The 53377-nt window shown below is 39.4% G+C and overlaps 2 protein-coding genes and 2 pseudogenes across 3 annotated transcripts; all 4 read right to left on the bottom strand.

The window, feature by feature from the left end:
• Window positions 1-3221: 3221 nt before the first annotated feature.
• On the bottom strand, window positions 3222-22633 carry Znf354a (zinc finger protein 354A). Of its 2 annotated transcripts, XM_047556990.1 has the most exons (5): window positions 22451-22633; window positions 21407-21491; window positions 16283-16409; window positions 15684-15782; window positions 3222-5353 (listed from the first exon to the last, which is right to left on the bottom strand). In XM_047556990.1, exons 2-5 carry the CDS (start codon window positions 21437-21439, stop codon window positions 3789-3791), a joined length of 1824 nt encoding a protein of 607 aa, XP_047412946.1. In that variant the 5' UTR covers window positions 21440-21491; window positions 22451-22633; the 3' UTR covers window positions 3222-3788. The 2 variants fall into 2 exon arrangements, with proteins under 2 accessions (XP_047412946.1, XP_047412947.1); XM_047556991.1 differs by lacking the exon at window positions 16283-16409 and having other exon boundaries at window positions 3223-5353.
• A 2615-nt stretch (window positions 22634-25248) lies between these two features.
• On the bottom strand, window positions 25249-25930 carry LOC124987457 (MOB-like protein phocein; annotated as a pseudogene).
• Window positions 25931-44158: 18228 nt separating this feature from the next.
• Window positions 44159-44621, bottom strand: LOC124987638 (FUN14 domain-containing protein 1-like; annotated as a pseudogene).
• A 3118-nt stretch (window positions 44622-47739) lies between these two features.
• Window positions 47740-48681, bottom strand: LOC124986247 (olfactory receptor 1D2-like). The gene has a single exon (XM_047554656.1). It carries the CDS (start codon window positions 48679-48681, stop codon window positions 47740-47742), a length of 942 nt encoding a protein of 313 aa, XP_047410612.1.
• Between the last annotated feature and the right edge of the window lie 4696 nt (window positions 48682-53377).

The raw sequence follows: 53377 nt of genomic DNA, 5'->3' as shown, positions 1-53377 counted from the left end.
AGAGCTATTATATCTTATTATTGCAGGTTTTTCTTTTTTCCAGCACTTGAAACTTTGCAGTTTCAGAATCAGAAAATAACTTTAGTATGTTCTGCTGGTCATTTGACCTGAAGATTGAGGAGATGAAATATAGTGTGGAAGGTCATTACAACTTCTGCTGTCATTATTTTGCTTTCATCTGAATTTTTTAAATCAGGAAATTTGTTACATTAGCCCTTTCTATAGTACAAGTTGAGGAAATCATAGATCTTTTAGGCTTAGCTGATAGTGTATGCTGGAGTATACATCTGACTAGCCACTGTTTTTGATTCTGAATGACCAACTGCATACAGCTTGAAAAGCTTCAAAGGACTTTTCCTTCACTTAACAGAAACCCAAAGTTTTGAAAATTAATCATAAAATTTAAACTTGCATTTGGAATTTAAATATATACCAAGAAAAAATAGATAATAGGGTAAACGTCATGTTAAGTGTTCTTACCACAAAATATGAAATAGATTATAGCAATCACTGCAAGAATTTAAAATACCACCATTTGATAATCTCATTCATGAGGCTAACAGTAAATTAACAGAAGTTGAACTGTTGAAATGGTTGCAGACTTGCAAACTCAACTATAAATTAAAATCGATATGCAATGCAGAAAGGGTGAGCTTCACATGGGCCTGCAAGGAGAGCTGTATTTGCAAGAACAGTTTCCCTGAAGAAAGCCAAAGCTAATCTTATCCAGGGTTTGTGAAGCTCAGTTCAGGATTGGTGGATTTTTAGGAGTGTTTATGAACCGACAGACTTTCAACTGTGCTAATGTGGTCACTGGAATAGGCTAATGACTGCCATCCTTTCAGAAGCATGGTTTCTGGAGTGAGGTACTCGCTGATGGTTAACTAGAAGCATGAAACTGACAATGATCTTTCAGAAGCTGGAGGTTGGCATTAATTTGCTAACTTTCAGAAGGAGGTCCAGTGGAGTGAGGCTGGCCCTGATTTTAGAGCTTGTGTGCTGTCTGAAGATCTAATTATTGATAATTATTTGTTTACAACTTGGGACTTTGGCCAGAATAACATTCTTATCCTTTCTTTAAGGGAAAACAAGTACTTTCAATTCTCAGTCCTCTTTCATCTTCCCTTAGCCAAACAGGAAACACCATAATAGGTTGTTGAGTTTGTAGAGGTGATTTCAGCTTGTGTAGCTACTTAGGTGATTTAAATGCCAATTACTGAAGCAGAAAAAGAGCTTTGATTGATTTTTTATTAATTGGAAAAAAATTTCTGAATATATTTAGGGTGTCCTGACAGTACAGGATTTAGGATGTAATCATTCAATATAGGACATGTCTGCCTGGCAGCCTTACCTATGGGCCAGCTTCACTTTCTTGTCACTTAACACCCTCTCCTATTTGCCTGTGAAAACCCTGCCTTATTTATTCTAATCAATGATTATTTGTCTCCTATTCTTCATTCATGCTGTACTTGCTTGAATTTGAACTCTCATTCATTTATCACTTGAATCACAATAACCCAAATTTCTAGGCATGAGTCTATTTTTTTGGTACTGGGGTTTAAACCCAGAGGGGTTTTATCACTGAGCCACATCCTCAGCCCTTTTTAAAATTTTGAGACAGGGTCTTGCTAAGTTGCTTAGAGCCTCCCTAAATTGCTGAGATTAGTTTTGAACTTGAGATCCTCCTGTCTCAGCCTACCGAGTCACTGGGATTATAGGCATGCCCCCCACACCTGGCTCCATATTAATTTAGGATAAACTAAATTTCCTTACCATGGCAAATGAGGCCTTTTGTTATGTGGCCTCTGCATTCTCCTGATGCTTTAATATCTTTTATTCTTCTGCTCACTAGCTCTATATGTAAGAGTTTCCAAAATGTGCCATATTACTCACCTGTACTTTTGCACATGTAGTTTCTTTACTTGAAATGCTTATCTCACTTTCAGAAGAGTTTTTATTATTCCATAATTTGGTTCAGGCCTCCCTGCCTCTGCAAAGTTTTCTTTGATATCTCCATGCCCTCTACATCTCTTTTTTCATCCTGTGCAAAACTTTACAACATTCTTGCACTGCAACATATTGTCATAATTAAGCTATTTTGTCATCTAAAACGAGTAATTATTTACTGTGACATGTTTGCATATTCATTTGATAGTCCCTCAACTCCATCCTCTTCCCCTAGTCTATGACTTCTTGAAGGAAGTTCTGTGTCTTTTTTCTTAAAACTTGCAATGTGTAGTACAGTGCCTGCCCCAACACTGAGATAAAAGAAAATTACTGGACTGGGGGTATAGCTCAGTAGTATAGTGATTGCTGAGCACGCAGGAGGCACTAGGTTTGATCTTTTGCAGTAGGAGGGAAAAACACCAAGTTTATGAAATAATTGATCTTAGTCTGTTTGGGCTGCTATAACAAAATACTTGAGACCAGGTAACTTATGAACAATAGAAACTTTTTTCTCACACTTCTGAGGCTGAGAAGTCCAAGATTAAGGTGCTAGTGGATTGTCTAGTGAGGGGCACCTGGTTCAAAGATGGCATCCTCTGTGTCCCCACTAATGAAAGGGCAGAGTGAGTTACACTGGGACTGTATATTTGTATTTTTGGTACCAGGGATTGAACCTATGGGTGCTTAACCACTGAGCCATGTACTCAGCCTGTTATTAAAATTTTTTTGAGACAAGTTCTCGCCAAGTTGCTTAGGGCCTGTCTAAGTTGCTGAGGTTGGCTTTGAACTTGTGATCCTCTTGTCTCAGTCTCCCAAGCTCCTGGGATTACAGGTGTGTGCCATCACGCTGGGTCCAGGACTACCTTATTAGGAAACTAATCCCATTCAGGAGGGATTAGTCCTATCATGACTTAATCACCTCCCCAAAGGCCATACTTCCTCATATCATCGCCTTAGAGGTTAGAATTTCAACATATGAATTTTTGGAGAACACGCATTCACACCATAGCAACGTATTTTTCAAGATTTAGACACAGGTGTTAGATGTGCTAAACTTCTGATAGGTTTATTTTGTGTGAATTAAAAAAACCCATATTTAGTAGCTTTAAACTCGAAAGTTGCCTATTTTTATATTTAATACACCTAGGTGACAGCCCACAATATTAGTGGGTATAAATTCATAATGATTTCAAAGCAGTAATTTTTTCCCTGAAAACAGAAATTGGGCGGAAATTTTCCAATTCACAGTAATTACTACAACAGAGACCAGATTTTTCTTTCTTTCTTTTTTAATGAAACCTTTTTTTAAAAAGTGAAATCCATGTGCAAAGTTTGATACCAAGACAAGAAAAGGATAAATCCCAGAGACTGAGAGATAGTTTACCATTCATTTTAATCTTTTATTTTGGTCCTTTTCACTAAAAATGTATATTTTTTGACTCATTCATTCATAAGCTTCTAAAATGTTATAAAAAATATTACTGGTGTAGAGTTTGATGTTTTTATGAGAAATCCCTACCGACTTAGATGTTTAAGATGATCACATGTGATATCTAGAATACACTGCTGTAGGAAAGAGGAAAAACAAACACCTTTTATTTTACAAATGCCCAAAGTTAGTGTCTCCACTTATGAATTCTCAGGTTATTTTTTAAAATGTCCGATAGGCATGAATGCTTTTATTTGTTACATAACCAATGTTTATCCATGGGATTTGATAGCTGATGGACACTAAATGATTATAGGCTTTTTTCATATCCATTACATTTATTACATCACTCTTCAGTATTTATTCTCTGATGCGCTTTGGTTTAAGGCTTCCACACATGCAAATCTACTTTCTAGGGTTCTTCTTCCATATGGATTTTATAGTGATTAGTAAGGGATGACCTGTGGTTGAAAAGTTTCCCACATGTATTGCACTCATAGGGTTTCTCTCCTGTATGAATCCTCTGGTGTGCAATACGTGAGGAGCTTTGTCTAAAAGTTTTCCCACATGTATTACATTTAAAGGGTTTCTCTCCTGTATGAATCCTTCGATGTTGAATAAGGGCTGAACTTTGGCCAAATGACATCCCACATTCCCCACATCGATAGGGTTTCTCTCCAGTATGGATTCTCTGATGATTACTAAGGGATGAGTTACACCTGAATGTTTTCCCACACTCATTGCATTTGTAGGGTCTTTCTCCGGTATGCATTCTCTGATGCTGAATGAGAGCTGAACTCTGCCTGAAGGCTTTCCCACACACTTTACATTTACATGGTTTCTCTCCAGTGTGAATTCTCTCATGAATGATAAGTGTTGAATGGGAACTTAAGGCCTTGCCACATTCATTACAATTATAAAACTTCTCACCAGTATGAATTATTCGATGTCTATTGAGCCGTGAAATAGAAGTGAAGCCTTTTCCACATTCATTACATCGATAGGGCTTTTCTCCAGTGTGAATTCGTTCATGTTGAATAAGTGATGCACTCTGACTGAAGGCTCTCCCACATTCACTGCATTTGAAAGGTTTCTCTCCGGTGTGAATTCTCTGATGATAACGAAGAGATGAACTAGACTTAAAGGTATTGCCACATTCATTACACAAGTAGGACTTCTTTCTGGGATGAATTCTTTGACCAGGAAGAGGTGTGCTGCAACTCGATGCCTTCCTACCTGGATTATATTTATAAGGGTTTTCTCCAGCATGGATTTTCTGATGTATAAAAAGGCCTGACCTTCGGCTGAAGGACTTACCACATTCCTTACATCTATAGGATTTCTCTACAGTGTGGGTTCTTAGATGCTTATACAGGGATGTACTGAGAGTGAAGGCTTTCCCACATTCTTTACATATGTAGGGTTTCTCTCCAGTGTGAGTTATTTGATGTTGAATAAGAGCCGAACTTTGGCTAAAGGCTTTGGAACACTCTTTACATTTAAATAATTTCTCTCCACTATGATTTTTCTCATGTTTACGAAGGGATGAAGTATTAATGAAGGTTTTCTCACACATACTACATTGATAGCGCTTATCTGCTGTCATTTTTGGCTGATTAGGTAAATTTGAATTCTGTTTGAAAGTGTTTCCTTTTTTTTCACATTTTGGTGGTGTTTTCTCTCTGGAAACTATCTGTTGCCTAACAATGATTGACTTTGGGTTGACGTTCTGGCTAAATTCAACATTTTTATGGCTTCTTTCTACAGTCACGGTTTTTCTGTGGGTGATTGAAACTATCTGAAAATTTTCCTTTTTATCCTGTTTTTTCTCTAATTTGTCTTCATACATGCACGATTTTTCAGATTTCAAGTCCAAGGGTTCAGGTTCACTCCTTTTGTGTCTGTTCATTATCAGTCTCTGAAGTGAAGAGTCCTGTGTTTGAGTTGACTTTGTGGTCTTATGATTGCTCTTCCATACTGGAGAGAGAGAGAAAAAAAAAAAATTGAAGATGTCTCATGTAATATAGAAGTTAGCTGGTTAGATTAAATGTGAAGATCAAATAAATATTGATGTTATAAAATAAGGTCTTGGTATCTGACAAAAAATACAGAAAGAAGAAAAACTAGGAGAATTAGGCAGTACAGATAAAAAGCAACGGGGCAGAAGTACTAGGGGTAAAAGAAATGAACAAAGTGAACTCAGAGTGAGAGAGAAGAGAAGAAAAAGGGGAGCACGAGTTGGGAAGTGCAATGTAGGATCAGAATCCAAAGCCAATGGAAGACCCCTAGATTATCATCCTGGCATTCTTCCTTGTGTAAGCATTCCTAATCTGGAAAGTTTTCCCTCTTTTGTTTTATGCCCAAATTCCTTTGTATCCTTCAGATTTAAAAGCTAACTCCATGAGTCCTTGACTTTGAACTTCCATAGTCTATTTCCCTTACCCTTGCACTTACCAGAGTGTTTTATATATATATATATATATATAAAATACATACATATTGTATTATGTCTTCCTATATATTTCCCTATTTATAGTCCACTTTCCTTTTCTAGGCATTCTTCAGAAGCAGATCAGCATATCCTATCTTCCTAGAGATCCCTAATTCTATACAAAACTTGTTTTATTAATCTTTCTTAATTACCTACATATTCCTAGTTTCCTGATATCCATCCATGGTATATCCATAGGTATTCATTCATGCTAATTTCATAAATTATACATTCACATACACATATTCAAGTCCCTTGTAGAAACTGCCTTTCAGGACAGCACATGGGTGATCAGGGAGGTTTAAGGGCCAGTTCATATAGCATTACTGAGTTAATCTATAGAGGTACCACAAGGTAGGTGTGAGGCCAAGGGTTATGAGCTGGGAAGACAGCTTACTTATGCATCAAATCAGAAAAGCTATGCAAAGATGGTTGAAAAAAAGTCTAAGATCAACAATAGGCAAGGATATAAAAATGTAAAGCAGGGCTAACATGAAAAATGGTAAAGATTGGAATTCAATAAACATTTCATTTGGGTAATAATATAATTCAGTAAATATTAAACTTTGTCAGGTTATGCACATAGTCTGGCATTTTCTTCCTGGGCTAGACATTATTGTTTAAAGTGATTCTGGCTTCTTATTGTGTTTGAGATTCCTATTTGACATTTGCTTTCTCATCTTTTTCACAGGTAGCAGGGAGAGGAGAGGTGACTTAAGAAGCTTTTATGATTATTTAAGTGAGAAATGGGATGAAGGGACAGATGACTGCATCAGGATACATTACAAAGGAAGTGCTAATGGTACTGAAACTAATGAACTCATAGGATGCTGAGAGGAAAGAGAAAAGTTAAGGATTATATCAAGGTTTCTAGCTTAACAATGATGAACGCTGGTACCAGTCACTGAGAAGAAGAGGAGGAAAAGGGTGAATCTGTTTCAGGTATCTTCGTTATGGCTTAGATGACTTAATGAGCACCTCTGAGACCAACTGAAGGGAGACATTGAAATAGTCAGTTGTATAGATTATTATGGAGATCTGGGGAAAGGTCAGAGCTGAAGATATGCATGTAGGAGTCATCAGCATACAGATTTAACTTAAAGACAAAGAATGGGGAGAAATTGCTTGATTACTGCAACATTTAGAAGTTAAGAAAAAATATCAGGACAGTATGACGTTCTAGAGTCAAAGAGAATAAAAAGTACTCCAGGAAGGAGTGAATAGTCAATTGGGGCAAATACCTTGAGGACTGTAAAACCTGACTGTGGGCAAGATGGAAGCTGTGTGGAGCTTAATCATAGTGCTTGTAGTGAAATAGTAAGGAACAAGGTCTTCAGGAGTACACAGAGGAAACAACAGCAGGTGTGAAAACAAAAACATCAAATGGAAAATGTTTTTGAAAGTTTGGTTTAGAGGAGAATAAGGAAAAGAGACATGGCATTTTTATTTGTAATGGAAGTGGTTACAGATAAAAGGGTCCATATCAATTGTGGTGAACTCATTCTAGCACCAATGTGCCAATGCCTTAGTCTCATGTTTTCCACTGAAGCAGATAGTAGTCTTGGGTTGAGGACACCCTAACTTCTTCATGATCTGCTCAGAATTGTCTACAGCTCTACAAGTATGTCTCCTAAGGTACAGTTCAACCTTTGTTCCAAGAATCAAGCACAGGCCTGAGCTACTGGATGAATGAGGTTAAAACTTAGGGCAGAAGTTTAGAGCTCAGTGATCTTGCTAATGACCACTGCCCTGACCAGTTACTGTCACTAGGTCAAGGTCTTCAAACTTTTCTCTATCTCCGCACCTCCTATGTGAAGGACAATCCTGAATTTTCTCTTTCCTGCCTGTCATTGACACTGGACTATTTCTTAACTGTAGTTAGATGTGTTAATAGTTTTGAGAAAGTTCAGGTTCATTTCAGGTAGCCACAGGACACTTTTGTTTTGTTTAGCATACACTCCTCTTCCTCAGGGTGTGAGGATCCTTCTGCCTTGCTGACACCCAAGACACACTTCTGTCTGTAAGTCCCTAATAAATTGCACTTGGTACAATCCTGTGTCTGTCGGGCTTTTTCTTTCATCTTTCAGCACCTTCCATCTTTGACAGTTGGTTCTTGAACATTCAGTTATACCAAAATGATTTCTTTTCAAAGCTTCTTTTCTATGTTTCCCAGTTCAAAATGACAACATAACATTTTCAATGGCTTTCCCATAAATTCTTCGATTCATTTCATCTTGAAATCTCCTTTCCCTTGCATTCCAAGTCTAGGCAGTCACCGAGTTCTCTTAAATCCCATTAGGTGAAAGGCCTCCAACAGCCAACACTGATCCACCCAAGATCAGTATTTCCTTACTCTACAGTGACTATTGTTATTGACCTTCAATTTGTTCCTTTGGTCCCAGTATCTCATCTATCTAGTATTATTTCCAAATGGATTTATACTCTTAATATGGAAGACTACTCTTGCTATTTCAAAAAGTATTCATTGCTCCTTACTTTATTCATTTACCAAATAGTTAAAAAGTACACAGTATGTGTTAGGCTGTATCCTAGGTACTGGTAATCGACAATACACTACAAATCCTGTAGTGAAAAAAAAACAGTTCATTTCTTCAAGGAGTTTATAGTTTGGCATAGAATTGAAGAAGTGAATAGGCAATCACAATACAATGTGATCATTTCTACAACAAACATGCAAGGTAGAAATGGGTGCAAACATGAGCTTAAACCAATATCCAAACTATCCTTAGATAGTGGTGGGTGCAGGTAGGGAAGAGGTGCAGATGCTGTTTAGAGTTTTCAGATATCTAAGATGAGATTTTAAAGGACCAGTCATAGGATAGATGAGGGTTGAAGACATCATTAGTCTTTGAACCCAATCCAACTTTCAAGATTTATTTTCTGAAGTCTTCTCCCCCATCTTATTCTATAGCCAGATTCATAAAATGATTCAAGTCATTTCTATAAAAATGTTGCTTGTATTTATAGTCTCATAAAGTTTCTAGAATCAGAAAATGAGGGAGCTATATGCAGGGAATTGTATGTATCACCATGATAATAGGTAGGGTGGCACATTTGTAAACATCTTCCAGATGTTTATGTTACTGGAAAAGAGGAACATTCTAGAAACTGTGTGGTTGGTAGCTAGCTTTTAAAACTTTTAATTGTGGAAAATTTGCAGCATATACAAGAGCTAATTGTAGAATGAATCTTCAAGTAAGTTTCAACCACCAACGCTGTTACATCTATAGATTATAATGGGTTATTTGTGTCACATCTCCCAGATATGTTACAGTCCTAATTTCTAGTACTTGAAAAGCTGACCTTATTTGGAAATAGGGTCTCTGCAGATTTGATCAAATTAAGTTGAGGACATTATAGTGGGTCTGAATCCAATTGACTAGTGTCCTTGGAAAATGGGGAAATCTGGCCATAGAAATGCATGGTAAAAAGAGGAGGACACAATGTGGAGGTAGAGGAGGAGTTAGGGCTGATGCAGTCAGAAGTCAGGGAATACCAAGGATTTCTGGCAACACTACATGATAGGAAGAGGCAAGGGGGGAACATGGAGCCTCAGGAGGAGCAGGATCCTGCCAATACCTTGACTTTGGGTCTCCAGACTGTGAGACAACACACTTCTGTTGCCTTAAGCCACCTAGTCTGTGGTAATTTCTTATGGCAGCCATAGCACTATAACATAAACCCTTACCTCTCTTCCACTAAATTATGCTACAGGAGATCTCAGACATCAATTGTTTCATCCATAAATATGTCAAAATTACTCTTATCACTGCCACCAAATTGCACACTATTGTTTGCAGTTATTTTTGTCCTTAGGACATAAACTACAAATAAATCAAACTACTGTGATGTAAAGGAATTTGAAATAATTATTTATGTTGCTAAACTAACCAACCTGAAACACAATTAGAGTCATTCATTTCATTTTGTTTTTAACATCTGGGGGATACTTTTTCATTTTTATTTAATTTTGCTTTATAATTTTATGAAATTTCTTTGTGGTTCCGAAGTCAAATGAAAAAAGATATCTTTAAAAAAAAAACCTCTAGATTCTACTCCGGTTCCCTTCATCTTTTTTCTTCCTTTACCGTGTTGGGAACCATTTTTATTGATCTGCTTTTATCCTTTGTTTTTTTCTGTTTCTATCTTTTTTAAAAAAATAAGTATATACGTAACATACATACTTTTTAAAAAATACTTCCTTGGTCCCTTCTCAGATAACAGCGGAACTTAAAGAGATCTTTATTCCTTTATATGGCTGCATAGAAGTTCACTGTGTGTACTGTGTGTTTATTCAACCAGATTCCTTTGAGGAACCTAATGGGCTAACTCTAATTGTAGCATATCAGAACTTTATATTGGCACATAATAAAGGTATAGCTTTAAATCACTTCCCATATTGCTAATAACATTTATAAAATCCTAATCTCAAGTGGACCTGCTGGCTAACATTACCCAAAGCTGCATGTAACCAAGTCCAGATGTTCTCCCAGCTGAGAAGAGAGAAGACTAGAGCCAGCCCAGAGTGAGGAAGCTCTCTGTGTAGTGACCTGGAAAGAGCTTCACTATGTACCAAGTGAAAGGGGCAGAATAAGGTGTATTATATACTATTTTTATCTCTCTGAATATATGTATATATGTAGTGTATCCTACATTTGTCCACTGGTTCCTCTCACTCACTCCTTATATCCCTCTGGCTTTCTGCCCTTACCACCTAATGCCACTAAGACCTCCACGTGGCTAGGACAAGACACTTTCTTCAGTTCTCACCAAACTTACCTCCAGTAACACCTGACAGCAATCCCTCACTTTCCTTGAGACACTCTCCTCCTAAGCTATAGTGAGCCCATACTATGTCCCATGTTGTGGCTCATTTTTCTTAAGCTATAATCTTCTTTGTGCACTCAGTTTTCTCTACCTGCTCTTTAATTTGTAGAGTTCCCTAGGGTTTAATTCTTGGCCACCAATTCTTCTCACTTTGCCTCTTTCCATTGGCCAGCTTCAATTACAAACTTATACTCTAGGCAGACTTCTCTGTTCTCCACACACAAACTTCCAGCCCATCTACTCAAAACTGCAACTAAGATGTCTTAATGATACCTCAAAGTCAACATGCCTAGAGCCAGACTCATGTCATTCCCTCCAACCTGTTTAACCCCCTGATTCTGTAAATGGCACTATTCTTAATCCAAACCCAAGAACTAGCTTCTTGTTCCCATTATCTAATCAACTATCAAAACTTTTTCATTTTACCATATAATATCTTTCAAATCCATCTACTTCTCACTTCTACTGCTACCATTCTACTATGTGTCATGCCTTGCCTCTGATGGTACCAAACTCTCCAATTTCCTCCTACAGTACTCCTACACTTGACCTCCCTATGGGTTCATTCTTCTCTACCTGGCTGCCTGAAATGCTTCTGCCCCTACCACCTAACATCACTAAGACTTCCATGTGGCTCAAGATTCAATCCTAGCCTCTTTCTTCCTCTTACTGTAATCTGAACATTCTCCACAGGCTAATTTAACCTCACTCATTGTTTTAATTATTCTGTATGGACCAGGTTCTGGAAAATTTACATTCCACACTCAGTCCTGACATCTCCACTTGGATAACTGGGTCAACTAAAGACAACTCAATTTAATTAATTCCAAATGAAATTCATAAATCTCCCAAATTGGATCTTCTTCCACTGTTATATCAGTGAATGATATAGTTGGTGAACAAACCACCAACTAAGCAAGTATGCCTAACAACTCCATTTCTTATTTTCCTTACTAAATTCATCTCCAAGTCCTACTTTTATTTTCCAGATATCTTTGGAATTGGTTCGCTTCTTTCTATTTCCATCAGAACTAATCTAGTCTGAGTCATTCCTGCATTTACTATAAAACTGAAGTCTACTCTGGCCAGCCACTATTTTAGACAATAGGGAAGTGGGAATGAATGAAAGAGGCAATTCTATATAAGGGAGTTTAGAATGCAAAAAAGAGATCATAAATAAATATGTACTATTATGCATGATAAGTGTGCTGAGGGGATAAAGAACATGGAGGAATGAAGGCTGTTTTTAGATTAGCAGAGCCTATTCAGGAGCAGAAACCTGTGGAAAATGAGTTAGCGAGCCATGCATGCATGTGGTCATCAGGAAGAAGAATGGTACCAAACAGGAAAAGCAAGTGCAAAATCCCTGAGGTGACAGCCAGGGTGATCAGAGTCCTTGCATAAAGGGCAGAGCAGAAAGAGAGGAAGGTCAAGAGGCCAGACAACTATAGATCTCTGAAGGTCATAATGAGGACTCTGGGTTGTGCTCCATGGGATAGATGCCTCTAAAGGTTTTAAGTATGGAGCAATATGACATAGTTTATTTTTTAAAAAGATCCTTTTGATAGCGACGAAGAAAAGAAGTTGGTAGCTGGGGAGAGGGGAGGTGCAGAGACCCTGTATGGGTCTTTGTTGGAGGGCTGGGGACAGCAAGAAGCATTAACTCATACAAATTAAACACGGCTGCAGAGCATTATGATTCCACTTGAACTGTGTAAGAAGTCACTTTACAACTCCATTACATGCTATTTGGTAGGGCTGCTGCTAATCTGTATGACACCTTGTGCAAATCAGGAAAAGATGCACTTCCTGCAGGCAGATGCTGCCCCAGCAAACCTCACTGGAGCATAGCAGATAATCCCAGAGGCGACCACCCTGCATTTCAGTCCACCTTAGATGGCTTCTTGCTTTAGGAAGACAAAGGAAAAGAAGGGAAGAAAAAATAATATTTCACTGCATGGATATGATTACCTAGATCATCCTTGGAATCTAATATTTTCACATTTGGTTGTGAACCAAACTTATGAGCTGTACAAATGAATTTAACCCCATTATTATTAGTACAACTATTCCAGAAAAGCACAACCTCAAGTGATTATGCTTTGGGTTCATTTTCTAAGCAAGAGATTCAAATCAGATACAGTCCCTTTGAGCCACGTCCTCCTGTCTCTCAACTTAAAACTTAGAAACCCAGGATGACACAAGTTGTTTTTCTCAGAAGTTTTTTGGATTGTTCCTATTTATGAACAGTTCTGAAGTGAAAAATAACTTTGTAAAAGTGCATTCTTGAAGCAAGTGGAGGTTCTAGGGAGTCCTGCTCTCAGAGCATGAACTTTTCTGTCACTGGCTGTTCAAGGGTTAGGAGTTTGGTTCTGGCTGACAGTTAATATTAGGTACTTCCAAGAATATCCAGGTCCTTCAACTGTCCTCACGGGGAGTGAGATCCCTTTGGGAAGGGCTGTTCAGAGGCCACCACGATCCAGGGACAAGGGAGCCTCACCAGAAGCATAACACATTCATACCACAGATCAGGTCCCCTAGGACTACCACCTGACATCCACCTTTCACCAAAGAGAGAAGGGCCATCCCAACCCACAGAAGCGGGGAGCAGCACAGAAAACAGTTCCCTCATTTCACTTAGTGATCACTCATGGCCTTCCTTCAAGACTGAGGATGTTTTCCAGCACTGAGGAGGGGCGAGTTGAGCCCATTGTCAGATGCCCCAGTCTCTCCCTGGAAAGCTCTGAACCCTGGTCCTATTTCTACTCAGTCTAATCCCACTCACACTCACCTCTCTCATGAAGGAGACTCATTCCTCCTTCAGCAGCTCCCAAGGCAGATCACAGGTTATGATTCTTCCTCCTCTTCCTCTGATCTTTCCGACAAGAGTCAGGCCTCATAGAATAACTAGACTGATGCCTCTTAACTCTCAAATTTTCCTGCTATCTGTGCTCTCTGTTTATATTGAGGTGGTTTCTGGCAGTATCCACAGAATTCATATATTTCTCCAAAATGAGGGTTAAAAAGACAGACAACTGGGGTTTCCATCTCAGGAACTGTCACCGTGTCTGAGAAGAGAGCTCCAACACAGCACTGTTGTACCAAGGCAGTCTGTCTCACTCCTCCCTGGGCCAGGACCTGGGGGGTTGTCACTGGATGTCTGACCTGATGTAGCCTCCTATGTGTCTCCCCTGCATGCTCTCAGGCTCCCTAAGTCACTGAAAGCTGCTGTCTGTGGAGGGTGAACCTGGGTGCAGCTCCAGGAAACTCACAACTCTTCAGCCCTCCCAGGCTCTCTAATTCTCAGACCAAATCCTGTGACGGGGCTGGAGCTCAGTGGGATCTGTTTCCACTGCTGTCATTTCTGCAGTTTCTTCTACTCTTCTCCTTCCTTGACACTGACTTCCTTTCTCCAGACCTTCCCTGGCACCAATTCCTAGGCCTCCATAAGCTCGGATCCCCAGCCTTTCTTGGTTGTTAGCACTTCTTCTATTTCTCTCCTCTGATAATTTAACCTTAGGCTCAGTTGCAGAGTCCTTTCTCTCTTAGCCACCTCTCAAATGTTGGTTTCCTAGGAGTCGTTTTCTTCTCTTTACCTTCACCTGGTCAACTCAAGGTGGCAAATACCCCTTTGAACTGAGGGTTCCCTGTCCTCTGCTTGGAGTGCCAACCAGTCAGTCTCCCTTATACATCTGCCCACCTGTAATCTCTACCCATGTGTTTTACTCACATCTTAAATGAAAACCATCTCACACTGAATTCCTTATACACCCTTATCAAGCAGACTTCTCCTCTGCCCCCATTCTCATAGCAGGTGCCTCTCTCCAGGCCCACTAGCTTCTTGCCTGAATTCCTATGATAGCGCTGTAAGGCTTCTCACCTCTAGTTTTTTTTGTTTTTGTTTTTAAGTTATAGCTGTACACAGTACCTTTTAATTTTTAATTTTTTATGTGGTGCTGAGGATCAAACCCAGTGCCTCACACTTGTTAGGCAAGCGCTCTACCACTGAGCTACAAACCCAGTCCTCCATCTCTAGTTGTGCCTCACTTTAAATCTACCCTCATAATGCTTTCTACCTGAACATTCTTATTAACTTCCAATCAAGAGAACTTCATGACTATATTCTCTTTGTGAAAATTGAAACATTACATGGAAACAAAGTCCCCTTTTATTAGACTCATTCCAAGAGTAACTGCTGTTAATAGTTAAGGTGTGTCCTTGTAACCTTGTGTGTTCTTTGGAAACTTCCTCTCTGTGCTTGTTTGTGTATTTCACAAACACACACATACTTTTCTTTAAACATAAACAGAAATATATGGTAATATTTTGAAACTTGCTTTATTCCTTAATGTGCCTTGCAGTTGGGTCCACATCAGGGTGTTCTTTCTTTCTAAACTGTGGCCACGTTTGCCAGAGTAAGGACACACCATTGTTTCTTTAACCATTCATTTATTAAGTAACATTTACTTCTGATTCAGACTAATTTTTCTAAAATAACATGGATAAAAAAATTCTGCTTAAATTTCTCAAATATTTCCAGTCATTCATAGAACAGTTCAAATCTCTTAGAACTGTACCAAAGCATTTACAATGTAGCCCTCAGACAGCCTCTCATCTCATTTCCTTCCTTGGCTCCTTCTTTTCCTATACATACCTGCAGCTTCAGCCAGAATGAATTATTTGTAATCCCTTAAAATACAGCATTTGTTGAAAGAATACATGAAAATGCAGTCCTTTTCAGAAATAACAGGAAAAATAAAAAGAGATCTGGAGAGACTCTTTGTGAAGTGATTATAAGAAAAGAAGAGAAAGCATATGTCTAGGAACTTGGGCTTTCCCTTCCCTATCACTTCTTGAGACCTGAGAACCCTAAATTAAGTTTCCCAACCAACACTCTAAGCTGCACCCTCTTCTGAACCAGAATGATGCCTGCGGTGATTCTGGGGCACCGTGGTGTCACCCACTCACCAAGAGAGGAGCCTCCAGGACTTCCTTTCTCCATCTTCCAGGGATCTTCTCCTTGCTGCAACAGGGATATCACTTTTGGTTTAATAAATGGGAGTCTTCCTAATAGAAAATAAAATAAAATAATTGAAATTAAAAAGCTCAGAAAAAAATAAAACTAAGAGAAATATGTTACAGAGACTTCATGGGGCCCACAAAGCCTATACTACCTGGCCTTTTATAAATAAAGTTTGCTGACCCTAGAAAAAACAAATGGGAAAGGCAAGTGGAAAGTCCGGAGGATGGTTGAAGCCTTCTGCCCAGAGATGAACACACCAAAGAACAGTCACAGTGGGAAAATGATACCTGAACTATGAAGAAACTTTTAATGTGCAATTACATAGAGGGAAGGGGATGGTTACCAAGACCACCTCCTCCATTCCTGTACACAGGGCAATTCCATGCCTTAAGGGGAATATGCTTTCAATATTTATTTGCTGAGATCTGATTCATATAATCCTAAGGCAAAGCTCAGTTAAAGACTTTTGGTGACCCACAGCTTTATTCAGGGAAGGAAGTGCTGAGATCTAATTTCTGAACTGTGTCCACAGGGAGTTCCTTACCCAGTGAGGCCAGGTTACTATAGTTCTCCAGCATCACCTCCCGGTACAAGCTTCTCTGAGAAGGATCCAGCTTTCTCCACTCATCTCGAGTAAAGAGCACAGCCACATCCTCGAACGTTACTGATACCTGTTAAGAACAAGCCATTCCAGCTCACCCAGGACCAGCCCTCACACAGCGAGTAGATAGTGGAAACGGAGGTGGACAGGCTACCATGAAATCCTGCTGATACTACTATTCAAGGTTCTCAAGGGGCCAAGTCATTTGCTTAATGAATAATCATCTAGTGACAAAAACACAATGAGCAGCAGGAAGTATGAATGTAGCTGCTGTAGCTTGGATCTTGAATGATCCCCAAAGGCCAAAGATGCTACTGTAAGGTGGCGGAAACTTCAAGAGGTGTGGCCTACTGAAAGGAAGTTAGGTCAATGGGGGTGAGCTCTTGTAGGGGATTTGGGACCGGCTCCTTCTTGTCTCTCTCTATTTTCCAGCTGTCATGATGTGAGCAGCTTCCTCTGCCATGCACTACCAGCTATGATGTACTGTTCTGCCATAGGCCAAAAGTGACAGTCAAGTAACCATGGGCTGAACCTCTGAAACCATGAGCCTAAATAAACATCTCCTCCTTATAAATTTATTACCTAAGGTATTTTGTAATAGTAATGGAAAGCTGATTAACACACTAGCCTTGTGTTAACCACTATGAGAGATGTGTAAAGGGAATAAGGCCATTAGTGGGAGTGTTAATTAATCTGTCTAACAGAGATTTGATAATACATATTACAAAGGTTGGAAATGTGTATGTTCTTTAACTTACCAAGGACTGTATTTGTACTATAACGAACAGTACACAAAATTGCATATACAAGTTAACTTATCATGGTGCTTGCAATAGCAAAAAATGGAAAAAATATTCACTGATGAAGACAAAGTTAAATAACTTAAGACAGGCACTGAGTTTGAGGATAGTAATTGCAAAAATTAAAAGAGCTGTCAGTTATCAAATGCTTTCTATGGGCCAAGTAGTGCTCTTAGAGCTTTACGTTAATCTTTTGTGTATAATCTTTTTAATCTTCACCACAACTTAAGGTGGTAATATCATTTCCCCATTCTGCATAAGAAAGAAAAAAAAAAAAAAAAACAAAGTACAGAAAGAATAAGAAATCTGTCCAAGTCACACAGCTGGTCAGTGACTGAAGTGGAATTCCAATTCCAGTGGTTGTCCAAGGCTCCATTCTTAATCAATCTGTACATTTGCCCCTCAGTGCCTACCACACAGGGTTAAGAATATATAAATGAGATAACCTATATAAGAAGCTGAATTACTTTGAAGAAGCCACATCTATATTTTGAATTAATTTTTATTGGTGCATTATAATTACACATAGTAATGGAACTTATTGCCACATAGTTGTACATACATATAACATAAATTGGTCAATTTCATTCTCCAGTCCCACATCTCTATTAAAGATCATGTAGACTGACCTCAGCTCAGAACATCCTGATTGTGGAGATGGCAAGTTGCAGGTTAAGAGACAAAATTAGCTTGGGCTACCTTTAGAGTCTTTAGAAAAAGAATCATTTACTTTAATTTTTGTATCTGACCTAACATTCTCCTATTAGGTAAACCTCTTAGAATGTATGAACAGCTTAACAGACCTCTAGTCTCCACCAATCCAAAAGCTAAGAATGCTGTAACATTCAATAACTATAGGAAAGACTTTTCCTCTTTGTTACAGTTCACCTACCTAATGCCCCCACCAACATATTTCTTAAACTTATTGATTCATGACTTTGTTTTTTGGCTATAAAAGTTCACGTATCCTCTTCCATAGCAGAACAAGTTATTCAGGCAACTTGAATCCAAGTCCCTGTGTCACTCATATGTGGTTCAGAGTAAACTATTTTATTCTCTTTAAAGTTGTTGTTTTATGTCAACATTTACAATGGAGATGGATAGAGATGATGGTTTCTTAACAATGTGAATGTATATATTTAAAATGTCACTGAATTTTACACTCAAAAGTGGTTAAGATTATACAGTATGTACATTTTAGAATAAAAATAAAAAAAAATACGTATACATATAAATGAATGGACATAGAAAATGATTCTTATAGATACAAACCAAAGAGCTGTAAATGGTTATGTCTAGATGTTGAAGCAAGTGATTTTACTTTCTTTTTTATAAATGTTGTGATATTGTGAAATTTGGTCTTCATCCCATTTCTTGGTACACAGTTCCTAAAATCCATAGAATCTTCAAAGTGATAAATGACAAGTGACCTTTTGTATGCTAAGAATTGACAAAGAGTAGGGGCTGATGGTGAAGTTGGTCAATGATTTAATATATTGTGCCTGTGTTAATGGAGCCTCCATAAAAACTTGAAAAGAAAGGATTTGGAGAGTCTGAGAGTTGAACACATGGAGGTTTCTGGAGAGTGGCACACCCATACCTCATTCTATGTACTTTTTTTTTTTTTTATCAGTATCCTTTCTGATAACTTATTTTTTTGGTGATAACTTTTATAATAAGCTGATAAATGTTTCCCTTAATTCTGTGAGCTGCTCTACCAAATTAATAAAGGAGGGGGTTGCCAGGGAACCCTAATTAATTAGCTGGTTGGTCATAACTGGTGTCTGGATTGGGGAAAATCTTGTGGGGCTGAGCCCTCAAACTATGGGACCTGTTGTTACTGCCAGGAAGACAGTGTCAAAATTAAATTGAATTAGAGGACACCTAGCCAGGGTCTGCTTGTAGCATTACTTGCTTGGTAGGTGAGGAATCTCCTTACACTGCCACTCCTAGTGTCATGTTGAGAGAGTATAGCGGGAAAAATGACTTTTACTATTCAAATATTTTTTTAATTCTCTGAAATTTCTACCATGAGCATGCAATATATGACAAGAAAAATAATTTATTGGTATATAGAAGGAATATAAGAAATGATCTTTGCCTTCAAAGAATTTATAATCCAAATGACATACACGGAAAATACATTAAATAATTTGAACAATGAAAGACTGCTGTGTAGGGGTTGGGGATATCACTCAGTGGCAGAATGTGTGTCTGACAAGCAAAAGCCCTGGATTCGATCCCCAGCATTGCAATAAAACAAAACTGGCAGGACAGGCAACACCATATGCCATCTTCTAGTTCAAACTTCATTTTAGTGACAAGGAAAATAAGATCAAGTACAACCAAGATCTGAGATCACATGCTTTACTAGTGGCAGTAGCAAGACCATAACTTAAGTAATCTAGTTGTGAAGTCAGCACTCTCTCTGGTCTTAAACTTCCTGTCACTGAGTTTTACATACCACACCACCCCATACTAACCCATGGGCAGCAGGTGAGGATAGGGATACAGCTGGGGATTTGCTTTGCAGAAAAGGATGGAGAAGGTTCTGGGCAGAAGAGCAACTTGGCCCTGTTGGAATGGAATGGGAAAGGAATAAAGAAAACAGAGCAGCTCAAACATACAATGGTGGGTCCTGGCCAGAGCTTCAGAAGATCAAACTCCATCATGTTTGTGCATCTATAAATAATGCCATAGTGCTAAAGTGCCCTGGAACAGGTACCTGGGTCTGTCCATACTCTGAAAGATGTACCGAGGAGTGGCTGGTCCAAGCATGGATTGGAGGCCATATGTGCATGAGCACAAACTTGGGTTACTTGACTTCTTTGAGCCTCAGTTTCCTCATATGTCTATAAAATTGGGATGTTTTAGTCAGTTTTCAGTTACTGTAACAAACACCTAAGGTGGTTTATTTTGGTTTACAGTTTTGGCGGTTTCAATCCTATTGTTTTTTGTATGCCCTTCAAAGGCACACTTTCAATGATGTAACTTCCTCCTACTAGATCCCACTTCCCAAAAGTTCCACCACCTCCTAATAGTACCACAGGTTTAAGGGCCACATCTTAAACACATGGGCCTTTGGGGACATTTAAGGTCTAAATTATATAGGGGATAATAGCCATGCTTTTGTGAGAAATGAGAAATAACAAATGCAAAACCCTCAGAACATTCCCCAGCATGTTGGACACTCAAGAAATACCAACTGTTAGTGTTAGATGAAGGTAAGTAGAGAAAGGACCAGTATTTTCTGGGTCCTAGCAACATTATATAATTAAAAAACATTTTTATGATGCTGGGAATCAAATCCAGGGCCTTGTAAAAGCTAGGCAAGCACTCTACCTCCAGGCCTTCCTTAGCAATTTCCATTCATGAAATTAATATTATTATTAATATAGTATCATTCAGCTACCACAATAAACACACCCTGAGCAATTATTATGTGCCCAGCCCTGATCTACACACCTTACAAATACTAATTTATGTCATCCTCTAATCTATCCTAGGAGGTAGGCATAGTTATTATTTTGATTTCATAGGTGAGGAAACTGAGGCACTGAGAGATAGAGTTATTTGCCAAGGCCCACAAACAATAACAAAGGAATTGAGTTAAAACCTGGCTGTCTGGCTTGAGGACCCTAACCACAGTGTGTACTGCTTCTCCACCACCAATATCTCATGAGATCCCCATGGAAACCTCTTGCAGCTTCCTGAGGAGTACTCTCTTTGCCCTTACAGAAAGAGAACTCTCCAACATGGTTATTTTTCTTCACAGGTTATGTCACCTGGATGGGGTGCCTCCTTTAGTTGCCCAACATAGAGATGAAAATGGCAGGTCAAGATCAGTTTTTACTGAGACTAAAAACTGGTATAGGCAAAGCACTTGCTCAGGGTTCAGGGAAAAAAGCATTTTGCCAAGGGAAGGGAGGAAGACAAGAATAAGTGAAGGAGGGAGGGCTAGAAAAGAATTTTATCAGGTTTGCATGTTGTTCTGTCCCTGGTGTTACATTACTTGTGGCGTCTTACCTTATCAAATTAGTAATCACAATGGATTGAGATTAATGAACAAAAGTGTGTTTAACAAGAAAAAAGTGGATACTAGACATGTGTGAGCATGGGCAGTATTCCTTACAGAATCTACCATCTGTAAAGGTGAACCAGCTCCCCCAAGATCAAAGGACCAGAGCTCCAAATTCTGGTGAAGGTTGTATTGTAAGAGAGAGAGGGAAAATCCACCTACTAAGAACAGAGATGGCAGTGAGCTCACCTGGGACCTTGCTTCCCTTTGCTCAGGAGCCATGTCTTTTCTGGGCTCTTCCCCCCAGGGTGGGTGCAGTCTCCAGAAGGTGGATCTAAGAGAAGAAAAAGGAACCATGAGAAAGCCCCCTCTGCTTTCCACCCCTCAGTACCAGGAGCTCTGAAATTCTTTCAGACCCCATGTGACCACAGAGGGAAGTCAGAAGGAGCTGGGAGTGGACAAAATCAGAGAAAAGGGCTGGGGGCATCCTGGACCACAGTCCCCACTCTTTGTGGCTTTGGAGCTTTCCAGAAGCAAGACTCAGAAGGACACAGGACTCCATCAGCAGCAGGGACTCACTGAGCCTCACAAAGTGCCAGGCACCAACAGCCTCACGCTGTTTAATCCCAGAGTCAGCTGGCATGGCTAGAACTCCATTTTATAGATCAGAAAATTGAGGTCAGAATGCACCAGTTCACACAGTGAGAATGGCACGAGGATTCTGGTCCCCGAGCATCTGCTCTAATCTCACTGTGCATCGTGCAATTTTCCTCTAAAATTTCCAACTAATTCCTCTGTTTCCTGTAAAGGAATCAATTCCCAGATTTTAGAGAAAGCTGTTCCAGAGAAGGAAAACAGTCGCTTTCCTATGGAGGGAAGGGGGTCAGGCAGAGAAACCAAAGACCTGGATACTAGTCCTCACTGTGCCATCGGGGAGCCGAGCACCCCTCTCCTCCGTGAAGCAGGTCACGATGCCTGTCATGGCACAGTGCTGAAGCCATAGGGACGAAGCTCATTTTCTCACGCGTTCCACCAAGGCCGGTAGGCAGGGCAGGGAACGCGCTGTGGACAGACCTGGGGAAGCAGGTGGGCCAGCCGCAAACCCGGGTCAAGTGCCCCACCTGACGCGCCTGGGGCGACATCACGGAAAACTAGTGGGGACAAGCGACAGGCCCTGGGGTGTCGCCCGGACCACAATGGTTTTTCGGCACACCTCGCGGGCCTGTTCCCCAAGCCCGGGCGCCGCATCCTCCCGAGGCCCAGGTCCGCCTCCCACCGCCCTCTACCGCTCACCTCCCCAGGCTTGGGGCTCCTGGGGCGATGCCTCGCCAGGCCGCGCTTCGCAGGCGGGAGGCTCCGGAACCGCCCCTCCCGCCAGCAGCCTAGCGTCGGGACCCCGGCCGCGAGCGACCTGGCCCCGGAGTCGCGCGCCGGCGGCAGTCGCTCCGCTGCAGCAGCAAAGGTCCAGGAGGGCCGGGCAGGGTGGGACAGGGTTAGCCGCTAATGCCTCTGGGAAATGTAGTCCACTCGAGCCTCGAGGCTTCTGGGAAGTGTAGTTCTCCGCAGTTAAGAGGCCAGGCGCTGGCTGAACCTATATGGTGCTCACACTCTAGCTGAGGGCTCCCTCTAGTGCGCAAGGGTTTGCTTGCGCCCTCCATGAGTCTTGGATTCCAGGAAGTGAATACTTCATCGAGGGCACTACCTTGTACTCTTTGTGTGAGTGATGGTGTTGCCACCAGACGCTAGCCAAGAACCAGCCCTTGTCCCTTGCAGTTGTTCATTGAAAGGATACAGAACGCCTCCTACGTGCCAAGACTTGTGAGCAATTTGAAATAATGTCTGCAAATAAACCGAACATCTTTGCTTTGGAGTAACTGTTAGCGGGTAGGGACAGACAGTGAGCAACTAACGTAATTATATAGCATTTTAGAGGATAAGCGTTATGAGAAAAATCAAAAGAAGAGCATGGTTGGAGGTATCTGGGACGATTTGGTAGATTGAATAGGATAGCCCGGGCAGGTGGCAATGGAGCAAAGACTCTGAGGTAGTGAGGGAAGTAGGAAATGGAGGGGATGAACTCAGGTACTGAAAAGCCAACGGATAATTTTATGTTTAAGTAAATTTCTTTTTTTTTTCCAGTTACAAAGCCCGGCGCAATGGCACACTCCTGTACTCCTAGCTACTCAGGAGCGTGAGGCAGGAGGATCATCAGTTCCAGGCCAGCCGGAGCGACATAGTGAGACTTTGTTTGAAATAAATAAATATCAGTTACAAGACAAATTCAGAAAGTTTGACAGATCTTGAAAAGTTGAAAGAAAAACGCCCTTGATGCCACTAGTCAGAAATTAGTGGTAAACATTTTTTTTACAGTGCTACATATAATTTATTAATTTAGTAGTTTAGTCTCAATATTTAGCAAGTTTGTTTAAAAATTAATATTCCCGTTGGTTTGTAGTGGCATTAATATAAATGCATAATTTCAAAGTCAACATTCCATTCACTGTGAACATAAAGCTTCTTGAAAGATAGTTGTGGTTTTTGGTACAGTAATGACTGTGGCTGTTGGGATAGTACTGTTCAAAGTCAAGACAGGCAGGTTTGGAAAAGCATAAACTATACAAACACACTTTCAGTATGCTACTATTTCCCACCCTTTTCTATAAACACTTGCCTGTAATACAGTATAATTCATTTCCTCAAATTTGAAAAAAAAACAATCAAGATGAATACATTTTCATCTTCATTTCAAAATAACTTCTTTAAATGAAAAAAAAGTTCCTTAGGTTTGTCAAGTTTGGTCAAGAGATGGCTTTCAGTATTTTCTTCACGTACAATTTATTACCCTATCTTAGTGACTCATTACAACCAGTTTGGCAATAAGACCTCCAGCACTTTACGAACAACCTTATTCAACAGATTTTAAGATTGTTTAACCTACACTTGAATTCTGAAGACCATGAATTAAAACAAAGTCTCAAAACATGACCATGCATCATCACCATTGGAACCTGTGAATTATTGCAAATAACCTCACCTGCGTAAATAATTCAACATAAACTTTTGGGGAGGGGGCATAAAATAAATACTATAGTATTTCTTCATCTCTATTTAATGCTATTAGGATCAGAAGAAAAGATTAATATCACTAACAGGAAAAGTCAAACTATCTTAAGACTGTTTTCTAAGTAGTTAGAACAATTTCCCAAAACACAGATAAGCAAGAGCCTATGCCAATAGTTTTCCTGTAGTGTAACATAATTGCTAGCATGAGGTGTAACCTGTAAGCAATTAATACAAATATAAATAGGAATAAGCCACAACTAAATCATGGTATGGTGAAAAAACTTCTAAGCTAAAGTGGTTTGGGGAGAGGATTAAGGGATATGAGAAAGGGGAGATAGGGCAGGTTTCCAGTGGGAACATCATTTTTGTGCCTTATCATTATCATCATCCCATATTTAATAATCTGCTATTGCAAAAAAGATGAAACCTTTCCGACTACACTGGCCTAGATACATTATGTAGCATAGTAATCTTATTTAAGTATTACAAATCCCTTATTTGCTCTTTTATTTGGATAATAATCATATGTATATCAAAAACTATAAACAGAATTTTAAAACACTTTTTATCTAATTTTCAAAAAGTTAATAGTTAAGATGAAACTATGTTCTACAGATTTTTAAAATATCTAAACTCAGGAGTAAAACTAAAGGAAAACAGTACTATCTCTTTAGTAAATGGCTTGTTGAAACCTCAAGCTCACTCATTTTTATAGATAGGTTTATTTGATGAGGATTGTGATCCAATGATTGTTTAGCAGCAATTTTACCAAACTGTAAATTCTTTTATTAACAAGCATTATAAACAGATAATAGTAATCTTATTTAAAAACCATGAGTGCCACACTGGTGAATATACAGCTCATGAATAACTTAAAAAGTATTTCCCAGTTTAAAAGGCAACACACAGCATACAAAACCTATACTAAACAAAAAAGCTATAATGTGGATACATGATTGATGTGTCTAAAATTATATATATATAGTACATAATTAACATTAATTATGTGATCAGTACATTTTTCTATATGATTCCCTTCATGCTTCACTTTCCCCAGAAACTGAATTCTGAACTTCCTCTTCTAAAATTGGTACAATCAGGTTATCCTTCAATATCAAATTATATTTCATCACAAATTTAGTAAATCGATGACATAAAAATGTTTCATTTTCATATTCATCAAATATCTGCCAGTGATGAAAATAAGCATGTGAAAATATTCTGTAAATTCTATGGCATTGTGATCCTAGTTTTGCTACAAATGATTCTTTTATGCTAACCCTGCTGGGAAAATATTTATTGCTATTCAGGAGACATGCAGCACCATCAAGTGTGTGTCTAGTATAGTCTATAACAGGGCACTCTTTTAGAGTTTTATGAGCTGCACAAAGAAAAATCCATTGTTCAGTTGCTGTCGTTTGAGTACAAGTATCTGGATGGCATTTGCTCTGAAGTTTGACAGCAAGTCCATTTAGTTCAAGGCAGAATTGCCTTAAATGTTCATACTCCACACACCTTCATCTTGGTCTTCAGGAGGTTCAAGAATTTTGTCAATATTGGAACAATCTGCCCTTATGTTCTGTTGAATATACTGCTGAACAATAAGTGTACTGTCCATTTCATCAAATGATTCATCAGGCCAATTATAGAAATCCTGTGCCTTGGTGCCCTGTTCCTCCTCAGCACTGCTGTCTCCTCCACCATGACCATAGTGCTAGAGTCTGGGCGGCTGGAGTTGGTACCCAGATGTAGGGAATGACTGCCTGCGCCAGTGGTAAACATTTTGATGAACCTCTTGAAACAACCCTTTGAGCTCCATATCTACCTCTCAATCACTGCCACTCTTGTTTAACAAAATGGAATATTGCAGATAGCACTTGTTACCTATTTTGTTTTTTTCCCCCGCTGAAGAATATGCCATTTGAATTTGCCAATAAATATTCTCTCTTAGTAGTGAGTAGTGTTTTTTAATAGGTTTGATGTATTGATTGCACTTAATTAATTTTAAAAGCATTTCACTGAAACTTATTTATGTAATTAAATTCCTATTGTTTTTATTATTTTGTTTCTTTTTTGCATCATTAATATCCTTGCAGCTATATCTTTGAAAATTATTTTCTTTTTTTAATGTTTAAAAATTATTTTTTATTGGTAAAATATACAGGATGGTGGGTTTCATTGTGGCACATTTGTATTTGCATAAAAATGTAATTTTATCAGTTTCACATTCTAATACCTCTGTAGATTATTTTCTTAAACTCCTTGAAATTGAATTACTGGATTAAGGAAGGACTGGTAGAACGCTAAGATGTTTGAGTACATTGTCCAATTGTCTTCCTGGGAGATTTTACAATTTATAGTTCCTCAAGCAGGTGATGATGTTATATTCCTAGAACCTCTGCCATTGTGGTTTTCTTTTGTTGTTTTTAATTAATAAAACAGTTATCTTCTTTTAATATGTAATTTTGAGAACTTGTGTGATTAAACATAATAAAGGAAAATGTTATCTAGTGTTTACATGTAATTTTAGTTGGGAAATTAAATGTTAGACATCTGTTAATTATTTAGATTTTTTTGATGATAATTACTCAGGTACCATGTTAGTCAACTTTCCATTACTGCAACAAATACCTGAGATAATTAACTTAAAAGAGAAAAGATTTATTTTGGTATGGAGGTTTGAGTTTATGCCCAATTGGTCTCATTACTTTTGAGCCTGTGTTAAGTCAACAAATCATAGTGGGGAGTGTGTGGTAGAGGAAGCTGCTCAAATCATGGGTGGAACACAGAAAAAAGGAAAAGGTGACCAGGATTACATAATCCTGCACACCCCCAGGGACATCCCACTGGGCCCCACTCCTTAAAGTTTCCACCCAATCCAATAGTGTCAAGATAGGGACCAAACCTTTAACATGTGAGTCTTCAGAGGACATTCCACATCCAAACTATAGCAGGTACATTGACCATTTCCTGTTGAAATGTCCAAATTTTGAGTGTCATTTGGAAATACCATGCCTACATAATTTTTTAAAGAAGAAAGTTCTTGTTATGATTTGAATATGAGGGATCTCCCCAGAAAACTCATGTGACAATGCAGGAGGAATGTTCAGAGGTGAAATGATTATAAGAGCTACAACCTAATTGGTGAATGGATTACTGAGTGGTAACTGTAGGCAGGTGGGCATGACAGGAGGAAATAGGTTACTGTGGGTAAATCCTTGGGAATTGTATAACTTGTCTCTAAATCCTAGCACTCTCTCTGTTTGCCAGTTGCTATGAGCTGAGCAGCTTCCCTCCACCACACCCTTTTGCCATGTTGTTCTGCTTCATCTCAGGCCCAGACCAGTGGAATTGGCTGGCCATGAACTGAGACTTCTGAAACCCTGAGTCCACAATTAAACTTTTCTTCTTCTAAGTTGTTCTTGTCAGGTATTTTAGTCACAGTGATGAAAAGTTAACATCATCCTTTATTGTGTATTGTATGATAAAAATTACACAGAATGTGAAGAACATATAATAAAGTCATAAGTCCAGCATCAATTCTTGAATGTTTATTTCTCATACTATTAAAAATGTGAAATACACACAGAAAGTCAATTAGAACATGTAGTCTAATATAACATTATTATAAAGTGAACACCCAAGTTGAGAAGTAGACCCTTACTAATACTTAGTACCTCCTTCCTAATCAGAAATAATTTTTCCTTGCAACTTGGAGAGACACTTTGCAACCCTGCTAATACCCTGCTTTTCATCATAATTTTACTATTATGACTTTTTAATTTTTTTGCACATTTTTATTAGTGCATTATAGTTGTACATAATGATGAGATTTTGTTGTTAAATATTTGTACATGCACACAATATAATGTGTGGCCAATTATGACTTTTGAGATAGTTTTTTTGCTTTTCTTTACAGTCTTACCACCCATTTATACATCCTAGTTTCACCTGTTACTAACTTCATATGATAAAATCATAAACCTGTATTTTCAAGTAACTCAGTCTATGATAATCTAAACTAAGACAGGCAGACAAAAACTGTCCTTCAAACATTTTGTTGGAATTACCCTCATGATTTTTCCTACTATACTATAGAGGACATTTTGTGCTTCCAGACTTCAGCTATTCGGGACCATGTTAACATAAGTGTAGTATGACAGTGATAAAATCTAGGTGATTTGGGTATATAGGCATTTACTGTAAAGTTCTTTCAGTTTTGCTTTGTGTTTGAAAATGTCCATCACAAAGTTGGGAAAATTCTATATCTTGAGTTTGGTGACATCTACCCTACTCCATCCAAACAGCAAAACAACAACAGAAAACTCATACCCCCTGACTTCTCTCAACCTGTGGAGGAAAGAAGTAGCACATTTTTCTCAAATAAAAAGAAAAGAACTGTCAACCATGACTTCTATATCTGGTAAAAATATTTAGGAATGAAAGAGAAATAAAAATATTCTCAAAAAAGGATAACCAAGAGTATTTATGGTAACAAACCCACCATTAATATTTAACTAAAGGAAACACTCTAAGCAAACAAGAACATGAAAAGATTGGGAAGTGCAAACATTGAAATAGATAAAATTAGGGATAAATAACAGTCTATCTTATTTATGAGTTTCTTATATGATATTTGCTGGTTAAAGGAAAAAGCATAACACTACTTGATGTGATGCTTAATATAGTGAGAGGGAATACTTAAGACAGTGTTATGGTTTGGATGTGAGGTGTCCTCCAAAAGTTCATATATGAGACAGTGCAAGAAGGTTCAGAGGAGAAATGATTGGGTTATAAGAGACTTAACCCAATTAATGATTTAATCCCCTGTTAGGGAATGACTGAGTGGTAACTGAAATGATAGGGTGTGACTGGAGGAGGTGGGTATTGGAATGTGGCTTTGGGTGTATATTTGTATCTGGCAAGTGGAAACTCTCTCTCTCTCTGCTTTCTGATCAACATATGAGCTGCTTCCCTCTGACACACTCTTCTGCCAAGATGTTCTGCTTCACCTGGAGCCCTGAGGAATGCAGCCAGTGTTCTGTGGACCTCTGAAACTGTGAGCCCTCAAATAAACTCTTCCTTCTTTAAAATTGATCTGGTAAGATCTTTTAGTCACAGCAACAAAAAGCTGACTAAAACAACAAATGTATTTAAAAACTAGGAGGCAAAAGGATCTAAATGGAAATAAGATTTTTGCACTTTGCTAATGGTGATAAGTTATGAACATGCTATTATTATTCCCAGAGTAGATGCTAAAAAATTATACAAAGTGACATACTAAAAAAATTTACACAGAATTCTAAAAAACATTCAGGGAACTCACAGGAAGGAAAGAAAAGAGAAGAATGAGAAACAGAGGAAGCAAACAAAGGAAAACAAAATCTTTGATCTGTCATTTATCAAATGGCTCACAATAGAAAACATACTGACTTTGCATTTTCAGATAAGGAAAACAAGGGCTAGGGTATGACTCAGTGGTAGAGTGCTTGCCCAGCATGGGTTCAGTCCCTAGCACCACAAATAATAATGATAATAGCCATATCTTTAAAAACCTTGCTGCTGTAAATACTCTGGGAAAGCTGGTGTGTCTTTTCTCTGGGGTTTGCAAATGCCTAGCTTGAAGACACCCAGGGGCAGAGAGTTATTGATAGTTTTTAAGGTGTGACTTTCTAGGCTCCAACTTCCATTTGTACTCCCCTTGTATAAGAAATACTCTTCTCTCTTTTTCAACCCCTCCAAATAATCTTTGTCCCAGTATCAAGACTCATAAAAAGGTGCATTGCCCAGAGGTATGAAACTCTCCAGAGCACCACACCACAGGACTACAGATGCAGTTCTTTCTGGGGAGCTTTCTTTCCTGATTAGTGAAAAGAACGTTAGACAGTGGGCTTCCTTCTTTTTAGACACATTTCTGTTAATAATGAAGCATTGTGTAAGCTAAATCCAGGTATTTCAGTAATTTGCAAATGAGGACAATTCTTTTAAAAATCCCTCCTTATCCATTCTACCACTGTCAAATGAGGTACTGCTTTTGAGAAAGAATATGTAGTGAGAACAAAGCAAAGAGGACTCTGGTAAAATGCTGAATGCTTAAATGGCACACACACACATGCACACACAATTTTTGATATAAGCACTACTCTTTAGCAAAGGGAGATGTGAAAAAGATTTCAAAATTCATATCAACCGAATCAGAGCCAACCATAATGGGCTTACTTGCCAATGTCAAACGGTCTTCAGTTCTGCTCAATACCTTGCCACAGGAGAGCTCATTAAATGACAAGAACAGCAACTTTAAATGGTCATAGCAACATATTAATGATGCTCATTGTTTTATTTCATCCCAATACATAATTATTTATATTTGTATTATTTGTATTTTAATATATAATGAAATAAGACAAGTGTACATTTTAAAAAATGTTGATAAATTTGTTTGACCTTAAATAAGATATGCAACTCTTTCATCAGTTCAATTTCCTTCAAGTTATTTCCCAGTTGCTATGATTTGGATAGGAATGTCCCCCAAAGTCCCAGAGGTGTGAAAGGCTTAGTCCTCAGCCCCTGGCACTATTGAAAGGTGGTGAAACCTTTAGGAGGTGGGGCCTAGAACAGAAAGTTAGGTCATTGCAGGTGTGTCCTTGAAGGGGATATTTGGACCCTGGCCCCTTCTTGTCTGTCATGAGGTGACCCGTTTCCTGTGCCAAATGCTCTTGTCATGATGTACTGTGCCATCATAGACCCAAAGCAACAGGACCGAGTAAATCATGGATTAAAACCTCTGTAAGCATGAGACAAAATTAAGCTTTTCTTCTTATAAGTTCCTTTTCTCAAGTATTTTGTCACAGTAATGGAAAACTGATTAATATATCAGTGAAAATCACCTCCCCAGAAGCAAATACTACTCTGATTTCTTCCACCATAATGAGTTTTGTCAGTTGTAAGACTTCATATAAATGGAATCATATAATCATGTTTGTGTCTGGTTTCTTTCCCTCAACATATTATTTATGAGACCCTTCCATGATGTTCTGTGTGAATTCTTATAATTTTATGTTCTTAGCATTAATTTTGTATACAAGTTGAACTTTTGTATACCAGAAGCAGTCTTTAGTTACCCCAGAAATAGTTTCCAGTTCTCTAGACCCTCCAAGTTCCTCAAAGTGGTCTGTCTAGAAAACTGCCTTATACAACTGCCTCCTGATATCCAGTTTCTGTGGAATGGGTAGAGGCAACCATCTTCACTCACCATACTGAAATGTTTTAGTCTGTTTTCTGATACTACAACAAAATTCCTGATGTTGGATGTTCTATAAAGAAAAGAGAATTATTTAGTTCATGGGTTTGGAAGGTGGAGTACCAAGATTTACTACTAGCCCCATCTGTTTTACCCCTGGTGAGAGCCACCTTGGCTTTATCACAGCATGGTAGAGAAATGAGAAAGAAAACAATCACATGAAGAAGGAGCAGCACATGGGTGATTTTGCTTCATAATAAAACACTCTTGAGAGAATAAACTCACTCCTCAAGAGCATTAATTGCTTCTGAGAGCAGCACCTCCAATGACCTAATTATCTCACACCACACCTAAACTCTTATAGGTTTCATCAAATCAGCACCATCGCTGATGACCAAACTCCAGCACAGTGAGGGACAAACCACATCTAAACCCCACATAGTTTAGATGGTACCCCACATAGAAGGGCCAAATATGCCAAAGAAACCATCTTTCATTCAGAAATATGACTCTGTAGAACTTGTGTCTTTTTGCTCTAAACTTATAATTAGAACTCTTCATAGGAAACCTGATTGGGCAGTGCCCTGGACTCCCATATAGGCTTTGGTTCACAGTATTTTATTATAGCAAGAGGAAGCAGAATAAGACAGTTAACAATCATACTTTTGCATTTTAGCAGAGGAGAGGTTGGACCTTAAATCTAAGATCAGATAGACCTAAATTTTGGGCCATGCTCCTCCAGACCAAGCATTCAGAAATATCTTCTGGTCCAACAGCCATTATTCTTCCTGATGTCACAACATTATATTTGTTTTATTCATTTTTAAAATAGATATAAGGAGCACAGCAGGTCACCTTGTCTGGATCAGACATTGCCTTTCAATTCAGTTAGAAGAGTCTATTGAGCTGTTGAGCAGCTGTTTTCTCTGATGTTTCAGGTGACAGCTCAGCTATAAGGAAGCAAAACTCACACTGGCTTTGAAGTCCTAAGCCCTACCACATCCAATATCTCTTAAAATGGTCTAAGAATATGGTGGTTCAATTTCTAGTGTCCCTGCATGGGACTCACCCAGTCCAGGTACAATTTACCAACCAGCACTCATTTTTATCAAAAATAATGTAATGCAGCTGGTGAACCTGTTTTAGCAAGTTACCAAGACAATCAAAACCATAAATAAGTTTGCTTAGGAACCTAGTTGACATGGTTTCTTGGTATGTTACCAGAAAAATGGAGCTAGTAAACTAATCCAAAGTCAAATTCTTTCACAAAGAAGAAGAAAGGATTTTGTTAACTCATTACTTATTATCTATTCCTTTGATCATCAGTTAACTTGTTTCTTAAACTTTGATTTTTGAGATAATTGTTGATGCACATGTGGTGGTGAGAAATGATCAGAGAGCTTACATGTATACTTGTGGCAATGTCTCACAAAATTACAGTACAAAACAACATGTTGGTAATTTTTTTAAATAGAGAAAAGAAGACAATTATCTTGTATTTAGGATTCGTGTTGTAAAATGACCTGTTAAAATTCCATTATTCCTTTAAGAATTAGGTAATTGCTAGGTACTGAGTTGCATGCCTGTAATCCCAGCAGCTCAGGACGCTGAGGCAGGAGGATGGTGAATTCGAAGCCAGCCTCAGCAACTTAGCAAGGTCCTAAACAACTCGGGGAGATTCTGTCTCTAAATAAAACATAAAATGAAGGACTGAGGATGTGACTCAGTGGTTAAGCACACATGGGTTCAATCCCTGGTACCAAAAAATAATTAGGTAATTGTTTCAGTCTAAATAATTTCATAAGACTCAGGCACAGTTGTGCATGTATGTAGTCCCAGCTTCTTGGAAGGCACAGGCAGGAGCAATCCCTTGAGCCCAGGAATTCAAGGTCAGCTTGGGCAACAGAGTGAGACTCTGTCCTTATAAATAAATAAATAAATAAATAAATAAATAAATAAATAAATAATACTTTTATAGTAGCCATAATATTTTATAGGAAATTTTCTACTAATTAATAGAATTACAATATTCAACACATAAAACTATTCTGTCAATTGACAGAAATATCAAACCAGAGTATAGTATCTCTTCATATTTTTACAGGAGTCTCTTTTAGGCATCTCAAGCTTAGGATGTTTAAAATTGGATTTTTAGCAAGTGTCTCTTTTAGGTATTTTGAATTTAGCATATTTAAAATTGGATATTTTGCCTTCTTTCCTAAGTCAGTTTTAACCACATTAAAAATAAAACCCAGATTTTATTTCTTAGAGTAATTTTAGATTCACAGTAAAATTGAACAGAAATTAAAGACAGTTTCCAAATCCACCTGTGCCCACTCCAACATGCATACCCTCCCCTGTTAATATCTTGCAAATGAATAACCTATTTTGACATGTTGATATCATCCAAAGTCCTGTTTAAATTAAGGTTCACTTTTGGTGTCTTCCTTCCTTCCTTCCTTCCTTCCTTCCTTCCTTCCTTCCTTCCTTCCTGCACTGAGAGCTGAAAACAGTGCTCTGACCATGCTGAACACATACTTTACCACTAAGCTATTTCCCTAGTCCCCATTTTTTTGGGGGGCACTGTCTCAGTTCATGAAAAAATTTATATCTCCTTAATATCTCTCTCATTTATCATACTTCACATTGATCCACTAGTAAAGGTAGGACTTTTCCAAATCTGAAAGCCTGACTTGTCATAGCAGAATAGAGTTATGGTCATATCTTTCTCTTAATCTGCAACACCAGTGTTTTTCTCCAGATATCAGAATAGGCCATTGGTCAAATTCTAGGATTCAGTACACAAAGTGCCTTCTTGGGGTGAATCAGTGCCACTAACCATTTATAATAACAAAAAATAATCATTAACAATGCCCATGGAACTGCTAATGCAGATGACTTGAATAGGCACGTTGAGGGTGCTTCTTACCTATGATGCTCAAGAAAGATAAATTTGTCAGGAAAAAGTTATGGGAAGTCAACTATAAGTAAATTTGCCCAAAGGGTCCTCTAGGAATCCAAATTAGAGCCAATCTGCCATACCACCATACTTTCTGCCCATTTTTATTGTTTCTTTTTTTAAAATTATTTTTATGAATTATTTATAAATTCTGAATAAAAATCCTTTGTCAGATATTTATGTATGGCTTGGATCTGAAATATCCCAAAGGCCCATGTGCTGGAGGTTTAGTCCTCAGCCTGTGGCACTGTTGGAAAGTGGTAGAACGCTTAGGAAGTGGGGCCTAGTGGGAGGAAGTTAGGCCATTGGGGTCTTGCCCTTAAAAGTGATATTGTGAAGCCACTCTCTTCCTCTTTCTTTCTCTTTGCTTCCTGGATACCATGAGGTGATCAGTTTTGCTCTACTATATGTTCCCTGTCATAATTTTTGCCTTATTACAGGTCCAAAACCAATAGTGGAAACTGACCATGGACTGAAACCTCTGAAACTGTGAGCCAAAATAAACCTTTCCTTCATATAGGTTGATTTTCTCAGGTAATTTGTCACAGCAATTGAAGACTGAGTAACATACCCCCTTCACATATACACACACATTGGCTATTCCTCTGGGTCTATTTCTTGTATTTTTGTTTCTTAATATCTTTTTTTCTCACACAAATCTTTGTAACAGATTTATTCATAATTGCCAAATCTTGAAACCAACTAATTGGTTTTTCAGTAGGCGAATGGATAAACAAACTGGCACATCTATATACAATGGAGTATTATTATCTCATAACTTGAACACAAATCTACATAGTAGCTTTATTTATAATAGCCACATATTGGAAACAACCCAAACATCCATTAATAACCGAATGGATTTTGAATATGTGCTATATAATGCAACCTGCTCAGCAATATAAACAAACTATTGACACATGCAACAAGATGGGTTAACCTTAAGATAGCTATAGTTTGTGAAAAAAGTCAAAGCTCCACTCTCAAAAAAGTACATACCATTGTGTATATATCTATATCTATATCTATGTATGCCACAGTTTCTTTTTTGAAGATTTTTTTTTTTTTGAAGTGCTGGGGATCGAACCCAGGGCCTTGTGCTTGCAAGGCAAGCACTCTACCGACTGAACTACCTCCCCAGCCCATGCCACAGTTTCTTTATCCACTCATCAATTGAGGGGCATCTAGCTTGGTTCCACAATCTGGCTATTGTGAATTGAGCAGCTATCAACATTGATGTGGCTGGAGGAAGGAGGGACTGTATAGAGGGAAAAGAGGGGTGGGAAAGGTGGAGGGGAAGGAAAAAGTAACAGAATGAATCAAACACCATTACCCTATGTAAATGTATGATTACACAAATGGTATGCCTCTACTTCATGTACAAACAGAGAAACAAGATGTATCCCATTTGTTTACAATAAAATAAATTTTATAAAAAGTACATACCATGATTTCATTTGTGAAATCCTACAAAATTTTTGCTTTGTTTTGTGCACGTGGAAGAGTTAGGAAGGACAGGTAGGATTATGAAAAGACAAAAAGAATATTTTTGTTGGGTTGGATATATTCAGTAACTTATGATGTTTCACAGCTGTATGTGCATGCTTTAACAACACACATTTTACATATTTGCAGTGTATTGCATGTTAATCATACTTCATTACAATCATAAAGTTATAAACAACATGTTTCCTCATAAAAATCCCCTATCGAATATTTTTCATGGAAAATTAGAACTACCAATTATTTTGGCTGTCCCATATCCATTTCTCAATTTAGGAGAGTAATGCCTGCCTCAATGCCATCAAAAAACTAGAGAACAATGTTCTTACCCATCTCAGTCACTAAGAATGCTGACGGGATCAGAGACACCCTATCCTCCTTCTGTCAGTTCTGCGGTCTCCACCTGTGCAGTGATGACTATGAAGTCAATAGCCCAGGGGGTGGGGTACAGAAACCCAAAAATCTTTACTTATTCTGATGGTAGCTTTGGCCACAGGAAATATAAATATCTAAAGACTGAGAATTTTCATACATCCTCATTCCACACAGTCATAATCACATGGGCATTTGTGTAGAATCTGTTAGAATGTACAAATCTTTCACTTGCCACAGTTACTCTGCTTCAATATTTCAGTGTTTCTGTACCGATTATGATTCCTGCCTTTCCCTGTAGGTTTTAAAAGTCAATAGCATTTGCCCATGGGGTCCTGGATATCAAATACTGGTTTTTGTATGGGTCCAGGAGATGGTAATCCCTCCACAGTGCTGGAGAATGTGACATTCAGGGTACCTAACTCATGTTGCTTCTAGAAGCCTGGGAGATTTTCATACAATTATGTCCTCCTCAGAATGAACACTGGGATCACAAAAAATCCTTGCATTCAGGCACATAAAACTCTTTGGTCTTTCCTAGCAGGCCTATGGCAGCAGGGTACATTAAGTAAACTAGACCAAGAACTGTTCTCTGCATTCCTGTAGTCCCCTCTGAGGCAAATAAAAGTTGTGTCCACAGAAGGTGTTCTTGCTGGGCTTGATGGTGCATGCCTGTAATCCCAGGGACTCAGGAGGCTGAGGCAGAAGGTTCTCAAATTCAAAGCCATCCTCAGCAACTTAGGGAGGCCTACATAACTTAGCGAGACCCTGTCTCAAATAAAAAATAAAAAGGGCTGGGGATGTGACTCAGTAGTTGAGCATCCCTGGGTTCAATCCCTAGTACAAAATAAACAAACAAAAGGTGTTCCTTTATATTGTAGAAACAAATATTTTTTTCTCAATTCATTCCACAAAGTAAATGAGCAAAGAGTAAAGAATGATGAAATGCCTTTATCACTGTATAAAACAGCAGAATGGTACAGATAGTTGCAATATTGAGTGATTTGGTTGGAGGAAAAGTAAGTCCTGGCTATCATGTTCACGGCCAAAATTGTTGATGAAGGGAAAACTTGTCTCAAAATCCTCAGCAGACCCTGACTCAGATCCTAAGGTGAGGGGAGAAGTGAGGACCTTCAGCGGCCCAGAACACTCATGATTTCCTGTAGGGAATAAGAGAGCAAGTTGAGTCTGCCTTCCTGGAGCAGAATTGTATGATTGACATCCTACCTGCTAGCAATAAGATGGCTTCTGCCATAGGCACTGACCGTGTTCATAACTGGAGTCGTGAACAGGTTAGAAACTCCAATGCACCTCCAATGTGTGAGGAAATCTTCACACATATGTGTGCTTATTGTAAATCTGCCCAGAGTGGATGTAAGGTGGGCAAGAGTCACATGCAGGCTGATGGTTCCCTCCCAAAGGGTACTTAACAGAGCTTTTATCTGATGAAAGCAATATTACTTGAAAAAGAAAATAGCAAATTTTCTGCATTCATAAGACCTTTCTCTAGTGTGACCTTTTTGCTGCTAAACGTATTTAAGAGATGCAGCTAAAGGGTCACCAAACTGTTACACACAAGTCCTTTCCCCAATGTGTGCTTTCTGAAACTGCACAAGATGGGATCTTCTGCTATAGGCTCTCCCACATTCACTGCAGGACTAAGACCTTTCTCCAGTATGAATTCTCTGGTGTACAATGAGTTTGGAGCTATGTCTGAAGAATTTCCCACATTCTTCACACTTACAAGGCCTTTCACTGGTGTGGATTTTCTGATGTTTCACAAGTATGCCTTTGCAGCTGAAGGCTTTCCCACATTTGCTGCATACATAAGACTCTGCTCCTATGGACTCTCCGATATTTAATGTGGCTGGATTTATGGCTAAAGAATTTTCTACATTCCATGCATGCATAGAGCCTTGCCCCAGTATGAATTCCCCAGTACTCAATAAGGTGAGAGTTTGACTAAAGAATTTCCCACATTCACTACACTCGTAAAGCCTTTCTCTGGTGTGAACTCATTGGTGCTAAGCAAGGCTAAAGATCTTCCTGTGATCACTGCAAGTATAATGTCGTTTTCCATGGTAAATTTCTGGTGTATTTTTAGGTGGGACAAGTGAACAAAGACCTTTCCACACTCCTTACACTTGAAATATTTCTCCACTGAATTTTTCTGTGATTTAAAAGAGTTGACTTCTTGAACCCATTTGTACCTGGTAGGCATTTCAAGGGGCTCACCTCAGTATGAGTTATCTATTGAGAAAAATGAATGTGTTCAGAAAGGTTTTTAATCATCTCCCCAAATGTAAACCATCTGTTCATTATGGTCTCCTTGGTGTTTCCTGGTACTGGAACTTGGTGGGAGAGACTTCAGGCTCTCGGTCCTTTTGTATGGACTCAATGGTCTGGTGCTGGAAGAGGCCAAAGATGTCTGGCAAGTTTGTCCCTTCTTCCCTGCATGAAATGGGTGTTCCTGATGTGTGGACTGTACAGCTCTTCACAAATGAGGTCCCTCCACACTGAATCCCTCTGAAGGGATTCTCTCCACACTGGCTTCTGGGGCTAGTAAAATTTTGCACTAAACAGAATCTTCTCCCATGTGGCCCAGGTGTCCAGATCCCTGGTGTCCAGTCAGGTGCAAAATCTTTCAAGAGTGGGCCACACATTTCATATGGGTAGGCTTTCTGGATGAAGAGACTTGACTCAGGAAGTCGCACCTCTGAGTTTTTTTACTGAAATGTTCTACACAAGAAATGTCTACCCATTATCCTCATCATACTAACAACCAAGCATGGCTACCAGTACGAAGTTCTCCTGCACTACATCACAATTCAGGAATCTCTGAGCCCCTTCAAGAAGTTCCTACTCCTCCCAGGAGAAGTTCACAAATACATCCTCCAAGGTCACATAGCCCTCTTTATCCACAACTCTGGGTCAGACATCATCAGTGATATTACATTAGGTTCCTCCCTCTTGCCCACAGTTGTCAGCCTAAGCCGAGTCCATCTGCGCAGACAAGACGCAGCCTCAGGCGGAAACGTGAGGTGACAAGTGGCAAACTGTGCAGGCCCAGCAGAACCCCAACCTCCGCCCTGATGGTGGTTCTGGCTGTTGCCCCCACGCCGCGCTTCAACCTGCCTAGGGCAAATGAGGACAAGGGCCTCCGTGACGAGGTCCGGGGTCCTTGCACCGCAGGCCCTGTCACCCACCACCAGGCCCCCGTGGGCCTCACAGAGCCGCTGGGAAGAGCACCCGACCCTTAATGATATCTTTTGAAGAGAAAAAAATTTTAATTTTGAAGAAGTCCAGTTTAGCACATCTTTTACTTTTATAGTTAGTGCTTATGTGTCACGTGTCCTAGTAGGAAATCTTTATGCTCATTAAAGTTGTCAAAGTTTTTCTATTTTTTCTCCCCTAAAGCTTTATAACTTTGCCTCTTATCTTAGGTCTGTGATCTCTTTTCAGATAAAGTTTCTGTATGATATATCGAGTGATCCACCACCATTTGTTGCAAAACCTTTCTTTCTCCCAGTGGATTGCCTGAAAGTCTTTATCAACAATCAATGATCTCTTGTGCTTAGCATGTGTGAGACCTTGAGTTCAATCCCAGCACCTTCCAAACCAGTACTCTGGATGTCACCTCCTGGCCAGAATGGAGTAACAGAGAGGAAATTTGTCTTCTTGCTGAGAATGAACAAGGTGGATGAGGTGATGGCTTTAGGACACTGGATATCAGACATTGATGAACAGGGAACCCCAAGAAAAGGAAAACAAATGAGATGAATCCTATAACTACCTCACCCTGCTGTCTTTGAAGAATTTCTAGGCTCTGGCAAAGGATTGGGAGCCCTGTGGACCCCAGAGCTGAGGTACCAGGGTGGGTCATCAAGGTTTTTGGAGTTTATAGGAGAAGGTAGGAGAGAAGAGAGAACTACATAGAAAGAGAGCTCAAGCAAGAAATTTACAGAGGTTCCACTTGAGCATTTAGCCAATTGCTGGTTTACATGTGCATATGGAGATGTAGACCTTAGCTCAGGAAAGACCCACCGAAAGGACAAGAGGTAACAGTCTGGCACTGAGAGAGGGTTAGGAATGATGCCTGTACCCTTCACCTAGACTAGAAAATGACATGACTCATGGAGCACTTGTAAGTGCACAGAGGGGTCTTCCTTCAGAAGTGAGAACTGATTTGAGCTCTGTTCCAGTCCCACCTAATAAATCTTAAAAGCAAGACCTGGAAGAAGCCAGCTTTTAAAGATTTGAATCTAGAATGTCCCCCTCAAAGTCTCATGTATTGGAAGCATGGTTCCCAATACCACAAGATTCAGAGGGGGGGTTTTTAGACAATGATTGAGTCATGAGGGCTCTGACCTACTTGGTGGATTAATCCACTGATAGCTGAATGGACTAGGAGGTAAAGACCTCATTGGAGGAAGTGGGTCACTGGGGGGCCATGCTACAAACTTAAAAAAAAAAAACACCATAGTACTAAAATATGCATTATATATTATGTAATATGTGAAATATATAACATCATATGTAATAGTAATGTAAAAGAAGAATGCTTTAAGTAGGCTCATCAAAAACTTTGATGGAGCTGAAGAGACATAGTAAATTTTAAGACAGGAAAATAGAAATGACTTGAAAACACAAAAAGCAAAAGGAATGCTAGAAATAAAAGAAAGGAGCAGAATAAGTAGTTGAAGTAGTGACTCAAACATGTCCAAAACTGCACACAAGATCCAAGAAGCTCAGAGAAAATTGAGCAAGAAAACACTCCCAAAACCACATTTAAAAAGGGGAGTCAAACTACTGACAACCAAAGATAAAACATTGATTGCAACCAGAGGGGAGAAGAAGACACATTATGAGTAACATGGTGAAAGAGGAAGCCACAGACCTTGTTCTGTCCCCCACAGAGACACCAATTTGACAATCTAGGGTTCAAAGCCTGTATGAGACTCTGGGAACGGGAAGTTACAGTACTGCAAGGAAGAACAAAGCCAAGAACAGACACATGGAAACAGGTAAGAAAACCATTGCATTGCTCAGCTCAGAACAACAGGGGGATAAAAACAAAGAACCAAAACAAAACAAAAGGACACCCAACTGGAGACTGCTCCCTTGGGAGGGAAAGAGATGAGTGGAACATACATCCAGCATTTTGAAGAGGCTGCCTGGGCACTGACTTCCATCTTGTCTGACACAGAGTACTGACACAGGGAACTGGAATATTTTACCTGAGGGCTGATGAAAACAAAGAGCTCGGGTGTGTTGCGGCATCCGAGGACCTGCAGTATAGCAAATAGACACCAGAGGGAGCAAGAGATTACCAGCTTCTGAAAACCCAGAGAACCGTTTAAACTGAATTTATACTACACAAGGTAAGAGTAGATGCATCCCAGAAAAGATGGGAGTGACTCACATAATCTCTAGCCAGGCGCAATGGTGAAGATCTCCCCCTGTATTAAGTCAGTCTGTATAGACTGGGAGAAGTGGATGTTTCTCTTCATATGTTCAAATCCTAGCAAAGAAAGCAAGGCATAAGAACAAGGGAAACAGTCCAGTTAAAAGAGCTCAAATACATGGAGAATGAAAGTGTGGTGGAGGGTGGAGAAGATGGGGATGAACTCTAACAAATCTAATGTTTGACACTAGGATGATTATTAATAATAATGTATTATATTCAGGATTTTTGCTAATGAGGAGAGTACAACCTCTCTTGCTACAGGTGGGAAAATGGGTAACTATGTGAGATGATGGACAATGTTAACTTCTTCATATATATATATATATATGACTCATGAACAATGTAGCAGTTATAGGCACCTCATCCCCATCCCAGCTAAAAGTCCCAGTACAACTTCTGACTTCCCCAAAACTTAAATGATAAATAGCCTGGTGTTGACTGGAAGCCTAATGTGAACAGTCAGTTAACAGGTATTTTTTATGTCATATGTATTATATATGGTGAAAACTACACAAAAAGATCCCTTTTTACCGGGATAGGCAATTTGCTGGGGAGTGGTGACCATGTCATCAGGATTTTAAGTGAATATTTGCAATATTTGAGCTCACTGCCCTGGCAACAGGAGGTAGCCATGCTATCACTGTAGTACAAGATGTACTACAGTTAATTTCATGCCATTATGATTTAATACTGCATCTTTACATTTGTTACCATCTTCTCTACCCTGTGACTGGCACTGCGTACTGTCTGTGTGGGTAAGTTTTGATAAATTTTAACTTTCTATAATAGATTTGTGGGTATTTTATGATAATAAGTGATGAAATAGACTATTATCAACATCTATTTTATACATTTATGACACTCGTTTTTCCTAATTTTTTTCAATACTTCCAGGCTATGGGGTTTGTCAGGCAGATTTTTCAAATTGTTGCAAATCTCCAAAAAGTCCAACAAAAAAATAAAAAAAAAAGAAACAATAAAACCAGTCACATTTAATTGAACCCACACAGATCAAACCCATATTGCTGAAGGGTTAGCTGCACTGTATGATCTCAATCATATCTATAGTCTAAAAAATCCATAAGAAGAAGATAGTAGAAGACTAGGGGACAGTGTGAAAGAAATGGAGAGTGGTCAATGGATATAAAGTTTCAGTTATGTGAGACAAATAAATTCTAGAAATCTTACTTGCAGTATGGGGACTATAGTTAATACTACTGTATTATATCCTCGAGATCTGCTCTGAGAATAAGTCTTACTAAGTGTTCTCACTCCCCACACACAAATGGTCACCATGTGAAGAGATGATTATGATAATTTGACTGAGTAATCAGTTCACTATATATGTATCTGAAAATATCACATTGCACCCCTTAAATATTGCAATTAAAAATAAGTTAATAGCAAGGTACTAAGCAACTCAGCAAGATCTGTCTCTAAGTAAAATATAAAAAAGGGATGGGGATGTGGTTCAGGGGTTAAGCATCCCTGGTTTTAATCTCTGGTACTAAAAAATGAAATAAAATAAAAAAAGTTAGAACAAATCTTTTTATTTCTTTTTATGTCTGAATGACATTTCACTATACATGTGTATATACACATATATTTATGTCATATTTTGTTTATACATTCATCTATTGAGTCGTGTCTATCTTTTGGCTAAGATGAATAACGCTGTTGTAAGCATTAGTATACATGTATCTGAATCTGTGCATTCAGTTCTTTTGGGTGTGTTACCTACCAGTGGAGCTGCTGTATCATATAGTAATCATGATACTCTGGGTTTGGAATGTCCACCCAAGGTTCAGGCTTGGTTTCCAGCATGGCTGTATTGGGAATTGGCAGACACTTTAAAAGGTAAAGCACAGTAGGAGGTATCTGGGTCACTAGGAAAATGTCCCCAAAGGAGATTGTGAATTCTCAGTCTCTCTCATTTTCTTTTGATTCTTGACCATGAGGAGAGAGGCTTTGTGCAATGATTTGTTATCCACCATCTTGTGCTGCCTTGCCATAGGCTTAAATGTGACAGTGCTGCTTCATCATGGACTGGAACCTCCAAAACTGTGAGCCCACATAAACCTTTTCTAAGTTGATTATCTCAAATGTTGGTTAGAGTGGCAGACAGCTGGCTAACACAGTGATTCTCTATTTCACTTTTCGAGGCTCCATCAAAATGTTTTTAAACCATTTTTCATTCCCATCAGCAAAGCCCCGATTTCCAGTTCCCATCCCCAGTAATACTTGCTATTTTGTTTTGTTTTGATAATAACCATCCTAGTGGGTATAAAGTATTATTATGGTTTTGACCTGCACTTCCCTAATGGCTCATGATGTGGAGAATCTTTTCATGTGCTTGTTGACAGTTGGATCCACTACTAGGGTAGAACATTCATGTCCTTAAGATGCAAGGCCTAGCAAAAAGCCTCCCACAAATCCACTGGATATCACTATGTTCTGCTTGACAAATTCTGTTGCTTCTTCAATTATATTGTTGATTTCAGATGCGGCTTTATTTGCTCTTTTCTTAATCTGTCTTTTTGCTTTGTTTACATCTTTTTCAACTCTCTTCCAGTCGACCTGCACATAGCCACTGTGACTGGCGATCTGAAGGAGAAGAAAGCCACCTCCCACTACTGTTGCTGCGAGTTTTCCAACCTTCTGGAACAAAAATCCTGCACACCAGCCAGTCACATCACCCATTACAATCTGGCTACTGAGTATTTTTCTACCATAGGTCCCGAACTGTGGCCAAACACTCGATTCTACCAGTGGTGTCTTCTTGCATACTCAGTTAAATCCAACACTTCATAAGAGTCGTCATCACTTTCTTATTCTTGGGGAGGGTGTTCCGGGACGCCATGATACCGCTGGTGGCCAGTTCTGGGTAGTCTCTGCCCGCCCTCCTCTCCCGCGCACTTTTAACATCTTAATTTTAACAACTGAGTCCTGTTCAATATCAACTCATGTTCAACAGTATAAAAGTTCTGCTTCTATATAGTTTTGCTCCTCTTTATGTTGTCGTCACTAATTATATCTTTATATATTGAATGTCCATCAACCTAGACTTATAGTTGTTTTATGTAATCATCTTTTAAATTATGTAGGAAAAAAAAGAGGAGTTACAAGCCAAAACACTTTAGTTATATACATATACACACACATATATACATTTAATTATATGTTGTACGTATACTTTACTTATATATTTATATATATATACATATCCATGTGTATATATATGTATATGCCTACATATAACTATATATATATTTATACATATATAAATTTCTTAAGCTTTTGTCTGGAAATGTATTAATGTTTCCTTCATTCTTGAAAGACAGCTTTGCCATGTATATAATTCTTGGATGACAGGTTATTTTCTCCCAGAACTTAGAATATATCATTCTACTGCCTGCTGCCCTTATTTTAGTCACCTACTGATTCAGGGCCTTTTTTGAGGATAATTTCTGTCACTTTTTTTCTCTTTGTAACTGGAACATACTTTCCTGTTTCCCTGTGTTTTGTAACTTTTGTTCAGAATTGGACATTTGGAATGTGTGCATGATTCTCCCAGTATTCAGGTATTGCTGATTTTACTTGTTGAGTTCTGGAGCCAGATATTTGTGACTTTTCCTAGCCATATTTGCAAACTGAGTTTTGTTTTTTGTGTGTGGTCACTGAAGTTTTTGTTCCATTATCTTTTTGGTCACAGTGATCTGACAAAGATTTTCTTAAGTGTATGTCTTCCCCACCCCCCAAAAAAAGGAGGAAAAAAGAACTTTATCTTTTTAAATCATCTGATAAATGCAACTGGAGGTCAGGGAAGCCACTGCAGCTGAGTGGGATGAGATCAAGGCAAATGTCTGTGCTGGTTTTTTTGAAAACCATCAGAACAACCAAACTGCGTAACCCCCAAATTGTGCAGCAGAAGGTACCCGCATTCTGCCCCTGCAGCACAGACAGGCCAGTGGGTCTGAGAAATGGGGGGATGGTTGTTAATTTATGTATGCATCTTTTTTACTAAAGAAGAGTAAACTCTACCTAATGAAATACTTCATGGTAATATGTATATGTATGTAATGTGAATGTAATATGTATTTGATCACATTCCAGAGTTCTGAAAAAGTAGATTGTTTGCTCATTGTTTTGATGGGAAGAGCAACCCCTCGGACTCCCCACTTCACCATTTTGCATGACATTACTCTTTCCGTTTTAGTTTGCTTTGTAGAATTGCTTCTTTAAGCCTTACCACCATCAAGCTGCATCCCTGCTGCGCCCTCTTCCTGCCATTGGGTCTTCCTTCTGTATCAAGAAAGTAGAAGGGACCATGCCATGTCCCTTGACCAGGCTGTGTGCGCTGCCCTCAATATGTGTGTTTTTAAGGAATTGAAATTGCTTTATGTTGTTGATTATGTTGCTTTATTTTAAAATTGCTTTATGATAAGTTACTTCATTTTATTGATTATAAAAGAGCACGTTTCCTAAAAATCTTTATTTATTTTTTTCTGTAAAGAATCTGGGTTTTGTTTTGTTTTATTTGTGCAGAAAATATGCTAGGATTTTAAAGGTTCTGTGTGGTAAGACATACAGACACAGACATGACTGCCATGAGGGAAGAAGTTTCTATTCGCCCATGTCTAGCAACAGGACGCGTTAGCATGCAAGGTGGGGCCCCATGGGGAAGCACCAGGGATGGTCAGAAAGTAGAGGGAGCAAGAAGAAAACATGAGTGAGCCTTTAATGTGTGTTTATTTGTTTGTTTGTTGTTTTTTTCAGTTATGAATGGTTCAGGGATTGCAAAGGAATAATAGGTTCAGGATTGGTTTGAATAATTTCAATGAATTCTTGGGCATAGCAACTGTTCCCAGTGGGCCAATAACTAGACCTGGGATGGTTTAAGTAGGGAATTATTGGAATATACAGAATATACAGGGTTGATGGGGGAGATGGGGTGGTCTGGCTTTTGGATTGGTTGCTTTGCATATGAAATGCACCTTCCTGGTTGAGTTGTTTGCCATCTCATGGAATTAACTAAGGGGTAGAGAGGAGGGGTAATCTCTCTCCTATCATAGAGGCTGACAATGTTTAAGGCATGATTAATACAAAGTTTTATGCAGCCAATTAAAAAAATTTTTGCTGTTGAGCCTAGAAATCTGTGTTCTTCAAACCTCTTTTAAATATTTGATATTTTGCTTTACTAGATTGCTGTATTACTTCTCTTATTACATTTAGAGTATTTTGGCACTTTATTTCCACATCAACATGTATCAGTATTATAATGAGCAAAGCTTGAACATTATGAATCTTTTCTCCCACACTATGTTCCTGTGGAGGAACAAAACATCCCAAATGACATCTCCTCCTCCTCAAAAAAAAAAAAAAAAAAAAAAAAAAATTAAAGTCTCCCAAAATGTTAATGCCAGGAAACAGGTTTATTCTTCTTTTTAAGAATAACAAGGGGACTTCTTCACATTTGTTAATGTGGCAAAATGAGTCTTGGGTATTGTGGCCTGCCTACTAGCTGTTCTGGGAAAGCCCTTGGAAATGATAAACCTAATTTGTCTACCCTCTCTTCACTTGGGGCAGGATAGGATGGTTAAAGCCCCAGCAACCATCTTGGGAACATGAGAATAAAAGCATCACTCTATGGATGGTGGAAGAGAGACCTTGGGAGCCTCATTTCTAGCCTTGGATTTTCCACTCTGGACTTGTCATTGTGGGAGACAAAAATAAACCTTGGTTTTGTTTAAGTCAATATAATTGGACCTTTCTGTTACCCTGCATCTGAAATAGATTCCCAGAGATACAAGTATCTCTTTTAATACTCTCTTCTAAACACAATGATATTTACTTCTAATTTCTCTAAAAACAGTCCAAATGGGTGTGTGGAGGAGGGTGTTCAGATGATGTAGAGTCATGTTCTGTTTCCTTCTTTCTCTCTTGTGCCTCTCCAGATGCCAGCCCAGTGCTCACCACCACTAAGAGGATTTTGAATCCCTGATGAGGAGTTTTCTCACAGCCTCCTTCATATCCTTGTTCCTCAGGCTATAGATGAAGGGGTTCAACATGGGAGTCACCACAGTGTACATGATGGTTGCCACCGTGTCCTGGGCTGAGAATGAGTCTGGGGGTCGTACGTAGACTCCCAGGACGGTCCCGTAGAACAGAGTGACCACAGACAAGTGGGAGCCACATGTGGAAAATGCCTTGCGCTTCCCTTTGGCAGATGGAATCTGGAGGACAGCGATGGCTATGCGGATGTAAGAGACCATGATGAGCATAAAGGGTGCCATGAACAGGACTATGGCTCCCAGGAACACATGCTGATTGACACGTGTGTCTGAGCAGGCAATCTTCATGAGCAGGTAAGCATCACAGTAGAAGTGTGAGATCTTCCGGGTAGAGGAGCAGAAGGTCAGTCTACTCATGAGGAGCGTGTGGACCAGGGAGATGAAGCCAGAACAGACCCACACAAGAACTGCCAGACTACCACAGAGCTGGGGGGTAATGATGGTGTAATACTGCAGGGGGTTGCAGATGGCAACGTAACGGTCCAGTGCCATGGCAGCCAGCAGAAAGGTGTCCACATTGGCAAAGGAGATGAGGAAGTACATCTGAGTCAGACAGTAGGGGTAAGAGATGGTCCGTGTTCCTGCCACATGGTTGACCAGGAGCTTAGGGATCAGATTGGTGGTGAAGCAGATATCAACGAAAGAGAGATTGGTGAGGAAGAAGTACATAGGAGTGTGCAGGTGTGGTTCAGAGCGGATGACCAGGATGATGAGTGTGTTCCCAGCCACAGTGACCAGGTACATACACAGGAAGAGCCAGAAGAGGACTTGTTGCTGCCCTAGGTCGCTGGTGATGCCAAGCAGGAGGAACTCACTGAATCCTGTCTCGTTCTCCATCCTTCTGAACATCCTACTGAAATTCAAGGAGATAATAGGCTGCATACACAACACGGAGAGCCTGGACTTGCTGTGTGCTTGGAATTGGAACAAAGCTTATTTGTAATGAGATAAATGCACAGTGTTCTGCCTATAATAATTGCCACTTTTTACTGAGTGCTTGTTGAGTACAATCTAAAGATTTTACAAGCATGTTCTTTTAATTCCTACCTTATAAAATAAGTGCTTTTATTTCCTCCTTTTCTCAGATGGAGGCAGTGAGGCTTAGAGTAAGGAATTGGCTCAAGATCACACTGACAGTGATTTGGCAAAGGACTTTGAACCCAATGAGGTCTGAATTCAACGCCTGTGCCCTCAGCCATCATGCTGCAGCATGGACAATCTGGTCAGTTGTTAGATGCAGCATCACCATCCCATCTTTGACCTCAATTCAGCCAGTATGTCCTCATCACACAGCAGCTGAGAGGTGAGGAGAGTCAGTGGAAGTTGGAGATGAGCCCTGTTCTCAAAGCTCTGACAGTTAAGTAGGCAGAATGTAGTGTGAAATGCTGGAAAACATTCTGCAAATCTTACCATGGGACCTGTGACTAGCACATGGACAAAGGTCAGGAGCAGCTTTACTCACCGGAACTCTGTGGGCCATGGTGCTCAGTTCTTTGTACAAATTTCTGCAAGACTTTTCTGGTTTGGGCCACTAGTAAATGTAATGAGACATTGTTCTCTGCCTCACCTAACCCCCTGATGAGCCATGTGATCTGGCACTGCTTCTTCTCTACTCTGGCCTTCCCTGTGCATCTATAAAGTACAAGGTGACTCCCAAACTCCCCCCAAAATCAGGGTTTTGCACTTTCAGAATTCCATTATGTGAAACCCAGTGAACAAATCTCACACAGCCCTTGTCTTGCATATAACAAGGTTTCAAGAAAGCTCAGAATTGCATCTGTCTCCCCTGGTCCAAGCCACTAGCACCTCTCATCCAGGACGCTGCAGAAGTCATTTCAAACCTTTCCAGGTTAAACTGACCTCTTTCCTCTCAGTAGCTTGTATGATCCTTTGAAAATTCAAAGGGATATACTCCCTCATGTGCAAAACTCCCCAAAAGGGGCTCATCACACTCAGTCTAAACTCCAGCCTCCCAGTCTCTCACTTCCTGACCTGATTCCCACTAACTTCTTGGACTGTACCTCCTGCCAGGCACATGGCATTTCAACCCCTTCCAGCCTCAGGGTCTTTGCACTGGATATGTTCCTGGCCTGGCATTCTCTCTGCCTGTGCCTTCATCTTGTCATCTCTGTCTCCACTTAAATAGCACTTCTTCAGACACACTTCCTTGGTCTGTGAAAATCTAAATAGACCTGCCTCTTATAAATCTCATGTGATTTGCTTTATTGTATATCTAGCATGTATCTCTGTGTAAGGTTTTCTCATTTATTGACTCATTATGGAGTGTCTTCCTCATGAAGCTGTGTGCTCCTGAGAAGAGGAGCACACTTGTCCCATTCACTGTTATGTCCCCAGTGCTCAAAACAATACCCAGCAATGGTAGATGTTGAAGGCATTAGTTAAATGAAAGAATGAACTTTCCCAAAGCTATTGCACACCAGAATCTATCAGTATAAAATGCAGCCACAGTATTTCATCAGAAATGTTTGGGTATGGTGAAGGAGTACACTTAAGATATTAAATTGGCACTTGAAGCATGAAATGTAGGTCTTACTGTGGAGTATAGTGGTGGCTGTGCTGAGTCAATGTCAATGTGGGGAAGCCCAAGGTCACCTGTCTATCCACAGGCATTTCCTTAACTATAACTTTGAGGAGGATGACTTCTGTGACCTCCATGTAACCCAGGACCTGTGACCACTATAGACTAGAGGGAGGGCAAACCAGCCATTAGCAAACACAGACCAAACTGCCCTCTTATGATACGAATGCATTGTATAAAGTACTTATCGGACTCACAATGGACATATTCAAAGTCAGGGAGAAGCCAACAAAATTGAGACATGTTGGAAATCCATGAGGAGTCTTGCTGGAGCATGGTGCCTGGCTTGTGAGGAAAGACACTGTGGAGAATGTAAGACAATGAAATGTGTTCAAAATGTTTTCTCTTAAAAGTTCATATTGTGTTGTGTGTTGTTTAATAATCTCAAATGTAAATATCAAATGCTCTTTCTGTTTGAGCATGACTTTATACTTTGAAAGGCCCCTCTTTTGTTCCTATTTCAACATCTGCACTCTGCTGCTGACAGGGAAGTTGAGACAGAAAAGACCAGGGGAGGTTAATGCTCCTAATGCTACCCTGCATCATGTTTAGTCTAGAAACAGATTTGATTCTGGAGCAAATTGCTCCTTTCAGTTTCCTGTTGTATCCAATGGAACAAGAGTGTCTGGCTGTCCTGATAAAATGTAAGTTAGAGGGTAATGGAAGTGGTGGGGCTGTTATTCCTTTTATTCTGGAGCACATCAGATATTGTGCAGAATATTGACACAATGCAGCCTCCAATACCAGACCCTCCTCACACTGAGAAGAGTCTTCACCTGGAAGTGGGTGTGATATCAGGTGTGAGCCTGGTGGTGTCAGTCACCAAGCAACATTCCCATTCCAGCTTCCCCTGGTCTTACCCGGCTGAGCTGATCTTAATTCCTTCCCCTGGATTCTGGCACTGAAGCCTTCATTTCTTCCTTCTGGAAGATGACTAGAGATTCCATGATTGCCCCACCTGGAGCAGAGCTTTGGCAGGGGCTGTGGTAGGTAAGATGAGTGGTTCCACCTGGCATGCATGGAGAACCCTGGCAGGAGCATCTCTGGAAGTGATGATATTCCCACTGCGTGGTCACCATCAGTGATGGACACCCACTTGTCCCCAAAACAACCTGTTTCTTTGTGCACTCTGTTATTCAAAAAGGCCATAGACTGGGGACTCAGGATGACCCTGAGTCTTATTTCAGGCCCTCAAGAGGTTTGAAGCAAACTTGACCCAGTCATTGTGTGAAAGATGAGATCCTGCTTTGGGGACTTTGGTGACACAGGATCTGCAGTTACCTGGGTAAGGTTGGATATAATAGTACTACTATAACCAATACTGGTGTGATCAAATTTGAACTTCCTGTTCCTCATGGAGTTAATTGATGAAGCATGTTACTCTCAGGCCATGACTGAATAATATCCCAAAGTATTTAGTTGATGAAAATAAAGTTGATTAAAATCTGTAAAGATTTTCCCCAAGCATTACCTGATTTAACTTATGTGGCACTGGGTAGGATAGCAAGTGATTGCACTCCATGGGTAATCAAGGCAAAAGTTAGTAAGTTTGGGAAAAGGATCTTATGGTTTCAGATCCACTGGTAGCCTCCCCTGCTTTTCTCACTGCTCTGTGGTGTGGGGACAATACCTGGGGTCCTGTGCAGCACAGTCCATCTTCTTATTCTCTGGACTGTGACACTGTTTCCATATATGTTTGGATTTTATGTTCTCCACCAGAGTGAGCCCCCAAAGCTCCCTATTACTGGCAATCCACAAGGGGATTTGTTCTGCAGGTCACAAATGAATCAACTCCCTGGGGACTAGAGAAGAAAAAAAGGGATTATTAGTGTTCATGTTATAGGACAAGGATAGAAGTTTTTCCTTTTGGCAATTTTTTAAAAGATAAAAATGGTATTTATTTAGTTTTTCAAAAATTAAATAACAAAATTGGCAAAAATCCAAATAAACCAAAACAAAAAACTGACATGTTACATGACAGATCATCTCTAAGCAGAAGAGCATTTATTAATGAATATAAAAATAAATGTTGTCATTTTCAATCCCTTTTCCCCCCAACTATGACTCCATGGATGTTTTGGGAAGCCTGAGTTCCTAAGAAAATTCCTCAGCTAAACCAGCTCCTACAAAGTGACCAAATGAGATTAACACCCTCACCCCATAAAGAATTTTTTTTTCCTGGGAGTTTCTGGACAACTAGATCCCTAGGAACTTCAAAAACCAGATGGTTTCATTAGAATGGAAAACGTGGAAAATACAGTCATTGTCCACTAAAACAAGATCCCATTTGAGTATGAGTACTGTTCAGATTTTCTGAGTTCTCTGCATGACTACTAAACTGCACCAAAACTAGGATTAAGAAAGCTGAAGATCAAACTTTTGACCTTTACTCCAGGGAGTTAGGGTTCTCTGGATAGGAAGGTAAGAAGGTTTTTGCATCAACCTTGCCTTTACACTCAGTTATTGCTGCTAAATCCACCCAGCACACATGTGTTCTGAGTATTTAAATGTATTGAGTATACTTACCCACCAACATACAAGGAAACTAGATTACATTAGTAAGTCATTCTGGACCAAGCCCTTCAAAACAGGCAAATTTGGTGACCCAAGGTCACTGACTATGTTAATAACCTCAGTTCACCTAGGTCCTTTCCAAGAGAACCATATTAATCTCCTGATTAATATGGCATATCTTGCCAGGACAGAGTGTATAAGAAAACATAACTTCAGGCTAGGGCAATGACACAGGGAGTTAACAGTTGTGGTTTACAAACGGTGCTGGGAAAACTGGAAATCCATATGCAACAGAATGAAAATAAACCCCTATCTCTCACCCTGCACAAACATCAACTCAAAATGGATCAATGACCTTGACATCAAACCTGAGACCCTCGCATCTTATAGAAGAAAAAGTACGTCCAAATCTTCAACTTGTTGACTTAGGAT

This window comes from Sciurus carolinensis, chromosome 6 (genome assembly GCF_902686445.1).
Source record: "Sciurus carolinensis chromosome 6, mSciCar1.2, whole genome shotgun sequence".
Taxonomy (NCBI): Eukaryota; Metazoa; Chordata; class Mammalia; order Rodentia; family Sciuridae; genus Sciurus; species Sciurus carolinensis.
Note: the sequence above shows the minus strand (reverse complement) of the source record. Positions and strands in the feature narration are given on the sequence as shown.

What these genes read in the sequence shown, in the direction of transcription:
- Znf354a (XM_047556990.1), bottom strand. Translation starts at nt 21,439, where the DNA reads ATGGCTCCTGAGCAAAGGGAAGCAAGGTCCCAG. An exon ending in AAAGGGAAGCAAGGTCCCAG is followed by an intron (nt 16,410 to 21,406) that starts GTGAGCTCACTG and finishes TGTTCTTAACAG; the next exon opens with GTATCAGTAACGTTCGAGGA. An exon ending in TCCTGGAGGCTCCTCTCTTG is followed by an intron (nt 5,354 to 15,683) that starts GTGAGTGGGTGA and finishes CTCTCTCTCCAG; the next exon opens with TATGGAAGAGCAATCATAAG.
- LOC124986247 (XM_047554656.1), bottom strand. Translation starts at nt 48,681, where the DNA reads ATGTTCAGAAGGATGGAGAACGAGACAGGATTCAGTGAGTTCCTCCTG.